This window comes from Microtus pennsylvanicus, chromosome 4 (assembly GCF_037038515.1).
Source record: "Microtus pennsylvanicus isolate mMicPen1 chromosome 4, mMicPen1.hap1, whole genome shotgun sequence".
NCBI lineage: Eukaryota > Metazoa > Chordata > Mammalia > Rodentia > Cricetidae > Microtus > Microtus pennsylvanicus.
In genome coordinates, this window is record NC_134582.1 from 60215858 (window position 1) to 60275384 (window position 59527).

Consider the following 59527-nt stretch of genomic DNA (forward strand, 5'->3'; position numbering starts at 1 on the left):
TCTCTTGTGAGTGTGTGTGATGCACATGTTTGTGTGAGTGTGTGATTATGTGCACGCAGAAGTGCTGTGTATTCTCAGGCCAGCTCTCATACAGCACAGAAGTAGGGAGGCCGGAGGCTGATTCAAGTGTTGATGCCCCTCACTTTACTTTTTTGAGACAGGGTCTCTCACTAAACCTAGAGTTCATCGGTTTGACTAGCCTGACTAGACAGTGAGCTCTCAGAATCTGCCCACATCTGTCCCCTCAGCGCTGTGCTTACAGATGTGCACCATCATGCCTGACTTTACATAGGTGTTGTGCATCCAAGTTCAGGTCCCTGTGTTTGCACAGTAAACTGACTGAGCCATTTCCCCAGCCCAGGAGGATATTTTTGAACCTGGGCAAGCCATCGCTACCCTCTGAGAGTAAGACAAAGTTTAAATGAAAAACTTTAAACAACAAGCGTGGGCTTGGAGCAATGTGCATTCCTATAATTCCAGCCCTCAGGATGCTGAGGCAGGAGGATGATGAGCTCAATGTCAGCCTGACCGACATATAGTGATAAAAATTCATAAGCTGGAGTTTCTCAGTACTTGACCACCATACATGAAGTCCAAGACTCAGTCCCAGGACCATAAAACTCTTAAGGTCCACGAGAAGTTTCACAAAAGACCGCCAGCCATGTACACAATGAACAAGAGCATGGGATTTGAGAACAATAATGCCTGCATACAGTGGTGGCAAACTGAGACCCCAAGAGAAGTTCTCAGGCTTCCTTTAATCCAGAATAGGGGAATTCCAGGGAGGGGAAGTTAGACTGAGGTTTGATTGGTGGGTTTAAACACAAAGTATATGGGTTACTTTAGGATTGGTAGGTGACTTAGTGAGTAGGAACTTTCCAGCAGCAGGGTGGGAGAAGCTATCTTTGGCTATCTTGAGCTTGCATAAGGATGCAGGGCACTTACTGATTGGTTGCCCTGAGTTGTGATCCTTCCAAGAACTGCTTGTTCAGTTCCAGTAAACTGACACTGAGGCCTGGTCCCTGCCAGGGACACTAGGAGTCTGTGATGGCATTTGTTTGGCTCCTTGGCTCTGCCCAAAACAAAACAAAACAAAAACCCATAAGGCAGGTATGAAGCTTGTAATATCTTGGTGTTGGGATGCTTGCCTAGCATGCACAAGGGTTTAATCACAAGCGCGCGCGCGCACACACACACACACACACACACACACACATGACTCAACCTCTCACTTTCTTCCTGATACTCCAGGGATAGTTTATTAAGTCCTGAGTTAAATGGCTTGTTTCCTGGTTAGAGCCATAAGGAGTCACAATACAGAAGGAAGCTGTAAAGACAGAATCCATTTTTTTGTTATCTCATCTATAGAAGTAACCTTATAAAACAAAGCTACTAAGGAGTCTAAGAGAAGTAAGACATCTGTGTGCTATTATACTTCTAAGTGTATAAACATTTTAAACATTCTGTGGTTAGCAGTTGTAAAAGCCAGGTTTTCTCGGACTCAAAACTGTTTCTAAAGAGCCATGAGTCACGTTGTAAGTTCTTTAGCTTGGGCTCAGAGTTACTGCGAATTTCTTAGTATTACCTCTACTGCCTCTTTCCAAGGCCCAGAGACACTAGAGAGTTTTAGTTCTCAAAATGTATTTTTATGTCTTGCATGTAATTTTAGACCATAAAAAAGGAAACTTGTAGCTCTTTCTTGGGGCTATGATGATAATTTTTGCAGCTCTGACTAGTTAGAGAATCATTCCCTGTGGCATATCTTAACAAAAGTCATAAAACTAAGGTTAGGATTTTGTACAGAGAGTCCTAGGTTATCAGCCACACCTGACACAGCAATTAAGTTGCTTCTTACATTTTACCATGGTTCAACAGATCAGGTTGTTACATGCTCTTGTAAATAAGATTGTTTTTCCCACCCCCTTTGCCCCCCGGGAATATCCTGTCTTAGAAACCATCAGCAAGGCACCTGGTCTAATCTAAAGCTATTTTTGAAATTTTCTATCAGCTGATAGTATATAGCTAACTTGGCAGCTGGAGAAATAGAGCTGTTTTTAGGCTGTGTTCCAAGACAGCTCTTAAAGGGAACTTGTATTAATTAAAAAAAAAAAAGGAGTAGCCCTCCTGTATACAGATGATAAATGGGCTGAGAAAGAAATCAGAGAAACATCACCCTTCACAGATATGCCACAGATAGCATAAAATATCTTGAGGTAACTCTAAACAAACAAGTGGAAGACTCGTATGACAAGAACTTTAAATCTTTGAAGAAAGAAATTGAAGAAGACACCAGAAAGTGGAAAGATCTCCCATGCTCTTAGGTAGATATAATTAACATAGTAAAAATGGCAATCTTACCAAAAAGCAATCTACAGATTCAATGCAATGACCAGCAAAATCCTACCAAATTCTTCACAGACCCCGAAAGAACAGTACTTAACTTCATATGGAAAAGCAAAAACCCCAGGATAGCCAAAACAATCCTGTACAATAAAAGAATCCCTAACTTCAAACTCTACTACAGTACTGAAAAGAGCCTGGTATTGGCATAAGAACAGACAGGAGGACCAATGGAACTGAAGACCCAGATATTAATCCACACACCTTCGAATACCTAATTTTTGACAAAGAAGCAAAAAATATCAAATGGAAAAAGAAACATATTTAACAATTTGTGCTGGTATAATGGATATCAACATGTAAAAGAAAGAAAATAGATTCACATCTATCACCATGCACAAAACTCAAGTCCAAATGGATCAAAGACCTTAACATAAAGCCAGCCACACTGAACCTCATAGAAGAGAAAGTGGGAAATACACTTGAATGCATTGGCACAGGAGACCACTTCCTAAATATAACCACAGCAACACAGACACTGGGAGAAACAATTAATAAATGCGACCTCCTGAAACTGAAAAGCTTCTGTATAGCAAAGGACATGGTCAACAAGACAAATTGACAGCCTGCAGAATGGGAAAAGATCCTCACTAACCCCACATCAGACAGAGGTCTGATCTCCAAAATATACAAAGAACTCAAGAAATCGGTCATCAAAAGAACAAATAATCCAGTAAAAAAAAATATGGAGTACAGACCTAAACAGAAGAATCTAAAAGACTGAAAGACACTTAAGGAAACATCCTTAGTCATCAGAGAAATGTAAATCAAAATAACTCTGAGATTCCCTCTTACACCAGTAAGAATGGCCAAGATCAAAAACACTGATGACAACTTATGCTGTAAAGGTTGTGGGGAAAAGAGAACACTTTTGCATTGCTGGTGGGAATGCAGGCTGGTACACCCCCTTTGGATGTCAGTGTGGTGATTTCTCAGAAAATTAGAAAACAATCTTCCTCAAGACCCAGTAATACCACTTTTGGGTATATAACCAAAGTATGCTCAATTGTGCCACAAGGACATGTGCTCAACTATGTTCATAGCAGCTTTGTCTAACATAGCCAGAACCTGGAAACAACCTAAATGCCCCTTGACCAAAGAATGAATAAGGAAAATGTGGTACATTTACACAATGGAGTACTACACAGTAGAAAAAGATAACAACATCTTGAAATTTGCAGGCAAATGGACGGAGCTATAAAACATTATTTTGAGTGAGGTAATCCAGACACAGAAAGACAATTATCACATGTACTCACTCATAGGTGGTTTTTAAACATAAAGCAAAGAAAACCAGCCCACAAATCACAATCCCAGAGAACCTAGACAACAATGAGGACCCTAAGAGAGATATACATAGATCAAATCTACATGGGAAGTAGAAAAAGACAAGATCTCCTGAGTAAACTGGGAGCATAGGGACCTTGGGAAAGGGTTGAGGGGAGGGGAGAGGCAGGGAGGGGAGCAGAGAAAAATGTAGAGCTCAATAAAAATCAATAAAATTTAAAAAAGGAAACTTGTAACCCTTAACTTGAGTACCATCTCTTTGTATTCATTTTATTCATCAAAACTCTGTAGGCTAACATTAGTATCATTTGGACAATACAACTAAGGAAGAGACACCTTCCTGACAACCACATATAGAAATGCTCAGTAAATTGGGATATATTAATGACACACACACACACACACACACACACACACACACATACAATACAGGCACTAGAGAATTTCCCATATCCACGAGAAGATTGCAATAGCACAGGTAAATACAGCCAGAATCAAAGGATACTCATGGATCAGTATTTTCATAGCCTTGCTTAAACAAGAATTTTTTTTTGGTGGGTTGACACCTAAATATTAATTGCCATCTGCTGTATGTTTTTAAAGATTTAATTATGTATATAGTGTTCTGTCTGTATGCATGCCTGCAGGCCAGAAGAGGGCACCAGATCTAATTATGGATGGTTGTGAGCCACCATGTGACTGCTGGGAATTGAACGGATGATGTCTGGAAGAGCGGTCAGTGCTCTTAACCCCTGAGCTATCTCTCCACCCATGCATTCTGCTGTACTAAATAATAATGACCTGTGGCAGGATCACAATAGTCTGTAACTACAATTCCAGGGACTCTGGTGCCCTCTTCTGGCCTCTGCAGACACCAGGTAGACATGTGGTGCACGCCCATATATATGCAGGCAAAAAGTCATATACATATAAATCAACTATACTTTTAAGGAAAGAAAGATGAAGTGAGATCCTTTAATGAGTTAAGACCGAATCACGAACATCTGGCTTTCCAAGTCTCCTTGCAGTTCTGACACACCTAACTGCACTCTATGCATCAGGACAGACAGCTGCCCTTGGAAATAGGAAAACAGCAGCTGAAAGAGCAGGAAGCAGGGGCTGGAGATATGGATCAGAGGTTAAGAGCATTGCCTGCTCTTCCAAAGGTCCTGAGTTCAATTCCCAGCAGCCACATGGTGGCTCACAACCGTCAGTAATTAGGACTGGTGCCCTCTTCTGGCTTTCAGGCATATATGCAGACAGAAAATTGTATACATAATAAATAAATATTAAAAAAAAAAGAGCAGGAAGCAGCAGTTCCTGAGAAAGGGGAGTCTCTTTTCCATGCTAATCCTAGGGTATAACCCAACTCTGAGGAGGCATCTCATAGACCGTCAACAAGGCACTGCTGAATCTAACTGCAAAAGCTCTATGCGGCCTACACTGGATGCACGGCTTCTGTATTCTCTTCTGTCCTGGGGTTCAATCAAACTCTATTACAGGAGCATCACTTGTAGGGAAAAGTTTCAAATACCATCTTGTCCATCCTGTCCCCAGAGAGCCTTCACAAGCTTTATCAGACCTGTGAAACCGTGTTTGCCTCTGCTTGCTGTCCAACTGTGCCCTTCCTTTCTCCCAAGATAACATTATCAACTGGAACCCCTGTGTTATGATTACAAAGTTTATAGGTCAGTGGGAAATCCCCTGGAACCGGGAAAATGGTTTTTCTCAGAAATATGACTCACAAAGCAACCATGGAAGAAGATGACATTCTAGACCTGAGTGTTGCACACTGTGAGGGCAGAAAGGATTCTATAGGAGCTAGCACGGAGGTGCAACAAGGGCATCCAAAATATTACACAGTGTCCTCATAATGTGTCTTTCTTTACCTGATTCTCCCACACAGGAAGTGCAAGTTGAGGGCAGGGTCACTAGCTCAGTTGGTAGAATATTTGCTTAGCATATGTGAAGCTATGAGTTCAATCTCTGAAACTTTAAAAAACAGTAGCTATGAAATATCCTGTAATCATTGAACTAATGCAGAAATGGGTGGATCAGAAGTTCAAGAGGCTGGAGTGATGAATCAGCAGTTAAGAGCATTGGCTGCTCTTTCAGAAGTCCAGAGTTCAATTCCCAGCAACCACATGGTGGCTCACAACCATCTATAAAGAGATCTGGTGCCCTCTTCTGGCCTGCACACAGAACAACACAGAAAATAAATTAATCTTAAAAGTAGGAGAAAGAAGTTCAAAGCCATGCTCTACTCAGGAAGGAGCTCAAGATCAACCTGGGCTACATGATTCTGTCTCAATTAAAAACAAGAACAGCTGTTATGACATGAGTTTCCTAAAACCAATTCTTCACAAAATTTTATAAAGACTTCTAAAGATATTGAGAAGCTCTCTCTCTATATATCCTCTCTCTCTCCATATATATCTATTGTACTCATATCTATTGGGAAGCTCCCTCCATCACTCTCTATAAAGTCATTGTACATATGTACATACATATATCTGTGCACTTAAACTACATATATAAGGAGATAAGGGAATGAACACTTATAGGTGGTTATGGAAGTCCTCGCATTGAGACCACAAATGCAGACCAGGTAGACTGCACAGCATGCACAAGGCACAGTCGCAGGCTGTCTGCACTGTTTGCTTCTGATCAACCTGACATGTTTCTCACGAAGGTTTTCCATGACCCTACCTTAGATTACCCTTTTTTTTCACATTTCTCAGAACATAGTTTGTTTCTAATGAGCAAGAGTGTTTCAGATGGAAGGAACACAAGCATGTGTAAATACCCAGAGGGAGACAGATTTACTTTGATTAGTTGGCCTTACAAGTTAACAGAGGCTACCTCATCCAAAATCTGCAGAGAGCAGGACCCAGCTAGCTGGACAAGCCAACCAGGAGCTGGAATTGCAGTCACATAATAAGTTGACAGGAGAAATTCTTCCTTTAAAGATCTCTCTTGATGTGGTATATTTGACTGTATGCCATGAATAGATTTTATTACTATTGGTAAATAAAGAAGCTGATTTGGCCAATAGGCAGGCAGAATAGAACCAGGCAGGAAATCCAAAAAAAAAAAAAATACAGAAAGAAAAAGGGCAGGGTCAGAGAGATGCCAGCAGTCACCATGGAAGTAAGCCATGAGCCCTTGATAAAATAAAGAATATTAGAAATTTGTTGATTGAAATTGTAAGAGATAGTTAATAATAAGCCTAAGCTAAAGAGTCAAACACATTGCAATTAATATTAAGCTCAGAGTGGTTTTCAGGAACTGGCAGGTGGGAGAGAAACCTCCAGTTACACTCCATCTTTGGTTCTCAGAAGCAGCCAAGGATCAGGAGTCGCTCATCAAAGTCAGATGACAGAGGCTGAGAGGGAAAACTCTATCCATACACAGGCCACCCCACTTCTAATACCTGTGCTCTGCTGGCAGCAAGCTCATGGGGAACAAAGCAAAACAAATGATTCATGCTTCCATCAGACCACGTTACAGCCTTCTCCACCCACAACAGGAGTACTGAGTCTAGCCCATTCAGCTGGTGTCTTGTTACTGTGAAGGACTAGAGTCTAGAGTGGGATTGGTGACTCTGGTCAAAAACAGTAACATTGGAGCTTGCTTCTAATTGGTTGTTTGTCTACTTCATGGGGCTGCTCGAGGAATGTGGGGACTGGAAAGATGCTCACTGGTAAAAGCATCCACTGCTTTTGTAGAAGACCAGAATTCGGTTCCCAATTTAACACTGCCTGCAACCTCAGCTCCAGAGGATCTGAGGCCATATTCTGACTTCCATGGACACTTGTATACCTGTGAACAAATACCACACAGAAACATACAAATACACATAGTTTTCTAAGTAGTAGAGTAAATCTTTTTTAGTAATAGAAGTTGACTCCATCAAGTCCAGCTAAATGCCCCTTTAGCTCAAGCTTTCAAATGTCTTGAAGAAACATCACTCTTGATATTATTTTTAGATTTATTTTCTATATTCTACATGTATGAGTATTTTTCCTGCATGCTACTCTCTCAACTATATGTGCCCTTTGCAGAAGCAAAAGGAAGCTACCAGGTCCCCTGGGACTGGAGTTACAGATGGTTATTAGCCACCATGTGGGTGCTGGGATTGAACCAGTGTCTTCTGGAAGAGCAGCCAATGCTTTTAACCACTGAGCATCTCTCCAGCCCCATTACTGAGTTTTGGTAAAATATTTGCTTGTTTGTTTGTATGTCTATGTATGCACATGTGAGATGGTGGCCTGTGTGTCTCTGCTCACACAAGCCCAGAAGGGGACACAGGTGTCCTCCTCTATCACGTTCAGTCTTTTCATTCGAGGCAGGTGTTGTGGGGCATTCACCAGAGAAGACTGTTTGGACATGGATTTAAGCAAAAAAAAAATCTTCATTTGCCATTTGGGCAAATAGTGGGCAAATATGCTAGTTAGCTCCTAAATCTATGTAGTACAGGGGTTGGGTGTTTAAGCATAACCAGCAATTCTGGCTGATTTTGGGCTGGAATGATTATTGCTATCCCCAAAGTCCCTTCCTGTGTGGGATTTCTCAGCCTTTTTTCCCAAAGATCAAAACATTTTAAAGGAATTTTTCAGGAAATTTTAGTTTTAAAACACCAACTTTTTCAATAAAAATATTCCTGTTTCTGACAATTAGGGAACCCGTCCACAAAACATACACAGAATTGTAAACTTTATATTTTATCTCAAAAGATAAGTTTTTAGAGAGATTTTAATTTTCTGTAAAATGAGACACTTAGAGTGGGCACCAGCAAGTAAAGGTTGAGATAGATTACGGGTTGCTGATCTGTAGTCACTCCAGCTAATACCATCCCAGTATGTATGTTTCTCAAATTCCAGTCTATTCCTGAGGGTGGTGGGGTTGGTCCATAACCCTGAATTCATAACCATGGTACAAAACACAAGACTCAGGAGGAGGTAGAGGACCAGAGACTGGAAGGGCCCTGGGTCTAAAGAAACCTCAGCTGAAATGAGCCCATAATCCAGAAGGAGTTCATTTGTCGTGGGTGTCTGTGGCTTGCACTTTCTTGGCCTGCTGTGGTGGATCCATGGTGTGATGTCAGCTGTCTTCACTGCTGTGGGAGTAGAGAGTCACCTTGTAGACTTCTTTCCCTGTTATTTCCAGTACCCTCTGGCTCTTCTCTTGACTCAGATGGCATCGCTGGAATGACAAGGGGAAGCTGGTGGTGGACCCAGAGGTCAGCGGGTCTCTCAGATAGTTTAATGAACAGCTGTATGGAGAACTGGAGGGTCTCTAATGACCTGAGAAAGGAATGGTTAGGGAGTTTTCCCAACTATAGTTCTCTGAGCCAGGGAAGCACCTGGAGAGATCTTTCAAACATAATCTTATAGTGGTGCAAATCCCTCCCTGCATGGGGTGCAGTGGGCCCAAAGCAATGCAAAGGAAGGAGGCCATTTCCTTCTTTGGTAGACACTCCTAAGAGTTTTGTTAAAGTTTTTAATGTCTTAATTATTTTTTAAATCTGGTCAGATCTCTGAGGTCTAAATGCAGATAGAAATTTTTAATTTAAATCTAAAGTTTCAACTATTAATTTATAAATGTGTGGCTTGAATAAAAATGGTCCCCAAAAGGAGTGGCACTTTTAGAAGGTACTTCCTTGTGGAAATAGGCCTGGCCTGGTTGGAGGAAGTGTGTCACTGTGGGGACAGGAAGTGTGTCACTGTGGGGACAGGCTTTGAGGTCTCATATATGCTCAAGCCATTCCCCATGAGACAGACCACTTTTTGTTTCCAATAGGTCTAGATGTAAGAACTCTCAAATAACTCTCTAGCACCGTGTTGACTTGCCTACTGCCCTGCTTCCTGCCACAACAATAATGGGCTAAACTTCTAAACCACTAACAAGCAACCACAGTTAAAGAGTTGATGTGTTACATGTTTGCCTTTTTCAGTGGAGCAGGTCACATCCTGCTTCTTCGGTGATCTGGGAAGGACAGAAACCCCAACTAGCAGGCCCCTCGTGTTACAGGTGTGGTCATGGTGTCTCTTCACAGCAATAGAAACCTTAACTAAAATAAAAAGTGGTACCAGGAGTGGGGTATTGCTGTGATGAAGACCATACTTTTGTTTGAAGGAATGTGGACCTTGAGCCTATGATTAAAACAGCAGTTTCACACCTTAACTGCATCTTAATGGGCCATCCAAAGAGGAACATGGAAGATAGTGAGTGTGATTTGAAAGGTGGGTTGTCTGGATCAAGAGGTTTCAGAGAAGAATGTAAATATGTAGCCTAGAAACTGGTCTTGTGACATTTTGGTGAAAAATGTGGATGCCTTTTGCCCTTGTCCAAAGAGTCTGCTTGAGGACAAAGTGGAAAGTTTTGGGTTAATTCCATTGGCAAAGGAAGTTTCAAAACAGCCTAGTGTAGGCTCTGTCATGTGGTTATTTGTGGTACTCTAATGAAGATTTATAATGAAAGAGAACAAACTAAACAGAGTAAATTGCAAAATGTAAGATTTGAAGAGAAAAGAAGTTCCAGGAAGTGGAATGGAGCTAAGTTCTGTGTTCAGAGAGATGAATTTATTAAGAAATGGAAAAAGGGAGTGTTAACCTCAGAGCAAAATCCTACCGAGCTAAGTTTCCAACTTGTGAAAAGGAATTAAAGAAAATCTTAAAGCTGGGTGTGGTGGGGCACACTCTTAATGGCACTCAGATAGAAGAGAATGGTGGAAATCTAAGACTACCCTGGTCTACAGACCAAGTTCCAGAACAGCCAAGCTTAGGCAGTGGAGAAAATCAACAAAAACAGGAATTTAGTGAAGATGTGATAAAACACGGGGTTATGTTCCAGTCCAGACAAGCAACAGAACTTGGTAGTTTGAACATATGATTCTAGAGTTAAGGACAGATGAAAGGGGCCATAGAATTTGTCTTCACAACTAAAGAAAGCTACTGAGGTCAGGCATGTGTTAGAGGTGTCCCTGAACTGAGGCCTACAAAAGCCATTGTTTGAAGCTGTGGAATTGAAGACTGGATTGTCTTGGAGAACCTAAGATACTGGAGATGCCAGAGTCATGGGATACCTGACAAGGAAAGCTGCCAACAGGGAGTATAGCCAACCCAAGAAAAAGAAGAGTTTGGAGTTTTCCCAGCTGGTTTCTGCCTTGCTTTGGTCCATTATTTCCTCATTATGTTCCCTTCCCTGTTTGTGAAATATTAAGTGTATTTTGTGTCATTATATGTTGGAAGTATGTGATTTACTTTTTCATTTTGATTTTACAGGGGATTACAGCTAAGAGATTGCATGAATCTCAGGAGACTTTGAACTTTAGACTTTTTTTATTTTTTTAAATATTTATTTATTTATTATGTATACAATATTCTGTCTGTATGTATTCCTGCAGGCCAGAAGAGGGCACCAGACCCCATTACAGATGGTTGTGAGCCACCATGTGGTTGCTGGGAATTGAACTCAGGACCTTTGGAAGAACAGGCAATCTCTCCAGCCTTGAACTTTAGACTTTTTAAATGAGTTTGAGACTGTTGTAGACCATGAGGAATTTCGAAGTTGGACTGAACGCATTTTTGCATTATGTTATAGCAACAAGCTTTGGAGTAGAATGTGGGGGTTTAAAAGAAAATGGCTCCCAAAGAAAGTGGCCCTGTTAGGAGGTGTGGCCTTGTTCTAGAAGATGTGGTCTTGATGTGGGAAGTGTGTCACTGTGGAGGCAGGCTTTGAGGTACCATATATGACAAGAGGTTTTGGCTATGAAAGCCAGGCCATTGCTATAATTCATTACTAAGGGGAGGCCAAATAAGGGGACTAGTACCTGAAGGAGTTTTTTTAGCTACTATTTGAGCATTTTTAGTTCAGGTGGGGAACACATTTACCCACCCTGAAAAGGTATCTAGCAAGTACTTTTATTCTCCCCTGATATGGGATTCCCCTTTGTGTGTTATGAATACCATTGGTTAATAAAGAACCTACTTTGGGCCTATTGCAGCACAGAATAGGGCAAGGAGGGAATTCTAAGCAGATAAAGGAGGAGAGAGTAGGTGGAGTCAAAGTGAAGCCATGTGGCCACCCCAGCAGACATATGCCAGATGCAGGACAGAATTTTACTGGCAGGCCACAACCATGTGGCAATACACAGATTAATAGAAATGGGTTAATTTAAGATATAAGAGCTAGCCAATAAGAATCATGAGCTAAAGCCGGGTGTTGGTGGCGCATGCCTTTAATCCCAGCACTCAGGAGGCAGAGGCAGGCGGATCTCTGTGAGTTTGAGGCCAGCCTGGACTACAGAGTGAGTTCCAGAACAGCCAAAGCTACACAGAGAAATCCTGTCTTGAAAAAAAAAACTAAACTAAACAAACAACAACAACAATAAAAATCTAACCTTCATCAGGCCCAGTAAACCTTTTGGCTCACAAAATTTTCTGAGTTGCTCAGTTCAGTCTCATACCAGACTGAATATTCTGGTAGGCGATGTCTCAGCCAGACGCCAGGTTTGCGATCAAGTAAATCTAAAACAGAGAGCCCTTTGCCAGGAAGGGATCCAAAGGAGAGACCAACACCCTGGTGAACTCTGGGAAAACTGACTCCACCAAGATCTGACCTGCTGGGGAAGGATAATAGTGTTTGCCAGTATCTGTTCAGGGTGGGTAAAAAGTGTATCACCTAATCTAAAACTGCTCAAAGAGCAGCTAAAAAACTCCTCCAGGAACCGATTTCCCGATATGACCTCCCCTTAGCAATGAGTTCCAATATGACCTGGCGTTACTAGCCAAAACCTCTTCAGAGCCTGTCTCACAGTGACACACACATCCTAATAGTGCCACTTCCTTCCAAACCACTGCTTTCCACTCTCTGGCCCCCAAAGGCTTGTAGTTATATCATAATGCAAAAATACATTCAGTCCAACTCCAACAGTCCCCATTGACTCATATAACAGTCTCACACTTACTTGGAAGTCTGAATTTCAAAGTCTCTTAAGGGGTTTATACAATCTCTTACCTGTAATCCCCTATAAAATAAAAATAAAAAAGGAAATCACGTACTTCTAACATATAATGGCACAGGATACACTTTAATGATCTAAAACACAGGGGAGGTAGCATAATGAGGAAATACTGAACCAAAACAAAACCCAAAACCTACTGGGCAAACTCCAAACTCTGCATCTCCATGTCTGATGTCAAAACCCTTTTCAGATCTCCAACTCCTTTCAGCTTTGGCGCCTGCAACGGACTTCTTTCTCTTGGGCTGTTTTCACTCCCTGTCAGCAGTTTTCCTTGTCAGGTATTCCATGTCTCTGGCATCTCCAACATCTTGGGATCTCCAAAGCAATCCAGGCTTCAACTTCACAGCTTCACACAATAGCCTCTCTAGGATTCAATTCAGGGATAGTCATTGGCAATGCCTGGCCTCATCAGCTTTCCTTAGTTGTGGATGCAAATTCCATAGTCCCTTTCATCTATCTTCAGTGCTAGAATTATGTGTCCAAAGCTGCCAGGTTCTGCTGCTTGCCTGGACTGGAACATTGCCCACTTGTTCAATTACATCTTTACCAGCTTTCTGATTTTAATATTTTTTCCACTGCCTAAACTTAGCTGTTCTGGAACTTACTCTGTAGACCAAGATGTCCTCAAACTCAGAGATCCATCAGCCTCTGAGTTCTGACTCCTGAGATTAAAGGTGTGTGCTACCATACCTTCCTCTAAGTTTTTCTTTAATTAGTTTTCACAAATGGAAACTTAGCTGGGTAGGATCTTGCCCTGAGGTTACCACTCCCTTTATTCCATTTCTTAAATTGTTTGTCTCCTGAACACAAGACTTGGCTCCACTCCACTTCCTGGTGCTCTTTTTCTTTGCAAATCTTTTATTTTGTAATTTATCCAGCTCAGCTTGTTCCCTTTTATTATAAATCTCCATTAGAATGACCATTAGCCACATGACAAAGTGTTTTGAGATTTTTCTCTGCCAGTGGAATTAACCTAAACCCTTCACCTTAGCCTCAGGCAGACTCTTTGGACATGGGTAAAGGGCAGTCACTTTCTTCACCAAATATCACAAGAAGGATCTCTAGACAACATACTAAAATTTTCTCCTCTGAAACCTCTTGAGGTAGCCCCCCACAGTTCATCAAATCATACTCAGCACCACAGTCTTCCATGCTCCTACTAGTATGGCCCATTAAGCAGTGCTTAGAGCATTCTACTGCTTTCTTAACCCAAAGTATCAGAGTCCAAATTATTCTAAACAAAAACATAGTCAGTGCTACCACAGCAACACCCCACTCCTGGCACCAACTTCTGTCTTGGTTAGAGCTTCTACTGCTGTGATGAGACACCATGACAATGGCAACTCTTATGAAGGAAAACATCTAATTGTGGTTGTTTGTTTACAGTTTAGAGGTTCTAACCATGATGGTCATGGTGGGAAGCAAGACAACACAAAGGCAGACATTCTTCTGGAGAGGTAGCTACGAGTTCTTAAGTCTTGACTTACAGGCAACAGGACGTGATCTGTTCCACTGGACAAGATTTGAGCATATATCAGACCTCAAAGCCTGCATCCACAGTGAAATACTTGCTAAAATAAGGCCACACCTACTAATAGTGCCACTCCCTTTGGGAACTATTTTCTTTCAAAGCACCACACCTCTTCATTAATAGCTAAAGCTTTTAGACTTAGATTAAAACTTTATTGTGCACTTAGAGATCTGGCCAAGTTAAAAATAAATACAACATTTTAAAAAAACTTAAAAAAATTCTTAATAGAGTCTACCAAAGAAGGAAATGGCCTCCTTCCTTTGCATTGCTTTGGGCCCACTGCACCCCATACAGGGAGGAATTTGCACTACTATGAGATTTGTAATGGTCTGCTCTGTCCCTTTAAGAGATAAGCCATGACCCCCCCCCCCCAGTTCACCTAGGCAAGCTGATCTTCAGCTTCCAGCCTGAGTCTTTTTCCATCTCCCTCTGAAAAAAGGCAGCTTCTGTCTCTCCCTTCTCCTTTCCTTCTCCCCTTCACTCCCATAACTCATGAAATAAATATCCAACCTCACTCTGCATGGCATACCTATCTGTCTATCTCACGCCCACCACGTGGCTCCCTGCCTGCTACCTGCACCTTGGGTGTAATGGAAAAATTAAAAATGCTGCAGGATCCCCCATGGCAGCAGGCAGCAGAAATGCTGTAGGTCCCCAAGCTGTGGTAGCAGGCCATGTGGCAGCAGGCAGCTGGTCCTGAGAGCAGCCAGTCCCAGGCAAAGACAGCTGCCCGTCCCTGAGCGGTGGCTGGTCCCAGGCAGGGAGACACATGGCAGGCGGGCGAGAGATAGAGACATGAATAGGCACGACAAGCAGAGTAAGGTTGGATACTTATTCAAGGAGATATAGAGGGGAAGGGAAAAGGGGAGAAGGGCAAAGAGGCAGGGGGAGAGGGAGAGGGAGGAGAGAGAGGAGAGACTGAAGCTGCCTCTCCAAGAGGAAGATGGAGAGAAGAGAGAGACTAAGGCTGCAAGAAGGAAGGAAGACCTGCCTGACTCAGCAGATGGGGGAGGGAGTGGGCATGGCTTGTCTCTTAAAGAGACAGAACAACCATTACATTGGGGACCTGCAGTGGTCTCATGGCCAACTGCTGGCTGCAGCCACTTGGGGATCCACAGCATTTTACTTTTGCCATTACAAAATTATGTTTGAAAGATCTCCCCAGGTGCTTCCCTGGCTCAGAGAACTGTAGTTGGGAAAACTCCCTAACCACTCCTTTCTCAGGTCATTAGAGACCCTCCAGTTCTCCATACAGCTGTTCATTAAACTATCTGAGAGACCCGCTGACCTCTGGGTCCACCACCAGCTTCCCCTTGTCATTCCAGCGATGCCATCTGAGTCAAGAGAAGAGCCAGAGGGTGCTGGAAATAACCGGGAAAGAAGTCTACAAGGTGACTGTCTCTACTCCCACAGCGGTGAAGACAGCTGACATTACACCATGGGTCCACCTCAGCAGGCCAAGAAAGTGCAAGCCACAGACACCCACGACAAATGGACTGCTTCTGGATTATGGGCTCAGAGAGTTGAGGTTTCATTGGGCTCAGGACCTTCCACTCACTGCCCCTCTCCCTCCTCCCGAGTCTCGTGTTTTGTACTATGGATATGAATTCAGGGTGTTGGCCCAACCTCCACCACTCACAGGGAGGGCCTGGAACCTGAGAAAGACCTACACTGGGAAACGTATTCACTAGCGTAGTTACAGATCAGCAACGGACATCCATCTTGATCTTTACTTACTAGTATCAACTTCACATGTCTGGTTGTACAGAGCAAAACTAAAATCTATAAAAACTTATCTTTTGAGATAAGAACATAACGTTTACAATTCTATGCATGCCCTGTGGGTGGTCCTCCTAGTTACCAGGAACAAGGAAGTTTCCACTGCAGTAATTAGGGTTGTGAAACTAAGACTTGCTTAAAAAATTCCTTTAAAGTATTCTGGAAGGGGGGGGGGAATGGAGGAAGCGCCAAAAACTCAAACTCTGGAACAGGAACTGGGAACAGAACTTGAGGATAGCAATAATCGTTTCCAGCCCAAAATCAGCCAGAATTGCTGGTTATGTTGAGACACCCAGGTCCTGTACTACACAGAGATAGGAACTAACTGGCCTATCAGCCCACTATTAGCTCAGTCAGCAAATGAAGTTTTTTTTTTTTTTTTGGTTTAAATCAGTGTCCAAACAGGCTTCTCTGGTGAATGCCCCACAACTCCTGCCTCGAATGAAAAGACTGAACGTGAATGAGGAGGACACCTGTGTCCCCTTCTGGGCTTGTGTGAGCAGAGACACACATGCCACCATCTCACATGTGCATACATAGACATACAAACAAACAAACAAGCAAATATTTTACCAAAACTCAGTAATGGGGCTGGAGAGATGCTCAGTGGTTAAAAGCATTGGCTGCTCTTCCAGAAGACACTGGTTCGATCCCAGCATCCACATGGTGGCTAATAACCATCTGTAACTCCAGTCCCAGGGGACCTGGTACCCTCTTTTTACTTCTGCAAAGGGCACATATAGTTGAGAGAGTAGCATGCAGGAAAAATACTCATACATGTAGAATATAGAAAATAAATCTAAAAATAATATCAAGAGTGATGTTTCTTCAAGACATTTGAAAGCTTGAGCTTAAGGGGCATTTAGCTGGACTTGGCTTTGAGGGAGTCAACTTTCATTCAAAAAAAGATTTATTCTATTATGTGGAAAATTCTGTGAATTTATTTGTTTCTGTGTGGTACTTGTTCACATCAGTGCCCATGGAAGTCAGAATATGGCCTCGGATCCTCTGGAGCTGAGGTTGCAGGCAGCATTAAGTTGGGAACCGAATTCTGGTCTTCTACAAAAGCAGTGGATGCTTTTACCAGTGAGCATCTTTCCAGTCCCCACATCCCTCGAGCAGCCCTATGAAGTAGACAAACAAACAATTAGAAGCAGGCGCCACTGTTACTGTTTTTGACCAGAGTCACCAATCCCACTTTAGACTCTAGTCGTTCACAGTAAGAAGACACCAGCTGAGTGGGCTAGACTCAGTACTCCTGTTGTGGGTGGAGAAAGCTGTAACGTGGTCTGATGGAGGCATGAATCATTTGTTTTGCTTTGTTCCCCATGAGCTTGCTGCCAGCAGAGCACAGGTATTAGAAGTGGGGTGGCCTGTGTAGGGATAGAATTTTCCCTCTCAGCCTCTGTCATCTGACTTTGATGAGCGACTCCTGATCCTTGGCTGCTTCTGAGAACCAAAGATAGGGGTCCTTAAAGGAAGAAGAACTTCTCTAGCCAACCTGTCTGATGACTCTCCTGCCTGGGTTGTCCAGCTAGCTGGGTCCAGCCGTCTGCAGATTTTGGATGAGCTAGCCTCTGTTATCATGTGGAATCAACTAATCAAAGTAAATCTGTCTCCCTCTGGGTGTTAACACACGCTGTGTTCCTTCCATCTGAAACACCCTGCTAATCAGAAACCATAGTCTGAGAAAAGTGGTAAAAGAGGGTAATCTAAGGGATGGTCTTGGAAAACCTTCCTGAGAAACATGTCAGGCTGATCAGCAGCAAACAGTGCAGACAGCCTGCGACTGTGCCTTGTGCATGCTGTGCAGTCTACCTGGTTCTGCATTTGTGGTCTCAATGCGAGGACTTCCATAACCACCCATAAGTGTTCATTCCCTTATCTCCTTATATATGTAGTTTAAGTGCACAGATATATGTATGTACAATGACTTTATAGAGAGTAATGGAGGGAGCTTCCCAATAGACATAAGTGAGTATGTGTATGTATGTATATATATATATATGCACACAAATTCTGACCCACCCACTTCTACATTAGTTCAGTGATTATAGGATATACCATAGCTCCCTGCTTTTGTGTAGTTCTAGGCATTGAACCCAGGGCTTCACACTTGCTAAGCAAACACTCTACCAACTGAGCAAGAGACAATCCCTACAACCTGCACTTTTTATGAAAGATAATCAGGTAAAGAAAGACACATTATGAGGACACTGTAATATTTTGGATGCCCTTATTGCACCTCTGTTATAGCTCCTATAGAATCCTTTCTGCTCTCATAGTGTGTAACACTCAGGTCTAGAATGTCATCCTCTTCCATGATTGCCTTGTGAGTCATATTTCTGAGAAAAACCGTTTTCCTGGTTCCAGGGGATTTCCCACTGACCTATAAAATTTGTAATCATAATACAGAGGTTCCAGTTGATAATGTTATCTTGGGAGAAAGGAAGGGCACAGTTGGACAGCAAGCAGAGGCAAACACAGCTTCACAGGTCTGATAAAGCTTATGAAGGCTCTCTGGGGACAGGATAGACATGATGGTATTTGAAGGGAAGCTGGAGACCCCTTTCCCCTACAAGTAATGCTCCTGCAGTGGAGTTTGATTGAACCCCAGGACAGAAGAGAATACAGAAGCCGTCCATCCAGCGCAGGCTGCATAGAGCTTTTGCAGTTGGATTCAGCAGTGCCTCGTTGATGGTCTATGAGATGCCTCCTCGGACTTGGGTCATACCCTGGGATTAGCGTGGAAAAGAGACTCCCCTGTCCCAGGAACTGCTGCTTCCTGCTCTTTCAGCTGCTGTTTTCCTATTCCCAAGGGCAGCTGTCTGTCCTGATGCATAGTGCAGTTAGGTGTGTCAGGCCTACAAGAAGCCTTGGAAAGCCAGATGTTCGTGATTCGGTCTTACTCATTAAAAGATCTCACTTTATCTTTCCTTTAAAAAAGTTAGCTGGTTGGTATGTATATGACTGTTTGCCTGCATATATATGGGCATGCACCACAAGTCTACCTGATGTCTGCAGAGGCCAGAAGAGGGCAACAGAGTCCATGGAACTAGAATAACAGACTAGTGTGATCCTACCTGGGAGGCATCTGGGTCCTGTGAAGAGGAGCCCGTGCTCCCAAGTTTCCGGTCATCTCTCCAGCTCCCTCACTTTATTTTCCTTTAAAAGGCATTGTTATTCCACAGAGGTCGTAGAGATTTCACTGCAGCCAATGCAGGGCAAACGATTTTTGCATATGTGGTGTTGGGGAATCAAACTCAGGTCCATGGAAGGGCTGGGCAAGGTATCTGCTGCTGAAGCGCACCTCCAACCCCAAATTATTTTGTCCAAGTTTAAAGCCAGAGGTGTTGGCAAGGCCACATGTGATCCCCAATGTCATCTATTCTCAGGCACCCTTGGAAAATTGTTCCTCTGGTTGTAATCCTAGATAGTTTTGCTATGGAAACATCCTCATTTCCATGTATGTGACCCTTCAGAGTGGGTACGTTCTCTGACATGCATGGATCACTTTTGGCCTCACAGGAGTGATTCTTTTCTTTCCTAATATTCGCTTCCTTCTCTATTTGTGGCTCCTTATGGCTCTAACCAGGAAAAAGACCATGTAACTCAGGACTTAATAAACTATCCCTGGAGTATCAGGAAGACAGTGTGAGAGGTTGATTCATACATGTGTGTTTATGCGTGTGTATGTGCGCACATGTGTGGGTGTGAGAGTGAGTGTGTCTGTGTGTGCACTTGGGATCAAACCCTTGTGTGTTCTAGACAAGCACCCCAACACAAACAACATCCATCTTCATAACTTCTGGTTTTGTTTCACAGTCCTGGAACTGAATCTTGTGTTTTGTGTAGGGTTTTCAAGTACTGTGTCGCTGAGAAACTCCAGCTTATGATTTATTGTCACTATATATGTAGGTCAGGCTGACATTGAGCTCATCATCCTCCTGCCTCAGCAGATGCTGAGGGCTGGAATTATAGGAATGCACATTGTTCTCAGCCCACACCTACTGTTTAAAGTTTTCCATTTAAAACTTGTCTTACTCTCAGAGGGTAGCGATGGCTTGCCCAGGTTCAAATGTATCCTCCTGGGCTGGGAAAATGGCTCAGTCAGTTTACTGTGCAAACACAGGGACCTGAACTTGGATGCACAGCACCTATGTAAAAGTCAGGCATGATGGTGCACATCTGTAAGCACAGCGCTGAGGGGACAGATGTGGGCAGATTCTGAGAGCTCACTGTCTAGTCAGGCTAGTTAAACCGATGAACTCTAGGTTCAGTGAGAGACCCTGTCTCAAAAAAGTAAAGTGAGGGGAATTAACACTTGAATCAGCCTCCAGCCTCCCTACTTCTGTGCTGTATGAGACCTGGCCTGAGAATACACAGCACTTCTGCGTGCACATAATCACACACTCACACAAACATGTGCATCACACACACTCACAAGAGAAGAACATCCTGGGCACTTTGTTGAGGTCACACATCTTTTTGTAGACTTTCAATGAACACAGAATGGGACAAAAAGACCAAACTAGGAAAAGGCAATGAAGAAAAAAATATAGAAAATAATATTTCAAAACTGTTACTCTGTATCAGGCAGATGAAACTGTGGGGACTGAGTTATGTTGTCTCCAGAGAGTAGAGGTTATTCCAGGGAGAAAAGAAACTATGACAAAGACTTGAGAGAGCTTAGGAACATTTTATTAGAAGACCAGTGAGCATAGCTATCCTCTCAGCCCATTCCCATCTGAGTTTGTCTTTGAGAACCTTCAGGAGGGAGACACTTCACTATTTTGCTATTTTATATCTGAATACCAAACATGTTCATTTCTAGGTATGTCAATAGATCCTAGACTTTATAAAGTTATAGATTGTCAAAAAAGTTTTATTAGGTCAATGACAGATAAGAGTCAGTGGACAGAACTGGCTACATCAAAGCAACATAGGCTATCTGATGGAAGACACTTTATAAATGTTAATTATTTGAACAAGAGTATAAACTTGGTATACATATTTCATTATTTAAATATATTCCAGGCTGGCCTCAAATTCACTATTTAGCCAAGATAATCTTGAACTTCAGATCCTCCTCCCTTTACCTACTGAATGCTGCTGAGATTACAAGCATGTACCACCATGCCTGGTATATGTGGGGTTGGGGTGAACCCTGGGCCACATGCATGCCAGACAAGCATTCTACCAACTGACCCACACCTCCTACCTTTTGTGCTCGTGTGTGTGTGTGTGTGTATGTGTGTGTGTGTGTGTGTGTGTGTGTGTGTGTGCATATGTTTCTGTTTGCTCAAGTGAACAGTCCGCATATTTTAGAGACTATACTCCAGTGACAGGTGTTAGCAATTCATTGTTGGCACAGTAAAGAGAGGGAAAAATAGAGGTGTGTTAATCACTGTGGACTTTACCTCCTTGATTGGAAGTGACCACAGCAACAAGATGATTTGGGAGATGAGCCATTAACGTGAGGACCAAAGGCCGGAAGTTATGATGACTAGCTTTTAAAAGTTAGCTCTGCAATGACTATGCCAGAGCTTACAACTTTCTGCTGGAAGTCACAGTATGGATACCTGGCATCGGCCTTGGTTCCTGGTTTGTGCCACATTTCTCCTGGTTTCTGGCTTGGTAAGAAAACAATTGGGGGCTCATTGATATGAATCATTTAATGACAATCATTTGCTCAGGTTTTGTTTTATGTAATTCAAAATTTTCATCTTAAATGAGGATTTCTTGCTGGTGGACATGGGATGGCAGAGTATTGGATATAAGAAGTCACTCCGGCAGAGAGGTCCGGAGATTGTGAGAGATAATTGTATTTTCCTTTCAGTTTCTCTGTTGTGTGACAGGTTTCTTTTGCTAAGACAGACAATGTGACTTTTGAAAGCCATTGCTATTGCTGAGTGGCAGACTGATTGCCATTAGAGTAAGGACATAAGAGAAGACTGAGAAATGTCAGAGGCAATGTCCACACTTCAAAGTTTAATATGGAGTTTCCCTTCTGCATCTTTGTGGGTCTAAACTAATCTTCCCTCACTGATGGGCAGTTTGTACCCCAAGCTAGTTCAAGGTCTTAGACAGAATTTCTAATGGCCGAGGAAACCCTTTAATTGGACTTAAAATACATCACACTGAGCTGATGGTGTACAGATATGACCGGAGAATTAAGGTGTGAGGTGCTGTTTTACCATGTTTGACTGCGGCTCAGTAGCTTGTCGGAAATCTTTCTGCACGTGTGCCGGGATGATCTGTGACTGTGTGTGTGTGTGTGTGTGTGTGAGATCCTGTATGAGAAAACTAGGGCGTTTGCTGTCGACATGACAGAAGCCATCTGAGCAGTTCATCCCCGTGTCTTGTCAAGCATTTCGGAGGATTCTTTACTTCAGCTGTTAGTTTGAATTTGGATGCAACTGGACTTTACACTTACGTGGCACACATTACATTTTTACAGCATGTTTTTGCGTGGTACCATATAATTTAATGACACTCATCCAAATCGGGTGGTAACCATGTTACACAAATAATCTGAGACACAGGAGGTAAACTAAATTGACTTAACTTAGGGAACCCAGGCATAACTCACACAGTCTACCAGTTCTGCTGCTTTCTTCTTAGATTAAGATAAAGGAATAATCGATTATGAAATTTCTCAAAGGGCCTATGGGAGACAGCCTTCAGTAAACTGCTTGCCACTGAAGGCAAGAGGACTTCAGTTGGACTCCCAGAACACATATAAAAGGCCAGCTATGATGACATGTGCTTCTCATGTCAATGCTGGGGGGACCAAGATGTGGGGCTTCTGGGGGCCGGTTGATGAGACATCCTAGCCTAATTGATGAGCTATGGGCCCAGTGAGAGACTCTGTGTCAGAAGTAAGGCAGTTGGCTCCTGAGGAATAACACCTGTGGATGATTTCTGGCCACTATAAGCACCCCCCTCAACATGCATCTGTGCATAACCCACCCCCAAAATAAATTTCTGATGTTGGTTTTAATTTTTTTTTTTTTTTTTTTGGTTTTTCGAGACAGGGTTTCTCTGTGATTTTGGAGCCTGTCCTGGAACTAGATCTTGTAGACCAGGCTGGTCTCGAACTCACAGAAATCCGCCTGCCTCTGCCTCCCGAGTGCTGGGATTAAAGGCGTGCGCCACCACCGCCCGGCTGGTTTTAATTTTTATTTACACATTGTGTATGTAACTCTGTAATTTGTTTCCTATCCATTTGAAAATATATGTGCTGGTGGCACAAGCCTTTAATTCTTGCACTTGGGACGCAGAGGCAACTCTGACATCAAGGCCAGCCTGGTGTACAGGAGAGCCAGGTCTACTCAGAGAGAAACTGTTTCAAAAACAAACAAAAACGGAAAAGAGGAATGTATATTTTTAAAAAAAAACTCACAAAATCTACCTATTCGTTCTTTGCTTAGATGTTTGGTATTGTTTTTCGAATGTAGAGTCCTGGGAGAAACATGAAGGTAAACATGATTTTCCTGAGGTATGAGGAAAAGTTTCTGTTATTGTTTGGAAATAAATTTTTAGCTCTCCCAAGCACTGCTCCATGAGTGTTACAAGACATCGTGTGTAAAACTAGTGTGTATACCAGGGCTGGAGTCTTGTGCGCTGTGTTCTTTTTTAGCTTTGAAGTTGATTTTTTGTCTCTACCTTTAAACTCATTGAACAGGAAGGTTCAGTTTCTATAAGAAGTAAGAATATCTGTCTGGACAGAACATCATGTAAACTCCAGCTTGCTTGTCTGGCATATATGGAAGAAAACAATACATCATATTAGTAAAAAGAATTGTGTGGTTGTGAGTTAGAGCCACGGTGGCTCATGCTTGTCACCCCAGTACTTGGGTGGCTGAGGCAGGAGGATTGTATCAAGTTCAGGGTTAGACTTAGTCTGAAATGTGAGTTCCAGTTTGAAGTAAAAGAGAGACTCTGTTCAAAATAAATACAACATTGGGGCCAGTGAGACGGCTCAGCAGGTGATACAGCCCTGGCCGCATGCTTGATGGTGTGAGTTTAGTCCTAGGAACTCACACAGGACACAGAGAACTGGCCATCTCCAGTTCTGCTCTGTCCATCACACATGGACACCATATAAATAAAGGAATAAATGAAATCTTAAATATTAAGGCTAAAATTGTAACAAATTCGTTTGTATTATGGGTATCACAAGAATTGTGTTTTTTTATGTGTTTTTTCACAGCCGGCTCCAGAGAACCTTGGTGAGTCTGCTGGAGATTTGCCCTAGCATGCAGGGTAAGACAGCTATGGGGTGAGTGACAGGGACAGAAGCACCAGGGTGTGCCGACCCAAGGGGAAGGCGGCAGGTGGAATGCAGCAGAAGACAGCGTGACTGCAGCAGTGACCTGAACTTTGCTCAACTCTGGCTGGCTCCGTTCACCAGGACCCATCTGCCCAGCTGAAAAACAGAAGTACAAGAAAGGCCAATAAAATGGCTTTCGGGTTGAGCGATTTTAGACACTCATTTCCTAGTTAGTCACTCATTCCCACCTTCCACGCTATGGTTACTGACGTACGGAGTGACCAATGCTATCCCTACAATCACCTGACACCCAAGGGATGTGGAGAGGACAGAGTATGCATCCAAATCCTCCGTCTAGTCCCCAGTCTGGCGCCCAGGAGGGTCTCAAGGAATGAGCGTCCCCCTCAGTTAATCAATGCAAGTTAAATTAGAATCTGAGGCAACAACTTGTTTCCTTCTGATTGTTTGATTAATGAAATCCTCTTTCCTCTCGTGAACATAACATTCAATGTGGTTTTTTTTCTTATTTCAGTCAAAGATATAGATGAGGGAATTGATCGAGACATATTCAACATCAATGAAGGTTTGTGGATTTTTCTTCATTCTTTTTTTGTTACCATATTTAAAATATTTTTACTATTTGTGTGTGTGTGTGTGTGTGTGTGTGTGTGTGTGTGTGTGTGTGTGTGTGTGTGACACAGTACATGTATAGAGGTCAGAGAACAACATGTAGGAGTCGGTCCTCTTTTCCCACCACATGGGTTGCCAGGGCTCGAACTCAGGTGGTCAAGGCGTAGTGGCAGGTGCCTTTTACTGCCTGAGCTGTCTCGCAGGGCCCCTCTTAGTTCTTTTTATTATCATATTTTACTTATGTACGATGGTGGCTTTCCTTATGACATTTTAATGCATGTATATAACATATTTGTTGCTGTCTATCCCATTGCCCTCTCTATTTCCCTCTAGTTCCCCAGGCTCCAGCACCCTCCACCCACTTCTCAGTTAGTCCCACTCTACTCGCTTGGTTTTTCTCTCCTCTTGGGAACTGATGTGTGTCATTAGGGTTTCTTACAGCAGTCTGGGTGTGAGGGGTCATTTGCAACTTAATATGGCTACACTGATCAAGAAAATACCTTTTCTTTATCATGGGCAACTTAACAGTGGCTATACTGATAAAGAAAATGTCTCTTCCACATGAAGCAACTTTTAACCTGCCTATAGATCGTGGTGGGTGGGATCTTATGAGCCTTCTCTCTTTGGAATTGTTAAAACATCATCTATTATGTGGTATGCAAACTCAATTCAATAACACGAATTATCTGAATTCTTCTCTTAGGTTTGGGACTGGACCTTTTTGAGGGAGACATCAAACTCAAGGTGAGTTGCCGTGATGCTTGCATGGTGAATGATGGGAGCCAGCTGTGAGTATCTGAGGATGGATGGGCACAGGCTGCTTGTTGAGACTCTGTTTCTGAAGGTGCAGCCGCCGGTGGCGCTAACTCCCTGAGATGCTGTCCAGGAAGGACTCATATGTCTGTATCTTCATCTTCCATCGCTCAGGGTTTCTGTGCGGTGAATGTCACTATCTCACATATGTGGTGCTCTGATTTTAATAATTGCAGCAATAAGAATTTTCATTTAAAAACAGAACTGGTTTAACTGATTGAAGCAGAATAAAACTGAATTTCTAAATATCTCCGATCTTTTTATCAAAAGAAATAGTAATAACGCTATTATTGTTATTCTCCCCTTCCCCATCACTACAAATGGTGAGATCAAGGAAGGGCTCTTCCAAAGCAGCTCTTAGAGTGCTGATCCTGACCTAGCTGTCACGACGCCATGCTGAATGCATGTGTAGATGTCTATGCAGAGTAATGGGGTTTAAAACTTCAGTGTCTTACTGGACATGGTGGCCTGCCACACACCTTTAATCCCAGCACTCAGGCAGAAACTTGTTGGCCTCTAAGTTCAAGCAGCCTGGTCTACATGGTAAGCCAGGGCTGCACAGTGAAACCCTGCCCCCCTCCCAAAAAAAAAAAGCAAAACAAACCAACCAACCAAAAAACAAAAGTTCACTGTCTTAGGCACTTTTTAAAAAGAAAATCAAGAGATCATTGTTTGTTTGCCACATTTTTAAAAATTTAAGAACTTAACTATCCCTTTGTAGGTGTTGGCGTCAAACATAGATACTTAATGTGTTTGTAATTCTTATATTGGAATTATGTTGTAAGTTTGTATAAACTTACAAAAACAGACAAATTAACAAGATCATTCATAATTTACAATATATACGGCCTCAGACACAGACATTATCCAATAGAGCTTAGTGATCTGCAAAATCACACCATTTCCCCCAGAACTCTGCAGGAGAGAGGATGACAGGGTAGGAAGAAGAGAAGAAAGGGAAATGGGGAGAGAGTTGCCACTGAAAGCTTTCCCCTGGTCCTGGACCCTCCTTTCTCTCTGCTTCTTCTTCTCACCTGAGCCAGGGCATCACACAAGCCCTCTGTGCCGAGGACAGCCAGTGGGTGACTCTAGCCCTGCCCTGTCCCTGAGCCCCAGGCTCCCTTGGTACACTGCATGTGAACGTCTACAAGACACTGCAAAGCTCAGGTGTCCTCTGACCCTCCCCACGAGAGCCCTCCCCTAGAATCTTCCTCTCCAGCTGGTCAGCATTGCTTCACTTCCTTCACCTCAAGGAAATGCATAAAAGCTTCAAAAATCCCCTTTGCTCCTAAGCTATCCCCACCCCTTCCCAGCCCGTTCGCGCTCCCTGCCATCCTGTCTATAACTCTCCTGAGTCACACACCTTCCCCACCATCATAATCCAAGCCCTGTCCTTTGGTTCCTTGTACGTTTCTCATAGCCTTCAAACTCATCCTCCTGTTTCAAATATTGCATTTCCCTCTCTATAATCTTTTCCACTTGGAAGCCCATTTCCCATAGTAAAGTTATCTTCTACATGGGTGGCTGTGGCAGAGATGACTCAGTAGATAAAGCACCTGCTTTTCAAGTTTGCAGACCTTGCTGCGTTTATTACCCAGACGTATCTGTTGCCTGGGATGACATTTGTTATATTGCCAGAGTAGATAGACTAATAAAACATCATTCATTTTCATTATAATGTTTAAATTACTTTACAAATATTTTTATTCATCTCTTTTTATCCTATGTGTATGAGTGTTTTGCTGGCATGTATCTCTGTACTGTGTGTGTGTCTAGGGCTACTGGAGCCATAAGAGGTCATTGAGACTCCTGGAACTGGGGTTATGGGTGGTTTTGAGTTACCACATGGGTGCTGGGAATAAACTAGCCCCTCTGCTCTTAAGAACAGCAAGTGCTCTAACAGCTGAGCTGTCTCTCCAGGCCCTCCTTCAGAAAAATTTGAAAATTTTCATCCATCTATGTCTGTTTTTTTTTCCTGAGATGCATATTTTTAAAGTGGTTTAGTTATCACTTTCCTTCTGTATGTTTACTTATTTATTTGTACATGTGTGAGCCTGCATTTATTTATGTATATTATATGTACGCTGTGTATGTGTACATCTGTGTGAGCCTGCTTTTGTTTATATATATCATATGCATGCTGTGTGTGTGTGAGCTGGCATGAAATTATGTGTACCATATTTATGCTGTGTGTGCCTGCATGTTTGAGCCTGCATGAGGTTACATGTACCACATGACTGCAGTTGCTCATGACTGCCAGAAGAGGGCACTGGATCCTCTAGAGTTACAGGCAACTACGAGCTGTTGATGTGGGTGCTGGGAACTGAACTTAGATCCTCTTAAAGGGCAGTAGGCAGCCTTAACTATGGAGATATCAATAGCCTGTTCTTATGTGTTTTTAATATTTAAACATCTAACAGTACTTATAGTGGAGTTTCCAGCAATCTTTTTTGAGTATCATTTCTTCTTTAGCTTCATGTTAAATATATAAATTAGTTAGTTATTTCCATAAACTTTATTAAATTATGGCCAAAATTCAGACTCATGCCCCATTGGTTTGAGCTACCAGGAAGAACTGTAAACTCCACTTATTTCAAGATTGATTATTGATTGGCTTTGTCTAGTTTACCTAACTGATCCTTTTCGCATTTATTTTTGACAGCCGCAAGGGAAGAGTTCCATCATTGGAGACATCTTTAGATGGCCACATACCATTCCGTATGTTCTAGATGATAGCTTGGGTTAGTACTCACTTTGGAGTATCCACAGCTACTGTGTGTTCCTGGGATGATAGATTAATGTCTACTAGAATGGCCTTGTGTGGTGCTAAGGCTTTTGTTGTTCCTCTGTGTGGCTATGCACATTCACTTAAAAAAAATAAGCAAAATGTAGAATTAAAAGATCTTAAATAATTCTGCCTGAATATAAGTTGGATTTTGACCAATTTAAGAATAATTCAGTCAACCTTGATGGAGATTACTCACTTTGTGTTGAATGCTTTGGTTGGAAGCATTACCTCACCCCCTAACACCCCTATACCCAAAGAGTCTGGGATATTTGGTGGAAAGTTCCATTCCAAGCCACCGCCCCTGGGTGTTGCCTTAGTTCAAACATAGAGATTAAGGAAACACTCTTGGTTTTAATAAGGCTTGCTCTAGATTTTATTGCTATTTTTAATTCATATTCTCTTTCCTTCACCCTCTCTCACTCCTCTCTCTCTCTTTTCTTCCTTCATCCCCCCTTCTCACTCCCTCCCCTTACACTTCTTCTCCTGCCCCCTCTCTGTGTGTCTGTGGATGTGAGTGTAGTTCTGTGGTAGACAAAGAAGGGTGCTGGAGCCCCTGGAACCGGAGTTACAGTCAGCTGTGAACCCCTGACATGCACTGAGGACTCAGGTTGGGTCCTCTGGAAGAGCAGTGCTTGCTCTTGACCATAAGCTATCTCTGCAGCCCCAATAGTCTTTCTTTTAAGGCAACATTTCCTCATGTTTAGGTATTTATTTATTCCTTGCAGAGCTAATGGTAGAATCCAGGCCTTGGGTATGCTAGCAGATGGAATACCATGGATCACTGCCATATCATAAGTGATCATAAAAACAGATTCATGTTTATTCCTTCTAGTTATGTGTATGTGTATATATGTTGTGAGTGAATACCTCATATTTGCAGTGCTGGCAGAGGGCAGAGGAGACATTGAATCCCCGTGAACTGCTTGGAGTCATTGCATGTCAATTTTAGGAACCGAATTTCAGTCTTCTAGCTGAGCAGTACAAAAGCTTAACTATTGAGCCAGTCCCACAGCCTTAGTCCTAGCACAGGGTGTAAAAATGAGTAAAATTCACAAAATAACCAATCAAACAAATTTATAGAAAATGGCTTTGCTTTGCCAAGATTTTATTTTGCCAAGTCCAGGTGTTAACAAGAGTCCACTATCTTTTATCTTTTCAGAAAATATATAGTTCCTAGCTTAGTAGCCAATTATTAAAAAGTCAGAAGAGGGCTGGGGAGATGACAAGCATGAGGATGGGAATTCAGAAATCATATAGATGCTTGCTGTGTATAGGAACTAACTGTAATTGAGGAACCCCAGAGCAAGGTGGCTATGGAGACTAGCCATATTGGAAAACTCTGAGTTTGATTGAGAGACCCTCCCCTAATAATTAAGGTAGAGGAGCCATGGAGGATGAGTTCTGAAATCATCCTGAGACTCCACATCCCGTGTACACTCCTGAAGATTCTGAAGTAATATTGGTTACATCTGCACCCATATCCATTAACCAATGTTATTTATTTGTACTCTCAGCTTTGGTCTTTGATCATTTATAGAAGTTTGCCAAAATATATGTTTTCTATTTTATACTTGAATTTTTTTAATATTTATTTCTTTATTATGTATACAATAGTCTGTCTGCAGACCAGAAGAGGGCACCAGACCTCATTACAGATGGTTGTGAGCCACCACGTGTTTGCTGGGGAATTGAACTCAAGACCTTTGGAAGAGCATGCAATGCTCTTAATCCACTGAGCCATCTCTCCAGCCCCTTATACTTGAATTTTTAATCCATCATCTATGTTTATTCCTTCATCCAGAGCAGTATGGTTTTTTAAAAAACTTTATTTATTTATTATGTATACAGTGGTCTGTCTGGATGTATGTCTGTAGGCCAGAAGAGAGTGCCAGATCTCATTACAGATGGTTGTAAGCCACCATGTAGTTGCTGGGAATTAAACTCAGGACCTCTGGAAGAATAGCCAGTGCTCTTAACCTCTGAGCCATCTCTCCAGCCCCGGAAGTATGGTTTTTACAACAGGCACAGGATTTTTTAATTTTCCTGGGGAGGCATGTTCTCCACAGTGATTGGGAATGACTGGACCACATCTGATCTGGAGGCCCATGAGAGGGCCCCCCCCAAGGAATTTCATGATGGTAACAGTTGCCTTGTCTGTTTCTTGTTGGTCTACATTCATTGGTCCAATGTCAGCCTTTGCTGTATCTTCCACATAGTCCAGAAGATTGACATCTTCTATTTTGTCATTCCCAGAGGAAACATTATTTCTAGGAATACCTTCTCAGATGTCCTATTCTACCATAATTAAAACATTTAGTATTTTGATGTCTCTTCATATCTTTGGAAACTGTTTCTCCTACCCAAGCCTCAATATTATAGTCAAATGACTCAACATTGACTGTGTGCAGAATCCACTCAGCCATTTGTGCTGATCTGACCTTTAAAGGCACAAGTATCTTTTTGCATTCTACACTGGCATTTTCAAAAGCCAGAGATTCAATAAGTATTTGTCTAGCTTCTAGATCTGTTACCTCTATTTGTACAGCTTCAGTTAATCTTTGTAAAAAGTCACTAAAGAGTTCTCTTGGGCCTTCTATGACCTTAGTATATGATTCAATTCTGCTTCCTAGTTCTTGAATCCTGTTCAAAGCATTTAAGGTTTTTGTGTGGCATAGGGACAAGATGTGATCATTGTAAATAGCTTGGCTCCGTGGATCAGCATAGGGGTCCTTGCCAAGAATTTGACCTTGGGAAGCCTCCAACCCTTTAACTCTACCTTGCTGCTCTAGAGCTTTAGCCTCCTCTCTCCAATAGTTCTTCCACCATAACTGCAGCCCATCTTCTAGCACCACTAAGATTAATTAAAACCAATGTTTGAGAAACCCATATCTTTACCATCTCCCTAACAAATAGTGAATGTATGCCATAAGATACTACTGTTTGCTTAATTTCTTGTAGAAATCTTTTAATCATTCTACACATGTGATTCTAAGGTTTAAAATTTTTACTTTAATGCTATCTTCTCATCTTTAGATATTATCTGGAATTACTAACAAATTTAGTCAATTACTTAAAATCTGCATACAGAGGTTTGTTTTTTTTAATTTTTTTATATTTATTTATTATGTATACAATATTCTGTCTGTGTGTATGCCTGCAGGCCAGAAGAGGGCACCAGACCCCATTACAGATGGCTGTGAGCCACCATGTGGTTGCTGGGAATTGAACTCAGGACCTTTGGAAGAGCAGGCAGTGCTCTTAACCTCTGAGCCATCTCTCCAGCCCGCATACAGAGGTTTGAGTTGAGCAGAATATCAAGGAACCCACAGCTGGCAGGCAGTTGCAAGTAGCAAAACTATTGGTCAAAGCCTGGCATTTGCAGATCCAAACTGGAAATGCAAGCCAGAGCAGCCCCTGCTCCGAGAGTCAAAGCTAGACCTGATCATAGTAGGTCTGGCAGAAGTTGCGGAGGAGTTTTGGCAAAAAGCAGCGGGTGACAGCAATTCAACCACATAGTAGGCGGTACCAAGCCAAATGAGCAAAGGCGGCAGGAAATTGCCAAGTCACCATGCAGCAGGCCAGCCAAACGTGTGCAGCTGTGAGCCAAGAGGGTAGTTCAGCTGCAGCGTGGTAGTTTAGCTGCCTGGGGTGGGAGAAGGCCACAAACAAGGCTCTGGGCAGGGTCCAATAATGGCATGGACTCTGCCATGTTGGTCGCCAATTTGTTGGCATACAAAAGAGTTCCACAATAGCCCGAAATGGAGTATAACAAAGGTTTATTTATCTGGGGATAAACTCACAGAAAGAATAAAGATCTGCAATCCTCTGCATGTGCTGGGAACTGGAACAAAATTCAGTAGCCAAAAGGCCCACACATGCTTTTATATTACATGAGACAATGCCCATTGTGGGCTGCTATCTTAAAGGCCATTGGCTGAAGGGGTTCCCACAGCTTCCACCCACATGCACACACACACACATGCCACATGCCCACACATGTGCACAATACACACACACACAAAGGAAAAGGGTGGGGATAGTCAAAAGAATCTAATACAAAACTAAAAAAAGCTTTTCATACAAAAGAAATTCAGTTATGAGCTAGGTGTGGTGGGGCACACCTGTCATTCCAGCCCTCCTCTGGAGGAAAGGCAGATGATCTGAGCCCAAGACCTGACCAGGGTAAGAGAGAGATGGATAGAGACAGAAACAGACAGGGACAGAGAGAGAGAAACAGAGAGGGAAAGAGATAGACACAGAGAGAGACAGCCAGAGAGACAGAGAGAGAGAGAGGCAGACAGAGAGAGCTGACAGAGAGACACAGAGAACACGAGCCAGCCTGGCTCAACTGTAAAGAGCTCAGTTTCTCTGTGAACTGGAGAAGCAGTGCCTCTGATGAATATGAGTCTGAAAAACACCCTTTGGGGGAAATATGAAAAATAATGTCTCTTAAGAACCAATCATTTCTAGAGATGCTGCTGTGCAATTTGACGACCTCAGCGATGACACAGATGGAGCTGTTGTCAGTGACAGAGCTGAAGGTGATAAGACAGCAACATGGACTACCAAATGTGAAAGCAGAGCCGCAGTCACACACAGAGGAAGGTCCACAAGGACAAGGTCAGGACTTTCTCCAAAGATAGTGATTGGTTATCAGTCCCAGGCAGACTCAGCTACTAGGAGCGACTCCACTACTAAAAATAGGTTTGTTGTTTAAGAAGACACCTGAGTGTTCTCACAGGAATGTAACACACAGTCGAGACTGGGAGCCGAAACAAAGCCTCATTCAAGCAAAGTGGACTGCATTGAAGGCTGATTCCACATAAATGTTGCTAAGATATAAGAGAAGTCTCATTCACCTTTGTCTTGTACTTCTGTGTTCATGTCTCCCCCCCCCCTCACTCCCCAATTTTTGCTACTGTGAGCACTATCCCAATCAAAGAATTGCAGTATACGCCACCCCAGAATCTGCCCGTAGATGTGGCCCACCCTGTAACAGCTGGTTATTACCATAATACACACATTTGCCTTGCCACAGTATTCAAAAAAGAACTTGCATTTCTGTTACCTTAGCAGGAAAGGATCTACTTCTGCTCCACTCCGTGCAGGAGTGTGTCTTGCAGTTTTCCAGCAACCTCGTGTCCTTCCACAACATGCTCCTTGCTGGCCTCTTGCTGATGGCTGCTAAGTTTAATTTATTGGCTTTCCTCCTTCATAACATTATTGATTCTGATTTCAGTTTTTCATTTGTTTTGCTTTTGGTTTTTTTTCTTCTTCATGTAACATTAGTAAAGAATCCAGAAATATGACAGAAAGGTGGAATAAACATTAAATTTGCACATTCTTTGGTAATGTTTCTTATAACTACAAAGCTTTGCTACAACTTTATGCATTTCCCTCAAGTAGTAATCGATGTCTGTCTGTGTGATCCCTAAACATCATTGTAGACTATAAAATGTAACACCATAATTACATTCTTAATAGAATTAGTATGTCTGCTTTTGAATGTTTATACTGAACTTTAACACTTTGTATTACTTGGGTTATTTTGCTCTGGTTACAAATGGCTCAAGAAGAAAAACAGTCCCATCCATATTAAGACAGTGCACAAAAGTGTAGGTAAAATGTGTACAGTTACTTGACGTTAGATAACTAGAATTGTCCTTTATTTATCCACCTGTGTAGAAGGAATCTGTACTTTGTATTGCAAGGCAGTCTCTTGTGTCTTCATAGTGTCTTCTCCACGCACAGCTGAAGTTTGGAGCACTAGGTCATTATTTTCTTTGTTATAATTTTTAATAAATTGGATAGGTAGTATCACATATGTGATTAAATTGATGTGGCTGTCTTTTTTTAAAAAAAGTTAAGGCACAGTTTTTCAGTCTTAGGTTAAATAATGTCCTTTGAATATGTTAAAATTCATGAGAATTGGGATTTTGATGTATCACTATTTGGTAGAAACAGTGGCTATAAATTTGTTGACTTTGAAAAGTTTTTACTTAAAGAGCAGAAAACTAGCACAAGGAGAGTATAGGGGAACAGGTGCTAAGAATCTTAGCGTTATTATCTGAATAAAACAGAATAAACAAGTATTAAGAACTATTTATATTGGTCAACTGTTGCACTATGGCTTTCCGTAAACTTGAAATCTTGATCTATTCTTTCCTTGTATCATTTCAAAGCAAACTTGAAGATATTTTGTCTGTAATACACAATTGTATAGTTCAGATCCTATGAAATGAGGTGTGACTATTATAGACCAAATGGTAAGCTGAACTATGGTAGCAGAATGGAAATCACTAGTTGAGAGAAAAATGTCTTTACATGGTTATTATTATGGATTCATCCTTTTCACACTGATTAACTTGTAAAGATCCTTTAAAATAAAAAAAGGAACAAGGCTGAAGCTCACTTGGTAGAGAGCGTGTCTGGTACGCAGTCCTTGTGCATCACACTCATCAGGGCTCTCCACAGACACCTGGCTCTAAGTGAGGGACCAAGAAGAGGGTACTGAGTGCGGGGATGACCAAGGATGCAGCTCAGCCTAGGGAACAACTGTTCAGAAAACATGATAGGTTAAGAAGTCAGCATGGAGTTGGGTACTGGTGGTGCATACCTTTAGTTCCAGAATTTGGGAGGCAGAGGCAGGCAGAGCTCTGTGAGTTCCAGGCCAGATTTGTCTACAGAGTGAGTTCTAGGATAGGCTCCAAGACTACACAGAGAAAACTCTACCTCAAAAAAGAAAAGAACAAAAATAAAAAGAAAAAAAAAAGAATTCAGCATAGATTCTCCAATTCAAATAAACAACTTTTTATATAATTGAAATTATGGTGCTCTAGGTTTTTCTGGTTCTTTAAGTTAATGTATTGCATTTTTCTTTTTGTATTTTTAAATGACATTATTTATCTATTCTGTTTGTGTGGGTGCCACAGTGTACATGTGGACTCAGAGGAACCTTGTCACATGTAGGTCTCAGGAACTACTCCAATGCCGGGCGGTGGTGGCGCACGCCTTTAATCCCAGCACTCGGGAGGCAGAGGCAGGCAGATCTCTGTGAGTTCAAGACCAGCCTGGGCTACAAGAGCTAGTTCCAGGACAGACTCCAAAGCTACAGAGAAACCCTGTCTGAAAAAGCAAAAAAAAAAAAAAATTTCTCCAATGTTTGCTGAGATCCTGAGATTTTCAGGAACTTCCTTCATCCTTGGGATGAGAAGATTTCCCACATGAGCCAGGTCAAGCATTCTTCAAATGACTCACACTTAGCCAAGGCCTGTGGTAGTAAAGACACACGGTAAATGGACAGCTTACCCTGCTCGAGGTCTCTGCAGTTTGTGATGCTTTCACACATGTTCTGCTTGGTTCACAGAAGGATGAAGGTCTCCTCTCAGAGCTTCACTATCGGGCCCCGATTCCATCTGGCTCTAAGACAGTGATGTGGTGACCTTATTTTAAGAATCTCAGTGCACACTTTTGTCTTCCATCAGATATGAACGCTAAAGGAGTTATCCTCAAAGCCTTCGAGCGTTACCGCCTTAAAACGTGCATCGACTTCAAGCCCTGGTCTGGAGAAGCTAACTACATATCAGTGTTCAAGGGCAGTGGGTAAGTTAAAGGGTTACCTGGTAAGGTTCTGAGGTGGCTATTGTTCTCCAAGGAACAATAGACACTGCAGTAATCATTCAAGGTCTGGATTTTAGGTGGGGCAACAACTTCCTTTACTATCTGGGCAGAGCATGACCTTTAGACCTGGTTTCTCTGGCCATAGAATTAAGTTTTTTTACAATATTAGAAGGCCTGCCTGGTATGTGTCCATCCCTGGGTTAGAGTCACAGTACTATGAAAAGGAACGAGTAGGAAGGAACAAGGAGAAAGGGGGAGAAAGAAAAAAAGAAAAGAAAGGAAGGAAAGAGCAGTCAACCTGGTAATAGAGAGATGGCTCAGTTGCTGAAATACTTGCTGCAAAGCAAAAAGACCTCCTGAGTTCGGATCCCCAGCACCATTTGAAAAAAACCATAGATGAGACAGACCACTTTTCATTCAGGGAGATAGGAGCAGATTCACTGATGTCACTGGCCAGCCGGCCTAGTCAAATTGCTGATCTTCAGGTTCTGTGAGAGACCCTGTCTCAAAATGTAAGGTGGAGGGTAACTGAGGACGACACGCTTCTGGCCTCCACACTCATACACACCTGCATAAATATGTGTACACAGATACACATTCAGGAAAAGACATAAGAAAACTGAAAATGGTTTCATTCACACAACCAGACTACCAAAGTCAACAAACAGTAAGTGTGAATGGATGCCATTTATCCTATAGCCCTGTGAGCTTCATATCATTGACAATGGAATATTCTTTATTCTCCCTGCTAGTAAAATGTACTGTACATAGTGTGGGAGTTCATTTTAGCTGAGTAAGTCTTACTACTTGAAAGGTGGCAGTGTCATTGATCTGAACACAGTGATTCTGAGTGATTGTTGTTCCTATAAAACTCCTATCTGTTAATTGATGAGATAACTCAGTGGTTAAGACCCTAGATGCTCTTGTAGGGAACTGCACTCTGTTCCCAGCATCCGTGTTAGCTGGCTCACAAACGTCTGTGATTCCAGTTCCAGGGGCTCAGCTCCCTCTTATGACTTCCGGGGTATCCAACCACATACTTAGGACCTAGACAGACACTCACAGAGATAAACAATGAAATTAGGAAACAAAAGAACTCGTGGTGAAGGGCATAGCAATGCCCGTTTAGAAAGGGTTGTGATTCCCAGGATGAGCACGGCTGACTTCTCACTTTGTTTATGCTGAGAGCACTTCCATGGCCACACCCAGCAAGAGGACATGCGCAGTTAAACAAGTGGGCTAGGCAGTGAGGCCTCTGTCTTGTGACCTCGTGTTCCTTGTGCAAACAGCCTGTCCCTGATCTGCACACTCTCCCTCAGGTGCTGGTCTTCAGTGGGAAACTGGCATGTTGGGAAGCAGGAGCTGTCCATCGGGGAAAACTGTGACAGAATAGCAACGGTTCAACACGAGTTCCTCCATGCCCTGGGATTCTTGCATGAGCAGTCTCGTTCTGACCGAGATGACTATGTCACAATAGTTTGGGACAGGATTCTATCAGGTATGTTTCTCTTATATACTTAGCTATAGGTCAACTTTCTGAGGATGTTTGCATCAGGACCAGCCTGGCGATGGGTGTCTGTGCTTTGATACCAGATGTACTTGACTGTGTCTACAAATTCATCTGATATCAAATTGCAATCAGTTATCCAATAGAAGGATGCTAAGCAGCCTGGTGTCTTCTATATATACACTCAGGGTAATGTTTTAAAATGATTGTCTTTGGATCTCATGATGGCTCAAAAAATAACATTTTGAATTTCCCATTATCTTTATATACATATATGGGCAACAAGGTGATATTCTGCTATGTACATATTAATAAAATAGCACATTTAGAGCCTCATTAAAATAAACTCAGTCACCATGCCTGTCACTTCATGAAGTATTTTTTTGTAAGAACTCATTTGCTGCAAAGACACTTATTTGAAATTTTATAATAATATGTGCTTTATGAACTATAGTCAATGTAATTTAAATGCAAGTGCAAGAATCCCAGTAACCTTTGAGTCCTCAATGATGTCCATCTTTTCTAATGACGCTGCGCCCATGTTATCAACACAGGCTCCCGTTTTAGCATACTCCCTAAAGACCTGCTTTTACCCGGTCTGCTGTGAGCACATTAAACCATGAGCATTGCTAGCCGGTGACTCTGAATGTTTCCACAGTTTCACAGAACCTTCCTCTCCAACAACAGTTGGTAGAAATTAGACTTTTGGCTGGACTGGAAGTGTCAAGTTGTTCGTTTGACTGTTGCTATCACAGTTGTGCATGATAGCGGGTCTAAAGACAGGGGTGTCTGGAACACATGACACTCAGGAGATAATGTGCACAAAGTTTGCTCTATTATATTTGCTATTTCTCGGTTTAGAGAGTTTAGTAAGAGCAGCTTCATTTTATGAACATAAAATAATTGATTAAAATATATCCAGGCAGAGAATACAATTTCGACATATTCAGTGACAGTGAGACAGATTCCCTGAATGTACCCTATGACTACACCTCGGTCATGCACTACGCTAAGACAGCTTTCCAGAACGGAACAGAGCCCACCATTGTCACAAAGATCTCAGATTTTGAAGATGTGATTGGCCAACAAATGGACTTCAGTGACTATGACGTGTTGAAGCTGAACCGGCTGTACAACTGCTGTAAGTGATGGGCACCTTGAAAGGACCTCTCCTTGCTGGATAAGGGATGTTCTGGACACCATTGGGGTCTCTGAGATCAAAAAGTTTGATTTAAAAAAATATCAGAATATCACCCAGGTCCCCTTCTACTAACCATTTTCAGCACTTGTCTTCTTACAAAGATTGGCTTGAGATTTACTAAAGCAGCTGGAGTCCTTGCAGAATGAGCCCCATGCTGACTGTCGAAGGGTTTGCTAAGTCCAGTGCAGACCGTTTCTATATTCAAGAATCTTTTTTTTAAAAAAAATATATATTTATTTATTTATTTATTATGTATACAATATTCTTTCTGCGTGTATGCCTGAAGGCCAGAAGAGGGCACCAGACCTCATTTCAGATGGTTGTGAGCCACCATGTGGTTGCTGGGAATTGAACTCAGGACCTTTGGAAGAGCAGGCAATGCTCTTAACCACTGAGCCATCTCTCCATAATGAAATGTGCAGTTGTCCCGTAAGTGAGACAAAATAACCTTTGCTGTGGCATTAAGGTTTCACTAACAGGAGGAATATTGACTTGGTTTTCCACAAATAGACGAGAAGAAAGGGTTGGTGTGGACTGGGAATTCACACACACAAACTAAGTTCGTTTTGGGCTTCTGCAGGCAGAGAAGTGTTTCAGTCAGAAGGTTTCACAGTCAACCAGATGTTCCCTTTTCAGTGACGTTCCTCATAGTTCTGTGACCAGCTCAGGCTTGACCGCTTATGTCACTATGTTCAACAAATGCTCACATCGGTTTCCTTGTTTGCTTTTGTAGCTTCTTCGCTGAGTTTTATGGACTCCTGTGATTTTGAGTTGGAAAATATCTGTGGCATGATCCAAAACTCAGGGGACAATGCTGACTGGCAAAGGGTTTCACAGGTCCCCGGGGGCCCAAAGAACGATCACTCCAATATGGGCCAGTGCATAGGTAACGGATTTCAGGATCAGTGGCTCCAGGCTTCTTCTTCAGTCTGAAAGATGGGTGATTCATCTCTCATTTCTATCAGAATTATTACTGGCTTTAAGATAATCTGTCTTTATTATTCCAAATATGTGCATGTGGTCACAGGCATGCACATATGATTGTGTGTGTGAGGTCAGGAGTACACACATGTGATTGCAGGTGCCCTTTATGCATGTGTGCTTAGATACCAGAGGTGTTAGAATCCCTGCAGTTACAAGCAGTTGTGAGCTGCCTAACATGGGTACTGGGAATGGAACTCTGGTCCGTTGCAAAAACATTAGGTGCATTTAGCGACTGAGCAATTTCTCCATCTCCTCTACCAGAATTAGTATTGGTAGCCTGTTCAGTTTCTCCGAAGGAATGAGACTTGTGCACGGTGATGAGATGCCGTTTCTCTGCCTTACTCACTCAGAATGGCTTCCGTTCTACATCTCACAGCTTGTTTCTGTGAGGTCTACCTCACTACCTATGCGGAGCAGACCACAATGCACCTCCTGCATCCACTTTTATTCCAGGGGCTGTGTTGTCTCTCTCACACGTCACAGAATGTAGGAGAGGAATGAGCACCGCTGGGCTGTGAGTCACTCCACAGAGAATCCTAGCTGGATGTAATTGTGTGTCCTGGGTACCAAAATACCTACAATGATGACAACAAGCTCCAGTCTAGGTGTTTCCAAATTCTTCCTGTTTTTGCAAGCCGTAGCAAGAGAAAGGGTGTCTAACTATGTCTCATTTGCAAACTCCCTGCTTATAGAACTGCATCATAATGCCCAGCACAATGTCATGTTCTGTTTGCTTCCTCTTGCTATACCTGAGTACCCGAGACTGGGTGCTTTATTTTAAAATATCACTTTCTTATGGTTATGGACACGGGATAGTTTAAGAGCAGGGTACTTGGTGTCATCTTGTCAGCTGTAGAGGGACATTCTGCTGCATCCCAGGGCAAGGGTCACCACATGATCACACAGAACATTCTGCTGGCTCAGGTCTCTTCTGAAAAAGTCACAACTGCTCACACTCATGACTTCGTGTAATTCTGTCACCTCCAAAGATTCCACTTCCAAATGCCCTCAACATAGAAGTCTGAAAGTTATTTCCCATGTGTGAACTCTGGGGCAACCCAGGCTGTAGCATCCATGCTTGGTGGGAGCTCAGCAAACACTAAAGAAAGCAGCCCTAGCCCAGAGCTCTGCTGTCTTCCATTGTGCTTCTGTGCCCGCAACAGATTCCGGCTTCTTCATGCATTTCGACACCAGCTCTGCAAATGCGGGGGACACAGCAATGCTGGAGAGCAGAATGCTGTACCCCAAGAGAGGGTTTCAGTGCTTGGAATTTTACCTGTACAACAGTGGAAGTGAAACCAACCAACTGAAAATCTACACCCGGGAGTACACTGCAAGCCACCCAGACGGGGTTTTAACCCTACAGAGAGAAATACAAGGTACAGTATCCACAGTCTCCCAGTTTGGATGCAGGTGAGACCTCTTCAATTACTGTGGCTACTTGCAGCAGAGCAGGGGGTAAAAATATCGACTTTCAATAGAACTTATCTGCCTTATTTGTAAAGAAGATAAAATAAAGGTCCTTACTTAGAAAACAAAGCTGGTCTCAGGAACTGTGCATAGTAATAAAAATACACTGTGAACTCTGGGTGACATGGGGAGTAAAGAAAAAATTAAGGATTATTATGCGTTAATATGTATGTAATCGCAAACATTAAAGTATTGACATACACACACACTCTCTCTCTCTCTCTCTCTCTCTATATATATATATATATATATATATATATATATATATATATATATATATATATGTCATTGTCCACATTTGGGATGCAGATTTGCGCAATGAACAACCTGTGGGCCTACAAATAAAAGACAATCACACAAGACTTTTCAGAACCTGTTTATAAGTCCTTCTGGGCCTATGGGTAAGAAGGACCATACTGAAGCCAAACCTTCAAATGTAGATGGAAGGTTTTGTTCAGTCTGTAATCTATCCATGGGCAGTAGCACTTTCTGTAATCTGATGTTTACAATTTATTTCCTGACAGTTTCAATTGTCATTCAGTGCTGATATAGTCGAGCTTCCCTCCAGTATGAACCGACAGTTTGCATGACTTTCTGTCCTGTTGTCACGGGGGCTCCTGAAGTGCTTCTGCACGCCGTTTCTCACTGGAGTAGGGGTAGATGGTAGTTTGACTTTCCCTTCCCAGCTTCCCTCTTACCAGAGGTATCCTATGACTGGAAGAGAGACTCACCTCTCATTTCCACCTTAAGTGAGCTAAGAATCTCCCTATCCAGTGAGCTAGATGTGCAAGACAGGAAGGAAGTGGATGGCAGCAAAGGTGGTTGCCACTGTTGGGTAAGCATTTGTAACGCCGAGTCACTGGGAATGAACGGGACGTGGCTTCCTGGGCTTGTAGATTTCTGTTTAACTCTGCTTAAATTCCACTGAAATTTAAGTATTCCAGTTTTGTTAGACATACATAAAGAAATCTTTATGAGAGTACCAGCAAATCACAGATGTTAATATGGCTCGGTTATTAACTAAGACAGAATACCAGGTAACTGGTAAGCAGAATGGAGCTCTCAGAGATTGGTGCTTACCCATCTCTGAGAAAGGGTGAGCTAGTTGAGAGCAGGCATGTAAACATTCAATACCCAGTGGACAGTCCAGCCGCAGCAATGCCCTGGGATAAAGAATTGAGAAGCCATTCACCAAATCCATAAGTATCTTTGGCTCACCAACTATTATTTCCCTTTAAAGTATAGAATTCTAATACTGACCATGTCAGGAAGGAATTCATAATCCTTCATCACCCTTGAAACAGTGACTCTTTCTGCAGATATACCCATTGGGAGCTGGCAACTTTACTACGTAACATTGCAAGTGACTGAGAAATTCCGAGTGGCATTTGAAGGACTCCGAGGCTCTGGATCATCATCGGGTGGTCTGTCTATCGATGACATCAATCTCTCAGAGACCAGCTGTCCTCACCATATCTGGCGTATACCGAATTTCACACAGCTTCTTGACAGCCAGAATACAGATGTGTACAGTCCTCCATATTATTCTCCTAAAGGCTATGCTTATCAGGTTTACCTGGATCTGAATTCCTCGAATAGAGTAGGGATTTATTTCTACCTGATCTCTGGTGCCAATGACGATCAATTACAGTGGCCGTGTCCCTGGCAACAAGCCACAATGACACTCTTGGATCAAAATCCTGACATCCGACGCCGTATGTCAAACGAGCTGAGTATATCTACAGACCCAACGATGAACGATGGTTTGTAGCTTCTTATTTTCCTCATGGCTAGGGACTTGATCATTGTTCAAGGAGGGATGGTCATTTGGGAACGAGAGATTGCATTGTTGGCTAGTTATGGAAGTTCAGCCTCGAGGTAAGGATTTTCAGCTTCAGGGAAAAGATTCAGTTGTGGAAGACCCAGGCCGAGGCTGTTAGGAATGTTAGCAAAGACTGCGACACTGGGATTTTATCGTCCCTGCATTCTAGGTATTGGCCAAGGAGTGTTGGCTTTAGAGGCTGGCATGCTTGGGTCTAAGTCAACATTTTCTTTTCATTAGTCATGTGATCCCGAAGAAAACCCTTCCTGAAGTCCCACTGTTCTTGGCTGTCATACCAAGGCAGGAACAATAGCCTCATAGAATCGTTAGGAGAATTAGGGAGGTCAATATGGAAGGCTGTGGGGAGGGAGAGCTCCTCTGACAGTGAGTTTCATTCACCCATGCTGCCTTGGTCCCACTGCTGGCTCTGTGGGACACAATCAGCTCTTGGGAAGAGGATTTTCAGTCAGAATGGAGCTGCTGGGACACTGGTGGCAACAGCAAGGAAGTGGGTGGTGACATTTTATTAATGCGCCATAGAGCGTTGTCACCGTGGTGGCTACATTCCAAGTCTCAAAAAGAGTCATCACCCAGGGAGCCATGATCACACTTGAAATTTCACCAGTCTTTTGTCCCTTCAAACTGACGAGAGGGAAACATAGAATTATGGGAAACCGAATATCATCAAAGGAATTTTATAAATCGCAAGGATGGATCAAAATGGCATAGGAAAAATAGTGACTGAATCTGAATGAAAAAAAAATACAGAAACTGGAGGGTTTAAACATGCAAGATATTTCATTCTTTCCAACACGTCCCTCCGGATGGCACTGAAATGCCATTAAGTTCAGTTTATGAGATAAATTGTTCTTTGCTCTTATAGGAAACTCTCAGCCACTCACTGCCTTAACTCAGTTTAAAGGACCAATTGCAGCTCAGAAGGCTTCTGAGACTTGATCCCACCAAACAGAAGGGTTTTTGTAACAGACACCATACATAGGGGTTATATCCCCACCTGGTAGCTCTCAACTCATTGTCTAGGAGCAGTAGTTCTCAATCTGTAAGTCCCAACCCCTTGAAGGTAGTCAAACGCCCCTTCACAAGGGTTGCCTAAGACCATCAGAAAACATAGATACTTACATCATAATTCAAACTGTAGCAAAATTACAGTTATGAAGTAACAGTGAAAATAACTTTAGGGTTAACATAAGGAACTGTCTTAAAGGGTCGCAGCCTTAGGGGGCTTGAGAACCACTGGTTTAGAGTTTGGTTCTCACTCATGAGCAATCTCATTTCCTGAGGTGCAATGTGAATGAAAGTTGCACTGATGTGCCTAGGGCTACATCATAGGTCAATGGCATCAATCAATCCTAGTTGTGTCTCACAGCCTGGGCTTTCCTACCACTGAAAATTATGATGATGCTAAACACAGCCTATTAACATAAATTGTTTTTTTAGGTAATGGAAACTATTTTTGGGACAGGCCTTCCAAGCTGGGAAATGTGGCTTCCTTCCCTAATGGAACTCAGTATTACAGAAGCATAGGCTATGGTACCTGGGCCTTTATAACCTACGAGAGGCTGAAGAGCAGGGAGTTCGTCAAGGGAGATGATGTTTACATCCTACTAACTGTTGAAGGTATAGAAGCAGCAGTAGTTTGATGGGAGCTTGTTCCTCATTGTAGCCGTTGGCTGTCCGCTGTGTTCTTCTGGGTTTTGTTTTTAGATTTGTTATAGGATGTGGGAGGAACTGGACACAGATGGGAACTTTTTTGTATGAATGATTAGAAATATGAAAATAGCTTAATTTGAAACATCAAAGGTTATAGAGTTAAACATTTATTTACTATTTTATGGAGTAACAGTTGAAATCTTTAGGCTGGAAATGTATTATCTTATTTCCTCACACAGGAAACACAACACCCTGGGCAGGAGGTTGGCCTTCAGAGCTCCAACTGACAGCCAAGCATGGCAGTTGTCACCCAGCTCCCCAACTTGGGGTGTGTGTGTGTGTGTGTGTATACCAGTGGCTGCTTTAAGCTTTAAACACCACCACCCACCATGTTTTTTGAGACAGTCTCTCACTTCTACCTGGTAGACTGGCTGGCTGGTCTCTAACCCCGTTATTCGCCTGTCTCCCTGGCTCTCTACTGCTGAGATTATAACGATGCATGACCTCATATGGCTTTTTCTTAAACATGGGGTCTGGAGAGTGACCTCAAGTCTGCTACCAAAAGCCACTTTTGACTGCACACAAATGCTGCTGGATCATGCACCAAGATCACATACTTTTGTCACAAGCCTGAACTCTGAGTATTATCTGGGGTCAACAACAAGTACCACAAAAGTTGATTTCCACCATGTTCTCTCCTTCCCTCTGCAGATATATCTCACCTCAACTCTAAGTCGACCATCCCAGACCCCTCCTTGACCATCCACAGTTCCTGCTCAGAGGTTGAGTGTCAGAACGGCGGGATCTGCACTGTCCGTGACGATAGAGCCGAGTGCAGGTGAGGGCTCCCTTGGGAGGTTCACTGTCTCACTCTCTCACTAGATACCTTCTTGTCCTGCTGGAATTGATGCTGATAATGCGCAAGGATGACACTGAGGAAATGTCTTAGTTAGGGATTCCATTGCTGTGATGAAACACCATAAGAAAAGCAGGTTGGGGAGTTAACGATTTATTTGGCTTATACTCTTACACTGTAGTCCCTCATTGAAGGTAGTTAGGGTAGGAACTCAAACAGGACGACCCCAGTTAAGACTCCTAGCAGTAGTAAAGAGGGTGTAAATAATAAAGTCTTAGCTGGGGTCATCCTTGTGGATTTCCCTAGCACCTGGTTTCTCCTTACCCCATAATGACTCTTTCTGTCAAGATATCTCTTTCATTGCTCCCCCTCTCTGTCCCTCCCCCAATGCAGTTATCTCGAGTCTTCATGTTCCCACCCTCCATTCCCTCCTTACTACTCATCTTCCCAGTTTATCTAGGAGATCTTAACTATTTCCCTTTACCAGGGCTGTCTATGTGTGTCCTTCTTAGGGTCCTCTTTTTTTCCTAGCTTCTCTGAGACTGTGTATTGAGCCTGGTTATCCTATGCTTTACTTCTAATACCCACTTATGAATGAGTACAAGCCATATTTGTCTTTCTGGATCAGAGTTACCTCACTCTGGATATTTTTTCTAGTTCCATCATTTTCCTTGCAAGTATCAAGATGTCATTGTTTTGTTTTGTTTTTTTACCACTGATTAATACTCCATTGTATAAATGCACCACATTTTCTTTATCCTCTCTTCAGTTGAGAGGCATTTAGGTTGATTCCAGGTTCCGGCTATTATGAATAATGCTGCTATGAACATAGTTGAACAAATGTCTTTGTGGTATGATTGTGCATCCTTTGGGTATATGCCCAGGAGGGGTATTGTTAGGCCCTAAGGTAGATTAATTCTCACTTTTCTGAGAAACTGCCATACTGATTTCCAAAGTGACTGTAAAAGTTTGCACTCCCACCAGCAGTGGAGGAGTGCTCCCCTTACTCCATATCTTCTCCAGCATAAATTGTCATCAGTGTTTGGTATCTCAGAGTTGTTGTTGTTTGGTTGATTTGGGTTGTTGTTTTTTTTTGTTTTGTTTGTTTTTTTTTTTTTTTGCATTGCCCTAATGGCAATGATGTTGAGCAATTCTTTAAATGTCTTTTGGCCATTTGAGGTTTTTTTCTGTAGAGAATTCTCTGTTTAGGTCTGTACCCCATTTTAATTGGATTATTTGATATTTTGATGTCTATTTTCTTTAGTTCTTTTTGTATTTTGGAAATCAGTCCTCTGTCAGATGTGGGGTTGGTGAAGATCTTTTTCCACTCTGTAGGCTATTGTTTTGTCTTATTTATCATGTCCTTTCCCTTACAGAAGCTTCTCAGTTTCAGGAGGTTCCATTTATTAATTGTTGCTCTCAATGTCTGTGCTACTGATGGTATATTTAGGAAATGGTCTCCTGTACTCATGCATTCAAGGCTACTTCCCACTTTCTCTTCTATCAGGGTCAGTGTAACTGGATTTATGCTGAGGTCAAGTCCAAATGTGGACTTGAGTTTTGTGAATGTCCAGGATAGAGATGGATCTATTTTCATTCTTCTACATGTCAACATTCAGTTACGACAGCACCATTTGTTGAAGATGCTCTCTTTTTTCTATTGTGCAATTGTGGCTTCTTTGTCAAAAATTTGTTCATATGTGTGTGGATTAATAACAAGATCTTCGATTCAATGCCATTGATCCATGCGTCTGTCTTTATGCCAATACTAAGCTATTTTTATTACTATAGCTCTATAGTAGAATTTAAAGTAAGGGATGGTGGTGGTGATGCCTCCGGAAGTTCCTTTATTGTACAGGATTGTTTTGGCTATCCTGGGTTTTGCTATTTTTCCATATGAAGTTGAATATTGTTAATTTCGATGACTGTGATTGTGCTGGGATTTTGATTGGGATTTCTTTGAATCTGTAGGTTGCTTTTGGTAATATTGGCGTTTTTAATTTTTTTTTTTTTTTTAGTTTTTTGAGACAGGGTTTCTCTGTAGCTTTGGAGCCTGCCCTGGTACTAGCTCTTGTAGATCAGGCTACAGAGATCCGCCTGCCTCTGCCTCCCAAGTGCTGGGATTAAAGGCATGCGCCACCACCGCCTGGCTAATATTGGCATTTTTATTGTGTTGATCCTACCTATCCAAGACTATGGGAGACTTTTCTGATATTTCTGAAATATTTTCTGATATTTCTTCAATTTCTTTCATTAAAGACTTTAAGTTCTTGTAATACAGGTCTTTCACTTGTTTGATTAGGGTTATCCCAAGATATTTTATATTATTTGTGGCTATTGTTAAGGGTTATGTTTCTCTGATTTCTTTCTCAACCTGTTTATCATTTGTATATAAGAAGATTACTAATATTTTGAGTTAATCTTGTGTCCTGCCACATTACTTGTAAAAACCTAACACTGTCTCTATCCCAGTGGGGCCTCCAACTGTAAAAACCTGAAAGTTCCGAGAGCTCTTTGCTCTACCATACAGTTCGTGCCTGTACTACAAGTACTAAGGTACTAGGCCTGTACGGAACCAGTTGCGCACGCCCCTTGGGAATGGAGCCTGGACAGTTAGAAACGTACAGACAGACACAGAGTCAGAGAGATGCGGACACAGGTCATCCTTGATACAAGAGGGCCAAGTGCCAAGTTTATTATGCTCAGAGAAAGCTTATATAGAAATCCTTAGCCACGCCCAGTTCTCGGGATTTTTCAGCTGCAGGCCTCGTGTTCAGATCGCATGCTCAGAGCAGCTGCAGGCGAGGTCACGTGCTCAGAGCTCCTGCTCAGTTCGCCTGCAAGCCAGGTCTCATGCAGGCACAGGTGTTTTGCACACTTCAGTAGGCAAAGAATCTGAAGTAGGCAAAGAAAATCAAGGGGGCAGGAATCTGCAGCTTCCAACAATTACTGAAGGTGTTTATCAGCTATAGGAGTTCCCAGGTAGAGTTTCTGGGGTCACATATGTATACTACCATATCATCTGCAAATACTGAGAGTTTGATTTCTTCTTTACCAATTTGTATCCCCTTGATCTCCTTTCGTTGTCTTAATGCTCTAGCTAGAACCTCCAATTCTATACTGAATAGATAAGGGGAGAGCAGCCAGTCTTGTCTGTCCTGATTTCAGTGGAAACACTTTGTGTTTCATTCAATTTAGTTTGATGCTGGCTGTTGGCTTGCTGTATATTGCCTTTATTAAGTTTAGGTATGTTCCTTGTATCCCTGATTTCTCCAAGACCTTTATCAAAAGAGGGCGTTGAATTTTGTTAAGTTTTTTCAGCACCTAATAAGATGACTATGTTTTTTTGTTTCTCTTAGTTTATTTATATGGCGGATTACATTGACTGATTTTTGTATGTTGAATCATCCCTGAATTTCTGGGATTAAGTCTACTTGATCATGGTGGATTTATTTTTAATGTGTTCAGGGATTTGGTTTGCCAGTATTTTATTGAGTATTTTGACTGCAGTTGAATTTTATGGAGGCATTTTCTTAATTGAGGTTCCCTCCTCTCAGATGACATCAAGCTGACATAGAACTGTCCAGAACAGTTACTCTTTTGAACTCCATTTGGGTCTCTGGCTGCCACTATAACAATTATTTGTGAGGACATAGTGCACTAGACTCTAACTGATGGAATTACATATATTATTATAGTACACATTATATTACATATCTTATTGTATTACATGTCTTATTATATTACATATCTTGTTATATTACATGTATTATTATATTACACATCTTATTATATTACATATCTTATTGTATTACATGTCTTATTATATTATGTGTTATTATATTACATATCTTGTTATAGTACATGTCTTATTAGATTACATATCTTATTATATTATATATATTATTGTATTACATGTCTTATTATACTATGTGTCTTATTATATTACATACTTTATTATATTACATGTCTTATTATATTACATCTTATACTACATATCTTATTATTTATATTACATGCCTTATTATATTACACATCTTATTATATTACATGTCTTGTTATATTACATATCTTGTTATATTACATGTCTTATTATATTACAGCTTATATTACATATCTTATTATATGACATATCTTATTATATGACATGTCTTATTATATTACAATCTTATTATATTACATATCTTATTATATGACATGTCTTATTATATGACATGTCTTATTATATTACAATCTTATTATATTACATATCTTATTATATGACATGTCTTATTATATGACATGTCTTATTATATTACATGTCTTCTTTATTAACATATCTTATTATATTACATATCTTATTATAATACTACATGTCTTAATGCTCACAGCAATCCTGTCCCTCCACTCTGCAGGTTCTCAGGTCCCCATTTTCTAGATGAACATGCTGAAGTGCTGAGTCCTTAGCCAAGGTGTGGAGCCCACAATAGTGGACCAGATCCCCTCAGGTGGCTTTCTCCCTTCTTCCCCAGCTCCTAACTCGGTATCAGATTAGTTATAATCCTCTCCTGGTGCTCTCTTCATTGGTTCAGGTAGTCTAGGGTCAAATAGTTACCTGCGTCAGTGACTATCTGTGTTCAAATATGCAAGGGCCCTTTAACTATGAAGACGTTCACAGTTAAATGTCACCCATACGATTCCATAAACGTCACCGTATCTCTTCGTGTAGGTGTCCTGCAGGAGAAGACTGGTGGTACATGGGAAGACTGTGTGAGAGGAGAGGGTCCACCCAAGACACCGTTGTCATTGCTGTTTCTTCCACTGTCGCCGTGTTTGTCGTGATGCTGATCATCACTCTTGTCAGTGTCTACTGCACCCGGAGGAAATACCGCGAGAAGATGAGTTCAAATAGCGCAGCCTTGAACATAAGAAACGTAAGTTGAGTGTAATGGCTATTATTCAAACCCTCTGGAGGGAACCCATGTAGAAGAGCTTGGCATGTTTACAATCTTCTTCATTTTTAACCTTGTGCATCTTACTAAGTTGGCTGATGGGAGACTATTTGCACTCCCATTGTCACCACTGTGAATCAGAGTCTGAACCTGCGGTCTTCAGAGCCTTTTTGGAGGGGCCTCATTATTCTCTAGGAGTTATTTCTGGTTGTTTATGATTTTTCTGGGGTGAACCACACAACTGACCCACACAGATGACTTTCCCTGTACGTCTCTACCTCCCTAACAAGGGGGACATGGCTTATCAGTGTCTTTGTTCTGAGGGTCTTCAGATGGCTGGACTCAGGAAGTGGGTGGATGTGTGTTTGGGGAAGTGTCTCTCTTAATACAGGTTCCAGTGACATCTGCCTTCTTCTGGAGATACTGTCTTCAGGGCAATATTTTTTCTTGTGAAGGGTTTTAAGTTTGCCTCAGATGAAACTTCTAAATGACCCCAGCATGAATCCTCACCATGTTTTCCATCTGAGACACTAAAGCCACAAAGGCATAACATCTTCCCAGGGTCAGAGCAGGCATGTCAGCCGAGAGGGGAGCCAGGAGACTGCCATGGGGGCTTCATTTGAAAACCTGACTCTTGCATTGTGACCCACAAAACAGGCAGCTTTAATATTTAGGAATTGTGTCATTGATTGTATTTTCTCCTTTCAGCAACATGCTTTTTGAATATTAACTCAATCAGACAGCCAGCAAGTGAGATGAAAAGGATTCTTCATCATGGAAGAATTTTTCACAAAAGCCATATGACCTTCACAGCATTCCAAACCAACCATCTCTGTAAATAGCTGAACGAATAATAAATCATTATTTTGGTAAAAATCAAACTGGTGATCTCTCTCCCTCCCTGCCTGTCTCAGCAGTTCAGGCCTCCCTAGGTGCATTACTCTGGCAGTAAAAGGAAGAAAGCAGAGACAGCTTTCCAAATTATTGTTCCTTCTACTCAGGGATGAAATATTGTATCTCACAGCAATCACCAAGGGTCACTAGAGAAGACATACCCTGGGCTAGCATCTCGGCTGTTTCAGTGCTGTCCTGTCCTAAAGCAGGGAAGGACACTGGGAGGCCTTTCTGGGCTTCCCTCATGTGTTCACATGAGTGAATCAGTTTCTCTTAGTCCTTGCCAGCTTTTGTTTGTTTTTGTTGCTATCATCATCAATACTTTGTATTATTTAAGACAGTCTCACTATATAATCAGATGACCTCTAATCTGTAATCCTCCCGCCTTCATCTCCCAAGTGCTGGAATTATAGGCAGGTCCCACCATGCTTTGCTTACAGACTTCAATTTTATAATAGTTTTAGATTCAGAAAATATTAAGTGGATGATGCAGAGAGCTTTCATCTACATTCCCCAGATTCACATGGTCTTTCACGCCATCAATAGACTGAATCAGAGGGGTCTTTCGTGAGCATCAAAGCCAAATTACAATGTTACTAGCATTAGAAGCCCGGTCCTTTCACTGTGTTCACATTTGTTTTTACATAACCTCTGGGCTTTGAGAAATGCATGGTGTGTGTATGTAACATGAGGGTCATGTTTGTTGTTGGGGTTTTTATCCCGCCCAGTACCCCACAGCTGTTTAGGCCCCAAAGAAAATCACACAGAGATCTCTAAAGGTTATAAAGCTGATTGGCCCTTATTGGTTTCTTATTAGCTCTTATGACTTATATTAACCCATTATTCTGATCTATTTTAGCCATGTGGCTCTGTACCTTTTTCAGCTGGCAGGTCACATTCTGCTTCCTTGGTGGTCTGCTCAGAACTGGGAGGAATCAACTTTCTCCTTCCCAGAATTTTCCTGTTTTCATTGTATCATTTCTACTTCCTGTCTGGTTTTTCCACCTATACTTTCTGCCTGGCCAATCAGCGTTTATTTAAAACACGGTCGTCAGAATACAATCTCCCATACCATTTCCCCCTCTTTTTTTTAAAAAAAAAAAGAAAGACAGAAAAAGAAAAATATTCATAGTCCATTTTTTGGGAATGTGGGCATAGTATTCCAGGCTACTTCCAGCTGGTTAGGGGCACTGATGGGGACCTAAAGAAAATTTAGAGTTATGATCAAGTCCTGTGAGTCTTGATCATCTCAGGCAGCAGTCTTGAATCTGTTCTGGATGAAGAACTTAGACATCTGGGCCATCTATTCCTGCTGGAGATTGCTCAGGTTGTCTTCCTTGATCAAAGCTGATTTTTTCTTAACTCTGCATAAATCCAGAGCCTCTCTTTTTCTGTGGAAACAAAAGCAAAATCTCTTCTTCAAAGTAACATTCCTTCCATTTTGAAGTCAAGGTATTTTCAAAATACCTATCTTGGATTAATTCTGCAACATTTATAAGCAAATATCTTTTAGCAGCTGTTGCTCCTTCCTCAGCATTCAAACAATTCAAAGAGAGCATAATAGCATACAGTATCAAGATTCTTTGTGTATTTTCCACCTTTACTTGGCTTTATTTTAACTTCTATTTTTTTATTTTTCTTTTACTTTTTGAGACAGGTTCTCTGTATATCTTCATCCTGGAATAACTCTGTAGACCAGGCTGTCCTTGAACTCACAGAGATCCGTCTGTCTCTGCCTCCCAGGCAATTCCTACCAGCATGTGCCACCACACCCGGCTAAATGCATGGTGTGTATATGCCCATCGCCTGCAGAACAGTTTCAATTCTCTATGCTTGTGAGCCACCTGCTCACCCTTCCAGCCCTTCTAGTCTCAAAACACCTGGGCCACTGTCTTCACCATTTTGTTCTTTTTTTTAATTTCAGCATCACTGATGTATATAAGGTCATGTGCTGTTGCCACTTTGGGGTGTAGTTCCTTGTGCTCATGTTTTTCTTCTATCATCTGCATATGAAATCCTTTAGTGTACTTTGCTGATGTTCAATTGTATTTATTATTGTTGTTCTATTATAGTGATATTTTATTTGTGTTTTAATGAATAAAGCTTGCTGAATATCAGAGCATAAATAAACTAAGACACTTTAATTTCACACCTTTAATCTCAGGATTTGGGAGACAGAGGCAAGTGGATCTCTGTAAATTCTAGGACACTGTGGGCTACACAAGATCAATGCAGAAACAGATCCAGGTGGTGGTAGCAGCTCACACCTTTAATCCCAGTACTAGGGGGTCACACACCTTTAATCCCAGCACTAAAGGAAAATATAAAAGGGGAAGAGACAGAGGCTCAGAGCTCAGTCTGCAGTGCCCAGCCTTGGTAGAGGTAAGACTCTCTAGTGGTTGGCTGGTTTGCTTTTCTGACCCTAAGCTTGAACTTCAGTATCTGTCTCTGGGTACAAATTCATGAGAAAGGCATTGGCACAAGCCAGAGTTGCATGTGGAGCTCCAGCACCACACCACCCATCTAGGCTTTCTTTTTCTTAAGCCTCTGTACAAGTTTGGGATTTTTTTGTTGTAGCCTTCAGGCGGCCCCCCAACACACATAATTTTTGTGAACAATCCCCAATCCCCTGTGTGTTTTTCAGACAACTCTCTCTCTCTCTCTCTCTCTCTCTCTCTCTCTCTCTCTCTCTCTCTTCTCTCCTTCTATCTCTCCACCATAGATTGCTGGTTCTCTCTGAACCCTCTTCTCGGGCTACTGCCAAAGCAGGTAGCTGCCTTAAAATCCAGGCAGGCTTTTACTGTTCTATGCAGCAGCAATAAGCCTCACATCTGTATCAACATCATCAGTAGATGTGGAAAGACAATCAGGAATTCTTATTTTGGGGGGGATTTTTTTGAGACAGGGTTTCTCCATAGCTTTTGGTGCCTGTCCTGGAACTAGCTCTTGTAGACCAGGCGGGCCTTGAACTCACAGAGATTCACCTGCCTCTGCCTCCCGAGTGCTGGGATTAAAGGCATGCGCCATCACTGCCCTGCCAGGAATTCTTAAAGGGAGAAATTATTTAAAAGAGAGTTCTTTCCCCACATTAAAAAAAAATGGGGAAAACCATTACAATGGAGGTATTTGGGTCTCTGTATGATAAGATGTTAGACAGTTTGAAAATGGAACAATTAAATAAAAGAATATCTAATTTAGGTGGGATTTATATAATTTCAATTGTAAATGAACATCAACTTTATCATTTTTGTCTTATCATTAAAAAAGTTAATCTGAGTGCTAAGATACAGGCCTTAGAAAAACCTAATAAGAACAGATCACAGAAATATTCAAATTCAGACAGAGGAATTTAATGAAGAATCAATTACAGTGTTGCATCATAAGAATAGAGAGGAACAGCCTAAGGTTTTCAGACAACCAAACTTAATAAATACAATAACCTTACAAGAATTGCCAAATGGCAGAGGCTCTGTTAAAGCTAACTGGATTCCTGTGGCAATGTTAGATTTAAGGAGATTCAAAGAAGCAATAGTCTCATATGGCATGCATTCACCTTTTGTGAAGCAAATGCTAAACTCACGGTCAGTTTGTAATAGAATTATCCCTAACAACTTGACAGAATTGGTTAAAGGTATTTTAGATCCTGGTCCACAATTACAATGGAGAACCTGGTTCAGATTCCATATTGGGTTTCATAGTCTGAATTGATGAGGATGATTGACCAGCTCTCTTCCTCTTCATGTGGTAGCCTTCAGCCACAAAGCTGGACCTCTTTCCACCCACATACTAAAGTTCCCATGTTTCCAGAGGACCTAGCTTGTCATTTTCAGTCTTGCCAAGGAGGAGGCAGTTACCAGGAGACCAAAAATACTGTGGAAAGGGTGAAAACATAAACATGTTATTAACAGAACCAGGGGAAGTAAAGCAAAGATGGAGACTATACTATAGGTCAAACCCTATACAATGACCCTGTCAGCATATGCTGTCAACATATACTACAATGTGAAACATGTCAGCAGCCACTTGAACACCAGGGACAATAAGAAAATATTAGTGACAGGAGCAAGATAAAGGAAGCTATCAAGAGAGCAAAATTCAGGAAGGCCCCAGGAGTGGATGACATCATGGTTGAGGAGCTGGAGGCAGCTACAATAGGCTCAGGGGCTGAGGCACTTCTAGACTCTTCAGAGAGATATGGGAACATGAAGTGATTCTCATGGAAGCTCTCAGTCATAATTCCCATATACAAGAAGAACAAGCTGGACTTCTCAGATTACAGGGATATTAGTTTGTTATGCCATAGCAGTAAGATCTTCTCCCCTATTATCCTACAGAGGATTGAGGGTAAAACAGGGGAAATCCTAGCAGAGGCCCAGTGCAGATTCAGAGCTAACAAGAGCAAAATTGATCAGATCTTCACTTTAAGGCAACTGACAGAAAAATACAAAGGATTTGGAAAAGACTTATGTATCTGTTACATAAACTCCAGGAAGGCATTCAATAGCATTTGGAGGAAAAGACTTTGGGAAACGATGACATTCTATAGGTACCTAAGAAAAATGTCTATAAAGATAACTTTGCATCAGTCAAAGTCCATGGAGAACTGTGTGATCAGTTTAAGATAATCATAGGAGTGTTGCAGGGATGCATCCTCTCACCACTACTCTTTAATATGTTCCTGGAATTAATAATAGCAACAGCCCTAGGTAATAAGGAGACAGGTATACAGGTAAGTGGTGTGAAAATAAATAACTTGTGTTTCACCGACAATACAGCACTACTTGCTGAAAGTCCAAATTAGCTCCATGCCACAGTAAATTTGGTGGTGGAAGTCAGTGAAAACCTTGGTATGAAAGTAAACATTGAGAAGACTGAGATACAACACATGGGAAGAACACACAAAGATTTTTAACATTGTAATAAAGAATCAGAACCTCAAGCAAACAGTCAACTTTGTCTATCTAGGAGGAAACCTCAGTTCAAATGAGGACATTATTTCAGATATATGGAGGCAAATTGTGATAGCAATGGCAAAGTTCCAGGCACTAGGAAAGGTTTGGTCAGCAAGAGACATAACGACAACAACAAAATTGCAAGTATATGAGATACTTGTCTTGAGCTGACTTCTTTACAACTCCAAAATCTGGACAATGAAACACTCCTCAGAACAGTGGCTGAATGGATTCTAGTGTCACATAAAGAGATAGGCTGCACAATAATGACATTAAGAAACATGTCCATATAGAGAAGGGTAAAAACTATAGGATACAGCAATGGTTCTTGAGATACTTCAGTCATGTTATGAGAATAAATGACCACAGATACCCAATGACAGCACTGCTTGGAGGAGTACATGGCACAAGATGAAGAGGAAGGCCCAAGAAATGCTGGATAAACAGCATAAAGAAAGATTATGGAATCTTGGGTATAACAATAACACAAGTATCTAGGACTGCCCAGGATAGGAAAAGCTAGAAAACTGTTATAAATGGGCTGCCCATGCATGCTTAAGCATTGCTGGGGCATAAATTATGATGGTGATGTCCTGGTTCAGAGAAGAGGCTAAGATTACTGAACAACAGAGTAAAACTAGAGATAGGGAAATCTCCCAAGATCAAATTCTTGGAGACAGAGAATATACTACTATCAAAAAAACAAGCTATATATGATGTCCACACCCTGTATTTATGCTGTGCAGCAGCTTTGAATACTTGGGACAGAATTGGAGAAATAAGAAAGAAAATTGAGTCATTTACTAAAGTTATATATGGCCCAAAAGAAGTCTTTACTGATTTCTTACAAAAATTGATTTGAATAGTAAATAGAATAACACCAAATTCAGAAGCTAGACAAATAATAATTGAAACTTTGGATTTTGAAAATGCCAGTTCTCTATGCAAAAAAAAAGATAATTAGGCCACTAAAGGCAAGTCAGAAGAGGGGCTCCCAGGTGCCCAGGGTGATGTCGCCAGTTAGTTCCTGGGGCAGCTGAGGATAGGGAACCTGAAATGACCCTATCCTATAGCCATACTGATGAATATCTTGCATATCATATAGAACCTTCATGTGGCGATGGATAGAGATAGAGACAGAGACCCACACTGGAGCACCGGACTGAGCTCCCAATGTCCCAATTAGGAGCAGAAGGAGGGAAACATGAGCAAAAAAGTCGGGACCACAAGGGGTGCACCCACCCACTAAGACAATGGGGCTGATCTATTGGGAGCTCACCAAGGCCAGCTGGACTGTGACTGAAAAAGCATGGGATAAAACCGGACTCTCTGAACATGGCGAACAATGAGGGCTGATGAGAAGCCAAGGACAATGGCACAGGGTTTTGATCCTACTTAATGTGCTGGCTTTGTGGGAGCCTAGCCAGTTTGGATGTTCACCTTCCTAGACCAGGATGGAGGGGGGAGGACTTTGGACTTTCCACAGGGCAAGGAACCCTGACTGCTCTTCAGACTGGAGAGGGAGGGGGAGAGGAGTGGGAGGAGGGGGAGAGGAGTGGGAGGAGGGGGAGGGAAATGGGAGGCTGGGAGGAGGCAGAAATTTTTTTCAATAAAAAAAAAGAAAAGAAGAAGAAAAAGATATGAAAAAATAAAACGATGCTGGGTGAAAGAAAGTAAAGACAAAAAAAAGGCAAGTCATAACCATTGGAAAAATGGACCTGAGATATAGTTAATATTGAATCTCATAAACATGATGATACATGAATAGGAGAGATAATTTCCAGAGGTTTTAGGAAAAATTGAAATGTCAAATGATATAATTATGGCAAACAAGGTCACCTTAAAAACGATTATAGACAGGTAATTGCTAGAAACAATGTTTTTTTTTTTTTTAAGAATAATCCATTCAGAATGCCTCTCCTTTCTGAATTATGTGGGAAGTGTGGCAAAGACAAGGGTTGCATTAAGGGAATGTAGATCAACAATAAATATTCATGGTAACCCTTTGTCTTGGGAAACTCCATGTGGAGCCTCTCACAGGCCCCTATACCAAATCTGGTTTGATCATTTCCTGTCATCATAGAGGAAATTCCTTCCTTGAACAACTAAAGAACCTAATGCCTATAATAAGAAACCATACTGCTGTGGATAATAGAACAGCTATAGAAGAAAGAACAAAAAATTCAGGAGAAACCATAAAGTGAGTATTTTGGCAGACTTCTATAAATGAACAAAGACCAAAATTAAAAATATGAATAAATGATGTTGTCATTGAAGGTCTGTAGACACAGGTGAAGATATAAGAATAATTTCATCAGAATATTGAAGAATCAACCAGCCCTTGGAATTCTCCTGCATTTTTAGTTAAAAAGAAATCTGGGAAATGAAGAATGGTAACAGATCTGAGAACTGTTAAAAATAAGATGATTCTGCCAATATGCTCTCTGCAGTCTGGCATTCCTTTGCCTTCCACATTGCCTAAAGAATGGCCTCTTATAGCTACTGATTTAGAAGATTGCTTCTTCACTATACCTTTACAGGAAAAAGATAGAAAAATTTGCCTTCACAGTGTCTACTTACAGTAACTCTCAACCTGCTAAGAGATGGCAGTGGAAGATTCTCTCATAGGGAATGTTAAATAGCCCTACCCTGTGCAAAAACTTTGCTAGTCAGCCATTGGAAATGATACACAAGCAATTTTCTGAATCTATAGTTTACCATTACATGGATGACATTTTGCTATCTGGTTCAATTGTAGATATTTTAGGGGAAAAAAAGGTTTGAAGAAGTAAGGAAAATTTTGCCGCCATGTTGAAGATTACAAATTGCTCCTGAAAAATTACAAAGAGGAGATTCTGTTAAACATTTAGGCTATAAAATAGGTTTACAAAAGATTAGACCCCAAAAAGTGCAAATTGTGAGAGATTGATTGCATATTCTTAATGACTTCCAAAGATTACTAGGAGACATTTCACATCTATAGAATAGGTTCTGATGACCTGATTGATTTAAACAAAACCTTAGATGATGACAAGAACTTAAATAGTTCCAGGGAATATTCAGATGAAGCTGAGAAATAATTGGCTTT

The 59527-nt window shown here is 41.8% G+C and overlaps 1 protein-coding gene across 1 annotated transcript; it reads left to right on the plus strand.

The window, feature by feature from the left end:
- The first annotated feature begins 24558 nt into the window (after nucleotides 1–24558).
- On the plus strand, nucleotides 24559–51577 carry LOC142848995 (meprin A subunit beta-like). Its single transcript, XM_075971136.1, has 14 exons — nucleotides 24559–24721; nucleotides 24833–24883; nucleotides 25634–25674; nucleotides 28406–28484; nucleotides 36016–36133; nucleotides 37471–37649; nucleotides 38581–38799; nucleotides 39593–39745; nucleotides 41007–41222; nucleotides 42633–43076; nucleotides 44594–44773; nucleotides 45518–45644; nucleotides 50371–50575; nucleotides 51302–51577. Exons 1-14 carry the CDS (start codon nucleotides 24559–24561, stop codon nucleotides 51314–51316), a joined length of 2190 nt encoding a protein of 729 aa, XP_075827251.1. The 3' UTR covers nucleotides 51317–51577.
- The last annotated feature ends 7950 nt before the right edge of the window (nucleotides 51578–59527 follow it).

Bases quoted from the DNA above. Each gene is read 5' to 3' on its own strand.
- LOC142848995 (XM_075971136.1), top strand. From the start codon at position 24,559: ATGGTTACTGACGTACGGAGTGACCAATGCTATCCCTACAATCACCTG. The intron at 25,675-28,405 runs GTGAGTTGCCGT...TATTTTTGACAG, and splicing joins AGGGAGACATCAAACTCAAG to CCGCAAGGGAAGAGTTCCAT. The intron at 28,485-36,015 runs GTTAGTACTCAC...GTCTTCCATCAG, and splicing joins TGTTCTAGATGATAGCTTGG to ATATGAACGCTAAAGGAGTT.